The following is a 72,089-nucleotide window of genomic DNA, read 5'->3' on the forward strand; positions in this document are numbered from 1 at the left end:
CACTCCGCTGGGATAGTTATCTCTCCTTGGGGGAGAGGGGGTGAAGTTTGCACTGAACCTGTCTGCCAGTATGTTGGCAATGTCTGTGGGTTCAGTGATTTTGTATCATTTTGGACTAATTCTGAGCATATCTGGGAGTTTCCACCCAGGTTCCTAACATAGCTGAAAAGGCCTTATGATTGTCCTTTGAATCCATGGCAATTTTTCTCTCAAAATTGGCCTTAGTTGATTTTATGAGTGCTCATATTTTTTTACTAATAATGATCAGGGGTGACTTCCCTTTTATGGATTTTGTTCTATCATGTAATTGCTTTCTCCTCTTATTGTAAAGTTTGTTAATGGCTGGGGTCCACCAGACTGGACGTTTGCCCTTTGTGGAATGAGTCTTGGTTTTATTTGGGATTGCCTGATCCATGCAGTCCTGGAGGTATTCATAGAAGGCATTTGTAAGGGCTTCCGCAGCTTGGGTTGTGGTTTCCACTGGTTCAGGGGCCTTGAAGGATACCACACCAGTCTTGAGTAGTGTGAAGTTTGCTTTAGAGAAGTTCTTCACTGTGGTCTTTTTAGTTTGGGGTGTGCCGGGATGTGGATTTCCAGTGAGATTAGTTTATGATCAGATCTCACCAATGAGGGATATACTTCGGTGTGGAGCATTTTGTCCCCATGTTTGTGATAATGAGATCTAGTATATTTTCTCCTCTCATGGGAACAGTGACTAGCTGTTCCATGGCATTTGAATTTATGAACTCCAGGAACCGTTGGGCTAGAAAGTTAGTGCTTGAGTAAAGTTCCCAGTCTATATTTGGGTAGTTGAAGTCACCCAATATGATGGTGTTTGGAGATACATTTATACCCTCCAGTGTCTTCAGGAAGGCTGTGTGGGTTTCCTGAGTTTGAGAGGGTGGCCTGTAGCATGCTACAATTTGTAGAGCAGTTTTTCCTATGGTTAGTTGCACCTGGATGGTTTCGAGCTTAGTGCTTTGCCACCAACCTGGAGGTGTGGGTATCCTTTATGAATATGGATACACCCCTCCTTTTGTGGTGTGGTCAGGGTTTGGGGCCGGAACACATGATATGAGGTAAAACCTAATAGTGCCGGGGTGCTCTCAGGAGCCTTGAACCAGGTTTCAGTTACAGCACAGACATCAATGTTCTCCATACTGAGAAGGCGTGCATTTTGAGATTTAGACTTCTGGCATTGAGCAGCATTACCCTCAGTTTCTTCCCATTTTTGTTTTCTAGGGTGGTAGGTTTAGAATTTGAGCCTTGCCTAAAAAAGGCACTATGGGGGTGGCAAGAGCCTTAGCCAATATCTGGAATCCCAGGGGTGACAGGTGCAAGCCGTCCCTTGTGAAGCAGCGTGGCTTGTCAAGCATGTCATCCCAGGCAGACAGACACTGGATCCCCTTTGAATGACACCAGACATTAAGCCAATTGTTAAAGCTGATCATCTTGTCTCTATATTGTGGCATCATTCTTGGTGAAGGAAGGATACTGCTCAGGGTCAGGGTCATACCTGCCTGGGCTACATAATCAGAGAGCTCCTCTATGTCTCTTTTCATGTAGTCCAGGGAGGTACATCTCAGGTCGTTCACACCAGCATGGACAATGACTGTGTCATATTTGTACTTGCCATGGAGTGACCTGAGTGCTTGTGTTATGTGGTGGATTCTAGCACCCGATAGGCAGCTTACTGTGACCCTCTCCTTGTTCAGCCTGGTGAGTGGGACGTCAGTGTGTCTGACTATGGAGTCACCTATGACAAGTATGTTTGGTGTTGTATTTGGCCTTAAGGGCTGTGACTGCTTTGCACACTGATTTTGTGGTTTATGTGTTGCTTGTGGGGTGTCTTGAGGTAGAAGTTGTTTGGGTGTCTACTTTGGAGGCCTCTGCTGTTTAGGTAAATTTTTACTCAGAGCCTCCGAGTATGTCTTTGTGTGTTTATGTGTTTGATTCAGTGGTGTGGTAGCATTATGTGAGGCTGGTTTTGTGGTGTGTGTAGTTGCCTTCTCCTGTCTGGTCTTGCCAGTCCTGAGTTGAGAGAGCTCAGCCTCCAGTTTGGCTAAATAGCTGCATCTCTCGCAAGTATTTGTGTTATATGGGAGGAGGAGAGGGTTGTCTGTGTACATGAGGCAGTTATAACATTGCCTCAAGATTACCAGATTCACCAGCTGGACCAGAGAGGAGATTGACAACTGACCTTTGGACATGCTAGAATAATATTGGGAATTCCTTAATAATTGAAAACAAGGGCCAGTGGGGAGTGAGGGTGTAGTGCTTTTAATTTTTAGTGCTGACTTATATAATTGCTTTAGTGAGCAAGTGCCAGGTAACTTGAGTGCAATGTGTTACAAGTAACTAAATGCAAAAACGACAAACAGTAACTTTCTTTCAAGTGAAACAAGGAAATAAGTACAGTAAGCAATGCAGATATCACTAGTGAGCCACAGAAGCGCTGAGAAGCTGCGTATTAGGTGGAATTAGCGTTCCAGGGAAATAACAAGCAAACAAACAACAAGCATATAAACAAAGCTATATTCAGCAGGCCTGGATCTAGTCTATGCTACAGCAAACAAGGTGTACCAATTTCAGTAAGATACAGTTCAAATATTCAGGCACTATAAACCTTTAACCAGAAATTCCCAGCTCAGAAGGGCAGAGTCCAGCCTCTTCTCCCACAAGAGTGCAGACCACGAACCTTCTTAATGTTAAATAACTGGCCTGAAGCCCAATTGCTTAAACCAGAACTAATACACTTGGACACTGGGCTCTCAATCAGCAGTTCCCAACTTAGAAGGATGAAAACTACCTGTCCTGCCACCACAGTGCTTGCCACAAACCTTCCTAATGTAAAACAACTGGTCTGAAGCCCAAGTGCTTAATCCAAAAGACTTAGAATGATAGCTACACTTTAATCAAGTTATAACCAAGCAGTAATAAATACAATTGAATACTTTAGAGAATGTCTGGATTAGTGCTCAAGTTACACAAACAAAGCTAGATCCAGCAGGCCCGAATCCAGTCTATGCCACAGCAAACAAGGTGTGGCATAGACTGGATTGTGCAATGTGCAAATATGTTACAGCTCATGCAAATATGTAACTGTGATTACCAATTTAATGCACTGCAGTGAACCCCTCTACAACTGAGCATACAAGTATTGCACTATTTCTAAGCTGAACAGTTGTGTCTGCAGGAAACTGGCAGCCCTTAACATGCCTGGGGAATAGATGAACCATAACAAAACAGTTTCACACTCACTGGCTACAGGATGAGGGACTCCGGCCACACCAGATGTACCAATGGAATTGTGGGAGAGAGGTATTGTCAGCAAACATCTCCATTATGTACACACCCTGTCCATCCACATTTGCCAGCACTATCCACCACTAACTCCCGAATCATACCCCCATCATCTATCACCACAGTATCTATGTGCCTATCAGCAACATAGTAGCAATACACCATGCATTTCCATCCTGATCTTGCTTTTTCCTCTTACTTGCTGCATGTTCTTTAGGGTGCTCAAATGCAGCTTTTCTGCTGCACCTATTACTGCTTGTTTATAGCCAGTCTACATTCTATGCAGTAGTGTCAGCTTCCTACGTTTGTTTTAAGCACCCGGGCTGTAGACCCACCCCTTAGGTCTCCCTGGCCTTCCTCATTCAGATTCTGATAAATATGGCTGGACAACGTCCTACAGTTTCCCCTACCACTCTGGTTGTTATGGGCATCCTGGCACAGGGTAACAACTGCCTCATGTACACGGACAACCATCTACAAACACTAGCAAGGGACACAAATTGTGAGAGATGCAATGGAATTGTGGGTGAGAGGTATTGTCAGCAAACATGCTCTCTCCCTCTCATGCCCGCATACCTGACACTGAATAGATTGTCAACACAATCAGTACATATCACACACTACCCACACCTACACAACATACACCCACATATGTGGAGGTCCTCAACATATACATCTCCAAACAAAGAAGACTTCTGAGGTAAAAACACTTGTGAAATCCACTGCCCTCCACACCACATACCACACATAGCCACACACCTGTATCCCACAGCCACAAAGGCATCACCATAAATCAAACACATTAGTGATAGGAGGCTCCATTGTGAGACACACAGATGTGCCTCTCACCAAGCTGTATATGGGGAAGGTCACAGTTACTTGTCTGTCAGGTTCCAGAATCTACTATATCACATACGGACTGATGTCTCTCAACAACAGATACTGTTATGTGTCTGTCACAGTCCATATTGAGGTACCTCCCTGCACTATAGGAAATAAAACATGATTGAGCACTGATTACGTGTCCCAGGCAGGTATGCCCCTAGCCTTATACAGCCTGTTGCTGTCACCCAGAATGATGCCGCAATACAATCAGGAAATAATTGACCTTAATAATTGGCTTGGTTTCTGGTGCCATTCCAGGAGGATCCAGTACCTGACAGCCTGGGATGATATGATCAACAGACAACGATGCTTTGCTACAGATGGCCTCCATCTGTCTCAACTGGCTTTCATGCATCTGGAAATGATTCCTACCACTCTCATAGTGCCTTTTGTAGGAAAATTGGTGAGTTTAACACTACCAACATACAACTGTCAACAAATCACAAATTGAAGGCCAGGCTGCTAAATGCTCAGAGTCTAAACATGAATCTGCACTCATTGCAAGCCGTCTTAACCCTGGGAAATACTGACATCTGTGCAGTCACAGACACATGGTTCAAAGCTGCAGAGAATGCTCCAGCCTTACATGGTCAACCATCCTGTCATACAGTCAGACCCCAAGGTGTGAGCAGTAGAGCCATGGGATGTGGGGATTCACTATATATGAAAGACATACACACCTCCAGTCTGGTCAAACAGTTAGATGCAAGGGGACACTGCAGGGTCAGTTAACCATTGTCAAGACACCTATTCAAATTATAGATAGCTACCGGCCCACACACATGTGACCAGGAAACCCATTCTATCTATCTGGACCTGAGCAACTCTATCAGGATTTGGGTCTGTACCCTGATCCTGGGTGACTTTAACTACCCAGACATACATTGGGAGATGTACTCATGCCAGCACACAAATCCCCTTAGATTCATCAGTATTGGCAAGGCACCTTGGAGCAGCTAGTTGCTACCTTCACATGAGGTGAAGGTTCCTTGCAGTTGATAATAAACAACATGGGTAAGCACTGCAGCATCCCTACAGTATCATTCTCTGTGGTCAAACAAACCATAAAGTAATCACATTTGCAGCACTATCTCCCCCAATACTCATCTAGCTAGGGTCAGACATACAAACATTTCCAAAGTTGATTACAGTCTCCTGAGACATGGTATAAATAGTTACACAGCCCCCTCACCCTCTGTAGGAACTGGAACCAATATCCACAAATACACAAAAGCACTATACGTGCATTTGTATAGATGCATGGAGTCAGGTATACGCAAGAGGACTACATCATTCTCTACAAGGATAAGTAAACTTGTCTGGTGGACATCTACAATAAAGTGTGTGTAACAGGGATGACATACTGCTGTCTGAGACAAAGAAGGAGCAGGTGTCTAATTTGAAGTAATGTCACCTTAGCCTGAACAAGCAAATAAGAGCACTACTGCAATTCTGCAAAGGAAACTCTGAGCCCACATTGGTGACATCCACTACAGACAATCATATCTCCTTCTTCACATATGTCTGCAACAGCAAAGGAAGCAGTCAGATCTGCTCAGAAGTGGTGGTCATAGACACCAGATATACAAGTGCTGCTGATATAGAAAACTTGATACTTGACAGAGTCAATAAAAGCATCACCCCTGTCCCCCATCAGAATAGCAGGACATCCCCAATACCTGACCCCTTCCCCTTATATGTAGGGAACAGGTCATCACTGCCATCTCAAAGTAATGGTGTACAGCATCCATGGGAGCCAATCACATCACAAGATGCATCCTACATGACCCCAAACATGAATCTGCAGCACCGTAAGGCACTGTAGTCAACCAAGCTTGAATACCGCCTTTGTCCCAGCCAAGTGGAGGACATCCACTGTCACCCATTTACACTAAGGTGGAGCATACACCAATCTGGCACATTATAAACCCATCAGTATAACTAGATTGATTTGCAAGGCCATGGAACAGTTTATCATGAACCTCATTAACAAGGATATTGGCAACCTCCACACACTTGATCACACATAGTTAGGCTTTTTCAAGGAGAGATCATGTCTGTTACATTTGGTTGACTTCTTTGACACAGTCACCAAAGCCATGGACAAGGGGAAGACAGTGCACATTGCCTACCTTGACCTGGACACCCTATACACCTCTTTACACCTTTTAAAGCAAAACCTGGATAACTGGATGGTTAACAGGACATACACCCTTGGGATACCTCCTATGTCCCTGTTGGACTGGGGCATTAGGTGCTGAATTGCATAAACATGGGCTAAACTCTGGGCTAGGCTTATGAGGGCCTCAGGGCCAATAGCCTAGTAACCTTGTATGATCATAGGTATACCATCTACGGCCTTGTGTGCTGTGATGGACTGTGTTGTTATGTGTTCATACTCATGACTGCCATCTACTATGGTATGTCCCTTATGGGCGATGTTAAAGTACCATGTCATACAGCCACCATTCAACAAATAGGTGAGTGGTACTACAAATGTGGATGCCAGTATTCCCCACTTGGACATAATAGTTATATGCTCTCAACTAGGCATCATCACATATGTTACCAGATGGGTAGCACACTGGTGCACTGACAGAATCCACCTAGTCAGCATAGGGGAAGCTACCTCAAGCAGTAGACCCATAACTATCATTGTAACTCAGTGTTCTGTGTGTGGGCCTTTGTTATGTGTGAGTTACTCATCTGAGGTGCAGGGCACAACCAGTGGGCTATGGGCTACAACATTTGCAAAAGACTGCATGCTTGTTGCTGTCACCAAATCCCCCTACTGATGTGGACATCCACCAAGAGGGTCTCATGCAGACACATGACTGGTGCCAGACCCATGGCCTCAGGCTGCATGCAATGAAATGCAGCATCATCCCCTTTGGGGAGAGTGATGTCCCCACATATTATCACAGTACTAACAACATCCCAAGCATCCAATCAGTCATGAGGGATTTGTGCACACAGGTTGATGACAACATGATATTTGACCACCATGTTGCTTCTGTTGTAAGGAAAGCCTTCTACATGGCCCACCTCATACGTAAGGGTATTTCATTCAGGGACATGGGGGGTCATAACATCCCTGTATTCCTCCCAAAAAAGGCCCATTATTGAGTATAATGCCCCTTTTGTCATTTACCTTGCAAAGCATCTGCAGCAGCTGGGGATACCACAGAGGTTCCATACTAGGGAATACCAGGGCCTGAAACATCTACCATACACAGATAGGCTACAAGCCCATCCCTCTACCCAGTTTCATACAAACTCCTCAGACGTGACCTCTGTCTAGCATACAAGGCAATCACAAACTCTACCTTGATGGGACTCCTGCACAATCGCAAGTCAAGCTCCACTCTAGTAACCCATGCACATGCCCTCAGCCTGGTCTGTCACATCAACAGAACTTGTTGACAGGTCAGATGTGTGTCCCACACACTCACCCAGCTGTGGAATTGACACCCTATACACATCAGGTGGAGTACCTCTTTAAACCTTTTAAAGAAAAACCTGGATAACTGGATAGTTAACAGGACATACACCCTTGGGATACCTCCTATGTCCCTGTTGGACTGGGGCATTAGGTGCTGAATTGCATAAACATGGGCTAAACTCTGGGCTAGGCTTATGAGGGCCTCAGGGCCAGTAGCCTAGTAACCTCATATCATCATAGGTATACCATCTAGGGCCTTGTGTGCTGTGATGGACTGTGTTGTTATGTGTTCACACTCACCACTGCCATCTACTATGGTATGTCCCCTATGGGCGATGTTAAAGTACCATGTCATACAGCCGCCATCCGACAAATAGGTAAGTGGTACTATAAGTGTATGGTGACAGTCCAGCAACATCTGTGTGATACAACTACAGGCAACACTGCAAACATCCTGTAGGGTATCCTCCCTGTAGGTGTCTCATATCCACAGTACAGATATTTGCAGAATGTGTACATGTGCCTGATATATGTGGACCCTCTGCCAGACAAATGTGGATGTCTGGTGAACAGTTGGACAGTACGTAATGGTTGTTCCCTGATTGTGGGGAACCTGACTGTCCTGCACCGACCTCTCAGAAAACAGTTATGGTACATAAATATCCGGTACGGTATTCATTCCCTTATATTGTATGCTTGAAATGTACACTCTTTTGTTGAGGCAGAGCCTGTGTCCCCCCACTACTACTAGCTATAACCTGCTGTCCTGCTGTAGGTAGTCAACAGGTAAGCTACCCATAGCTCTCAGGTGATGAGACACAGGTGTGGAGCAAGCAGTGGCCTAGCTAGAGTACATCAGGAACAGTCAGGGGCACCTGGACAATATCTGAGCTACGCCTGTGTAACATTTACAGACTGAGATGAGTTGACTGACAGTACATCATGTGATATGCAAGCTGTATCCACCATACCTACTGTCACTATTGTCTAATTAACAATCCAGTAGCATTCATACATGAGCTGACCATTGCTGGAGGGACTCAGAGGGCCAGAGCTGTGATCTATGTCATAGCAGACAAAGCCAAAAGGTAGGCCTGCAGGTGCTGGATAGCTGACTACAGCAGCATGTCATTCCAAGATATGTACTACAGACCTTGTGTTGTAATCCCTATTTCCCATGACTGCATCCTCCCATCTGCATCCCATTACATGGTGAATTCTATTACATACCTGGTATAGTTCTGTACTCCTTTATCTGCAGAACTCCTGTAGTATAATGCTTAGGAAAGAACAGTCTGTCTTCTTAAAGAAAATCATAGACCTGTTTGCCATAGCCAGCAGCTTGCCTTTTGTAAGTAATGCTCATGAACAGGCAATTGCCCGTGCACCAATCTGTGGCTCACATTTGCTAATTGCATCCAGAACAACTGGGTTGCATTTTCATTAGCCAAGGGCATGGCAGCACAGTGCCGGTGCTATAGTTAAGGCCTTTATGTATGCCTTGGCCCTATCCCTGGCCTGTGAGATGGACATTATTGAGGTGTGGGGACTACATTATCACAGAGGGTAGGTAAAAATGCTGTCCACTATTTGTATTTATGTGGTACATCCACAGTTTTGCATACTGTGTTTGGCCATTGTGAACAGACTTTCTGATTATGTGGCAGTTTACTGTTTAACAACGTGGGTTGAGGTCAGTAAGAGGACAGACAGATGAGAGAGTCATACGTCATTTGCATTAGAATATGCATGCTGCTGCAGTAGCTGCTGGTCTATCAGCTGTGTATGTTTGTAGGAGACGATTGTGACACATGTTCCTGTCCCTTGACCATCCCCCACCTCTTTATGTATGGATGTTGTGTGGATTCCCTGTTTTAGGTCGTTGGGAGGTATGGTAGGCCTGTAGCATATGTTGCAGGCTAAAACTGCTGCATTCTGCCCAGGAGTCATACTGGGGATTGTAAAACCATCGGGGGGACAGAAAGCTGTATATGTCAGTGAGGGAGCTGTTTCAGCTCTGTTATCATAGGATAGCCAGGGTTAGGGTATCCATAACAGTCCAAGTGAAGCATGTGTCCATGGTACATATGTTATGTAATAGTGCCATCCAGAGAGTGGTAGGCAACATTTAGGACACCTATACATATTTGTGAGGTTTGTCCCAGCCTACAGGCCTTTGATGTGCTACACTGGGTGGCAGCGACTGCAGTAGAATGTACTTGGCATGCAACAGACTGGAATGGAGGCCAGGACTGTAAGTAGGAAAATGTACAGCATGCTAGAAATGTAATGGATTGAGCTACTGAGTCCATATTATAGCAGGTGTATTTGCAAGACATATATGCATGCATATATTCTGTTACACAGGATTCACATGAACATGGGTGTTTGGATGAGTGTGATGTGTGACATTAAACTGTCTGTCATGCTTTTCTACTCTCAGTCTGTACTGATTTGGCAGTACTGCAGCACACAGACTAGGCTATGTGACAAACGTAGGTGGCACAACTGTGGACATTCTGCAACAGTCTGTGCATTTGTCAGCTCTAACTGATGTCCTATGCCTCATGTGCATCCATAAAAATTTATTTGGTTGTGTAGTGATTTGATATCTGCATCACAGTCCCAAGTATGTTGTCCTTTTTCCCATTATATGTTTATGGGAACACCTGTCATACTTCAGAGCTGAGTAGCCCAGTGGGCGAATGTGTGATTATTTTTGCTGATGCGCATCACTGGCAATCAGGATAGGTTTCTGGAAACACCTGCAAGTTTTCAGAGCTGCATGGCCTAGTGGGCTAATGCACCATGCTGTAATAGACAGGATCCTGGTCTTTGAAGCTTGGCACTGGTCATTATTTTGCTGATGTGCATAACAGTGCCAGAAACAGATAAGGTGAGTAGCTCTGCTTAAACCTGTGTGAATTCCAAAAAAAAAAAGATGTATGGAGTGATTTTTTTTTGGGGGGGCAGATGTACATTTTTTTATGGTGAGAGTGGAATGTTGGGGAAGGGTTATAGGTACATTTGGGGAGGTAAGTTGGGTAAGAGAGGTTGCATTTACAAACAGACAAGACAGACGAGACAGCAGACAGGGGCCGGCCGTGTATGATACTTGAGGGGGGTAAACACCTTGGACAGGGAGGGTGTTGTGGAATCAGAGAGCCATGTGCCCCCAGATGGCAGCAATGAGACTGAGCTAATCACCCATGGGCAGTTACCACGGTCCTTCACTGCCCAGAAGGTGGCTGTGCTGAGGGCTGGGTGCTGTGGCCAGCCTTCCCTCAAGGTTGGTCAGTCTGCTTTCAATCTGCTTTCAATCTGGCACAGCCAATTGTCGAAACCTCAGTGAACAATCCTGCACACCATCCCTGGTAGCAGTCACTGGGTGACAACTCCGTCTCCACGCCTGCTTCTAGGGGAGGATGTGCCCCGTCCCCTGAGGCGGTTCCACCAGTAGGTGGTACAGGACTAGCAGAGGGGGCAGCACCAGGTTGGGTTCCAGATATGCTGGGACCCAGTGCCCTGGCCAGTTGAGGAAGGGTAGGTTGATCCACAAGAACCAGGGTACACAGTCATGCTATGGTGTTGAGGTTTTTTTCGAAGTGTATAGGTTAGTAATGAACAGAACATTTAAACGTTAGTTATATATAACAGCATGCGAGGTTGTTGCAAATAATCCAATAAGATAACATTGCATAGCATATGGAACACAACAGTGAATGGGATAACAGTCAGTATTGTAACAGCATGCCAGTAATATTTATGGCAAAAGGCCAGCAACATTTATTTATTTATATACATTTGATAACCAGGTTGTGTCCAATTGGGCCAGAAGCCCATTTTCAGTGGAGATCCGAGGAGAAAAGTTCCAAGGAAGATCACATAATTATACATTTGTATATATGACAATTACAATAGGAGTTCAAACGCAAGTTTCTTAATGTATCTAAAAGTGTATAACAATTGCAGTACAATAAGCTTATTCTATTCATACAGACAAAGCAAAAATATGTATTTTTTTTCAGGATAAAAATATCACAAACTGAAGCTAAGAAGGCTCAATTGTCAAGAAATATTGACAATGGGTGGTGGAGAGAATGAAGTTGGACAGTAAGGGGTTAAATTGGTTAGCCTGGTGGAGAAAATGAGCAAAGCCTACGTTTGGTGAAATATTCCTTTAGGGACTGTTTAAATTAATGTGTATCATCGATGGACATAATATGCTGAGGTAGAGAATTCCAGTGTTTGGCAATGATATGTGAGTATAAGGAGACGCTGTGAGAGTTTTGGGTTTTGTTAACCTTCAACAATACTTTATCAGCAGACCTAAGAGAACATAGGTAATTCAACAAGGTATGTTAGTATGCAACCACTGTAATATATAACAATAATAAAACACAAGGCCCAACATAACATTTTGAGAACAACATATGTTAAAAGTAAACCATACACAATGTATAACAATAATAAATTGTGATGCAGATAAGGGGTGTGGGGAGAGAGAAAGGCATGCCATTACTACCATTATAGGCTATATTGTTTGCAACACTACTCTTCTATACTCAACAGGTCTGACCTTACTTTATGTCTACAAGTTCCCTAATAGCTTCTATAGCATGTACATACCTCTCAAGCTATCCACATGGGACAGTATGGGCCAAGCTGTAACACCTGCAGGTACACAACTACATGGGACTATTACATGTCAGTGGAACATATATGACTACCAAGGTGTACTGTGGAGTGATGTAGTGTGACTGTGCTATTGACATAGATCAACAGGATGTTAAATCTGTGTTCAAGGGATTTGGCAACACTGATCACAGTCCATGACAGTGTGACACTTGAGAGACATGCATCGTGCATAGTACAGAAAGTTAAGGTTTATCATGCCGTTCTTGGCAGGCATGGCATTAGAGTATCAGCAGACATTCACAGATGCGCCAGGCATATAGCTTTTATTAACTTGTATAAGTAGTGTACTTGTTGATGTTTTATTTACTGAAGTCTTATCACCATGATGAGCAATGCTGTTAACACTCTGGTACATCTGGACACACAAATTATTAACCCATTCAAACAGCTCTTTGACATTTTATACAATTGCACTTCTCAGTACCCACACCATACCCAGAATTACTTATTTTTGCAGTTCATAAGGATTTACTTTTATCAGTAACACATTTAGATATGTTTGAAGATTTATTTTATTGGCCCAGTTACTCCTACTACAATTGGAACTATCTGTGCATCCTTGTTCCACATTGCTCTAATTCTGTTTGCAAGTCTTTATATTCCCTTTTTCTCTTTTTCTACAATATCCGATCTGTTTGCTTCTACCTTTCTAACTGCTGGTATGGGATGATCCCATGTAAGTCACAAGTAACCAGGGCGCAAAGAACCAATTACAAAAAAGCTGGTGTGTTATAGGTTTACCTTCATATCGTTGATCACATATGATCGACCGACCACATCGTCGACCCGTTTCCACGAAATCAAATCCGCAAAACTTCTAAAATGTCAAATTAATGTCGAATTTTGACATTTCCGGCCGCACCACACCTCTACACCAATGCCACCACGGGTCAAAAGGAGATGAGATTTAGCTGTTCACATATGTGGTTTTCGTCGTTTGGGACGTTTGCACTTCGGTGTTCGCAGAAGCGGGGTCAACCTTTTTGAGATCGCCATTATGAAGGTAAACCATGTTATAATATTCAAACCACAAACTAGTGTGATTATATAACTTGGAAAAAACTTCAAAGCAGTATTCACGATGAACAAAGCCAAGTCCACCAAATAAAACGATATTTTATTGACAAATTAAAAGACAAACCACGTGTACATCAACCATCACACAATGTTTGTCTTTTAATTTGTCAATAAAATATCGTTTTATTTGGTGGACTTGGTGGACTTGGCTTTGTTCATCGCGAATACTGCTTTGAAGTTTTTTCTGGGTTGCATTTGACAGTATTATCCACGTATTTGGTTGTTCTTGATTATATAACTTGAACAGCTGTTTATTAAATTTAAATACAAACATGTTTATTTAAATTTAATAAACAGTTGGTCAAGTTTGGTTAAAGTGTGGATTGTTATATAATTATTGTTAAATATTCTTGCTATGTAATCTTATTATATAATCAAACTAGTTCATGGTTTGAATGAGGTCTCACATCAGCATGCCAGTCTTTTTTTGTAATTGATCCCATGTAATCATTACTTCATCATTTTCAGCAATCCATTGCGGTTCATGTTTCCAGTGTCTCTCAGGTGCCTCTGTGTTGTAATGTTTACAAAATCTGCAGTGTAGCAACCTTGCCACATTCTTCTGTCTTTCAGTATATTTGTGCATCTGCCAGAACTCAAATGGACTTACATGCAGTATTTGATATTACAGAATGTATACCACATCACAATAATACTTTAATTGAATGAAAAGCAATAGTTTTGGTTCACTATTCTTCCACAAGGCTAAGAAAGGACTGTGATTATAGGAATAGTAGCTCAGTTTTTAAGTGCATACTCACTTCTGAATGTCTGTGACATGCTGTGAAGCTGTTCTGTATTGATTTTAACAGGTTTGAACTTGCTGCTTGCATGCCTCCCACCTACTTCCCCTCTTAACTTCCTTGTACTGGTTTTATAGGAATACTTTCAATGAACGTCTTCTATAAGAAAATAAAAAAAATGAGTTATCACTTTCTTATTGCTGAATGTTTCATATGCATTTCTTAATAGTTTTCACATAACTTATTTACATAGTAAGTTAAAAGATGAACTATAGTGACAAACTTTAAATGGTGTGGTCCGGGCATATGCATTTTTCTTGCTGATAAAGGACTGAATGAAGTATATTTCCATGAGCATATTACATTATGTGGAATATCCGAAACTCCAGAATGAAAATGTAAGAAGATACTTAGTCTTAAATATAATTGTAAGACATTGATTAAAAGTTTACTGTTTCTCATTGTAACAATGTGAACATGCAAAACAAAAAATAATGAAATGCAATTGCGTCTTCAAAATGTTCCCTAGGCCTGCCTGAGTATGTTCAAATATTCATCTGTCATTCTTGCACAAATATGATGCTGTTTTAAGCAACTGCCTTGGTGGCCTATCTCAAATTAAAAAAAAAAAATTCTATAGTTAGTACAGATTACAGTTTAAATTTAAAGGATGCCAAAGAGCCAGGACTTTCTGGTGTAAGACCTACAAGAACACCTGCTAGTTGTCATATATACAAGTCAATGATCCTGTTTCTGTAGCTTCCCATGAACCTGAATTAGATAAAGTGGGTAATCAGAGAAAGAAAGAAAGAAAACAGAGTGAATGCAACCAATTCCCTACTTCATAGCTCTCAAGTATCCCACATTATGAGGTTTATCACCCATTTTGAAAGTCAAACTTCTCACCATGCCTCATGGATATAGACATTTTCTATACTAACCAATAAAGTTTAAGAACATGGACTTGTAATGCCTATGATGCTCTATAACCTACACACAATAATTTATTGCCACCAATGATGTCACTGTATTTTACTCTTTCACGCTTAACTCTTGACTCATATTACATATTGTGGACACTTGTCATACATTGTGTCTCATATTTTGTTAAAAAATATTTGGATGAGAAAGTTATCACCAAAATGAAACAGATTTTTGTTGGGAAAGTTTAGTACAGTGTATTTCATTATAAATTTCAAAATATTTCTAAAACATTTTTATTTTACACTTATGCAAATGAGACATCTTCTCATATGTAAAAATAATCCTGATTTTCTAAAATGATTATTTATTTCTGTGTAATAATGGAACGCTTGTCAATGTGGAAACAGATCATATGCCAGAGCCATTACATAAAAGGCATTAAGGGTGGGCTTCATGGAAATATATCTTTATTTCACTGCACATCCTGTACAATAAGATATAACATTTAGTATAGTTCTCAGTTCATAGCACCACTTGCATATGCAATTAAAGCTTAATAAGTTCTCCCTGACGGTATAGCAGTTCTGCTATCTGGTTTTATAATCTAAGCAATATGTAATGATATGGGAATATGTGTGTTAATACCAAAACTAAAAGCAAAATCAAACCAAGAATGAAAATCACTTGGCACCACAGGACCCAGAAGCACGTAAACAAAGGCTTTCAAAATAAGCAGATGAAGAAATCAAACAGCTGCTAGGTCTCCAAAAAGATCCATTAATGTAACCAGGCAAGGTAAAAATCCACAATATCTTTCAAGCGCTTTCACTCGACCACATGCGAGCTTTCTCAGGGCAAACAACATTGCTGGAAGTTCATTCACATTAAATACTTCCAGAATCATCACATGACTTTCTGTGAACCTTTACCAACAGGAAAATCACCATATAAGGAAATTCTAAAATACATTCTTATTATCATTAAAAATAATTCATTTTCTAAAAATAATTCATTTTCTAAAAATGTCTTGGCGACTGAATAGCATAATGAACTTAAAATTGAATACAAACTATTAAAATGTGTCATAAAACAATTCTGTAAAATGTTTTTATAGTTTTATAATACAAATGAATGCAGTAACCCCTTTTAACCATCGGGGGTGAAATCAAAACTCCAATTTAAAACCTAGAGTTACTAACTGGCATTGTAAAACATTTCTTATCTGAGGTGCCAATGTTTAACATTTCATATATCATATTATAAAATCTTATGGATTCAAAAGTGAATAAAACAATAGATGTCATGTACTGCTAAACTGTGTTATAGACGAGCTTGTCTCAATTTCAAAACACTAGTGATGTTGAGGGTGTCATTCAGACCTGGATATATAGTAGCATCTAACCGGAGCTGCCAAAATAGCTCACGGTATTCTAATTTTGACTCCCAACTACCCCCTCTTATATCCGGTTGTACCTGTTCCAACACCATAAACTTTATGTCCATGTCCTTACACGTCAAGGAGTATTTATAAACGGCATTACTTTCCTTCCTTACATTGATGTCATTGAAGTGTCCGTAAACCCTTCTCCTAAACACCCTTTTGGTTTTCCCAATGTAAAAAGCATGGCACTTAACACAGCAACCAAGATAGACCACACCCTTGGATCCACAGTTAAAATGTTTGTTGGAACGGAACTTAAATCTTCTAGATGGAAGGTAGTTGGACCCCTTATTTAGCATAGTGTGACATTGCTTGCACATCCCACAGGGATAAGTGCCTAATTTCTTTCTATTGTGATTCTGTGGATCCTCTAACCTAATATCTAAAAGTTCTTTCAAATTCCTGCCCCTTTTCCTAACAAAAGAGGGGTAACTGGGCATAGAATTCTTAAGATCTTCCTGAAGTCTGAGAATGGGCCAATATTTCTTGATAATCTTCTCGATTTGATCTGAGTTGCTGGAGAAAGTGTGTATAAAACTATTTTTTCCTTGTAAAATGTGTTTTGAAGGGTTTGGGGACATCTCATTAACCCCCACCCCCAATAAAGGAGGATATTTATTTGCCCTCTTCTCAGAAATTTCTACAACTAGTGCTTCTACCAGGGCTCCCGGATATTGTTTGTCCATAAAGAATTCCTTTAAAATGGAAACTTCCTCATTGAAAAGTTCGTCCGTGCTGGACATTCGTGAAGCCCTAATTAGTTGACCCTTCACTATCGCCTTCTTTTGATAGAAGGGATGTCCACTGTGGTAATTCAGGAATGCATTTGAAAAAGTGCTTTTCCTGTAAATCTTAGACTGAAGACAACTATTTGAATAATCCTTCACTAGTGAAATGTCCAAATAATCGAGTTGGTGTTTACTGATATTATAAGTAAAACTAAAAAATGCGGTCGTCCTGTTGATGTAATCTATGAATTCCATTAAACTTCGTTCGTTTCTCATCCACATAAAGGAGATATTGTCCAGAAATCTTCTATAGTATAAGATGTCCTGATACCATGTACTGGTAAAAATATTTTTTTTTTCCCATTGGTATAATACCAGATTTGCGTACATGGAGGCACAAGAGGCACCCATTGCCACACCTTTTTTCTGACGATAAAATTCCCCCTTAAAATGAATGAAGTTATTTTCTAGAACTAATTCCATAAATTCCAGAATTAAATTAGTAAACTTGGCCCCCAGTTGGACTTCATTAGATAAGTAAGTTCCTAACCACTCCAGGCCTGTGTTTGTGGAATACTAGGAAATAAGTTGACCACATCCACAGTGACCATAAACATTTCAGGTAAAAATAAACTCTGATCCACTCCTTTGAGGTAGTCCCATGAATCCTTACATATGTGTTTAATTTTCTCTACATGTTGTTTTAAGGAGAAATCGATACATTTGGCTAAGGGTTCTGTGACACTTCCACCCCCTGAAACTATAGGTCTAAATTTCAGGGGGTTCAAGTTCTTATGTGTCTTTGGAATTCCAAAAATCTGGGCAACCTTGGGTTTTTTTTACTAATAAATAGTTATATAACTTTTCATTAATGGCATTTTGCATTAAATGGTCATATAGTGAATAATTTATTTTAGCTTGAGCTATATTGATCTCATTTCTTGAGACAAGTTCATATTGTTCAGTATCCTGTAACACAGTGTGCAAGGCAGCCTCATAGTCCCAGGTGTACATCAAGACAGCACCTCCCCCCTTGTCCGGTTTCATAACCCTACACCCCTCCATTTTGAGCTTTTTAATTAAGGTCAACTCATCCTCAGTAATATTGTCAGTTGTTTTAAAATAATCTTTCTCCTTAAGTTTCCTAATGTCAGTCTCAACCAACTCCTCAAAAATTTTAATGGTGGGGTGGACAGGCGGGTTGAAGGTACTTTTTCTTGTAAGAGTCTTTTCAAAGTTTAATTTATCTTTAAACAATAAGTTAAAATTGAGCTGCCTCATGAAAAGCTTTAAATCAATCAAGGTTGCAACCGTGGGGGAAGGCCTAAGGGGAACATAATGAAAACACTTGGAAAATAAACTAAACAAATTGTCTGTTATTGATAGATCGGTGTAATTAAAAATAGTAAAATTGTCTTTCCTATGTTTAATTTGTTTCCCTTGAAATAATGTTGTACTATTATCCTCATTCACTGTAGTTCTTGAAATTAGTTTGTCGGGTGATTCCAACTGTTGTATTGTTCCCTTCGCCCCCTCCCTCTCTTCTGGGGTAATGAAAATCCTGGGTAGTTACATTCCTATTCTTCTGTGCTATTCTCTCACTTCTTCTGAGATTGTCATTTCCTTCACTTGTAGGTTCCCCTTGCCTATTACTTTATCCCCTTTCATAAAAGACATTTTCAGTAGTGTTGTTGTTGTTGTCATTTGTATTATAAAACTATAAAAACATTTTACAGAATTGTTTTATGACACATTTTAATAGTTTGTATTCAATTTTAAGTTCATTATGCTATTCAGTCGCCAAGATAATTTTAGAAAATTAATTATTTTTAGAAAATGAATTATTTTTAATGATAATAAGAATGTATTTTAGAATTTCCTTATATGGTGATTTTCCTGTTGATAAAGGTTCACAGGAAGTCATGTGATGATTCTGGAAGTATTTAATGTGAATGAACTTCCAGCAATGTTGTTTGCCTTGAGAAAGCTCGCATGTGGTCGAGTGAAAGCGCTTGGAAGATATTGTGGATTTTTACTTTGCCTGGTTACATTAAAGGATCTTTTTGGAGACCTAGCAGCTGTTTGATTTCTTCATCTGCTTATTTTGAAAGCCTTTGTTTACGTGCTTCCGGGTCCTGTGGTGCCAAGTGATTTTCATTCTTGATATGTGTGTTAATGTTACACAAGAAGCAGATTCTCTATGTAAAGTGTGGAAGGGATTTATCTTCCCTTCAGGCTATATACACTGCAGAGATCATTGTCCAAGGTCTTTCACAGCTTGCTCTTTGCTTGAGACCCTTTGTCCCATCTCTCATAATTTTACAACTATATGCTGTTTGTCAAGGCCCCTCACCTCCAGTAATATCCAGATTAGCTATTGGTATCAAAGATGTCCTTCTACTTGTGTTTATATTAAAATACGTGATCATTATGATTCAGTCCCATAGCACAGACAAATAAAGTTCTGGCTGTACCTCAGACAGCCTGTGTTTGACTGATGGCATGCTTCCTAGAGGGAATAGTTGGGGAGGATGGAAGCATAGGTGTGAACAACCAATGCGAGCTCTCCCATCCCGGAAGGATAGCTGCAGATTGTCTCACTGCATTGGTATTGTGAATGAAAGTGTATTGCTGACATTATTTTGGGGGTTGTGCATGTTAGGATGCATGCATATACCACTCCAGGCAGCAATGATGAGTCTTGCATGCAGGCAGCCAAGGGTTTGGGGATAGGACATTCCACAGGATCTGCAGACTGGCTGGTTCCTTAATCTGACTCTCACCTCCACCACAGAATGAGCAGGCCAGAGGGCTGTCACCCCAATGGAAGAATGAATGGGTCAACTGAGTGCAGGATGCAGCAGTTGTTGGAAATTTGATATCTGATGCTTCCTTTCCTAAAAAGAGCTTGTATATCTGTGAGCTCTTGATCCCAATATTGCTAGGGACTAGCTTGTAGAAGCCTGAGCATTACTTTATGAACATGTAAAACAAGTACAAATGTTTAATAATATGAGCACTCTTTAGAATTCCCTTTTTTTGGATTTGAAATATTTTATTTTATTTATTTATTTTACATTTGTTGACCGGGCTAGTCTAACTGGATGCATGTCCATTTTCAGCAGAGGCCCGGGGAGTTAAGCTCCAGTTGAAAAGATTAACAAAAAGATGAACATAAAATGGTTAACATAAAAATGCATGTACAAAAAGTAATAGCAGATTATTACATAACATTTCAATAGTTGGATACAAAAATTATTACAGAACATTAGATACATTTGCTAGAAACTCTATTCTCAAGGAAGAAAACATTTTTTTTTATAGCGTAAGGAACAGATATGGATTAGTCCATGAAAGTAAAAGTAATGGCTTGAGAAATACTGGGTCAGCAGTGCTGATGATATGAAGTATGAAGAAATATAAATTAAACTTTTCCAGTACAATGGCCACTGTTGCATTTTCCAAATTTGCTGGTTACTTGCATGTTATATTGTAACAGCATAACTGTGCAGTGCAATAAACATGTCATCTGGAATGTCATCACTTCCTGTAACCAGCAGGGTTTCAAGGCCCTATTTAATGTTACTTGAATGTCTGCTTATAGATCAGAGAAAATACCATTATGTGGATGTTATGAATCTTCTGATATAGTTAATCTGTATATTCTTGCCATGTCTTCCTAATATATCCTTCTTCTCATAATTCCCTCCCATATTTGTTACCTATTACATCCATGTTTACCTGGAAATTTCCATTAGTCTCAAAAATGTTGAAAAGATCTCTCATCTTTCCCATCTTCTTCCATCTTTTTGTTCTACTTATTCAAATATGTCTCCTCACGTCTTCTTGCTTTTTTCTGAAACTGAATTTCCTTTGAAGTATTTTCTCATTTTTGTTATTTTTTATTCTTCTGTTTTCTGCAACCACTTTGAAAGCCCCCTTAAACAGATACTTGATGTCTTTATTTACTTTTCCTTTGAAATGTTTTTGTTGACACCTCTTGGACGACATCACAAATTACTCTTCATAATTCTTCAAGCTCTCTATCCACTAGGTTCAATCACTTACAGGTCCATAGATAAGTACTCAGCTAGCTGTCCCTTCAAGCCATTTTAAGCCTAGTCAGTTTCCCTTTTTGTTCTTAAAATAACCTATCCCATTTGGTTATAGACTGGCTTTACCCATCCCATGGTCGATAACATACATTACTGCCAATGAGAATAACTGGGATCATACCAAAGATGCTTGAGGGTACTCATGCATGGAATAAATCATTTAGACGCTACCTCTGCTCATTAGTAGTACAGGGGACAGTCCTGGAATAAATTTTCTCTTTTCCATCCATAGATTTAAGATGCAGTTGAAAATGGGCAGGGAAGAACTTTGTTTTATGTGGATGTGGAATATGTTCCACAGCAACAGTATTGTCCACAAGATATACCTAACCCTCCAGACCAATGTGTTGATGTGGCAGAAGATGTTTTGATCCCTCAATCAAGTATTTCTGATGCCATTTACTTACTGATGTGCAGTAAATCCAGCAGTGTTAGGTCGGACAATGCCTTGTGTAACAGATACAGGTAACCTCTTAGTAGTCTGTAGGATACCAAGTATAGTGACAGGGCTTTTACCATGTAGGACATGCTGTTTAGGCCTTATATACTTTTAGTAAGATATCTCTGTGGGCGATCAAATTGTCGCATGTGTCTGGACAGATACATGCCAAAAGAGGTGTTCTATTCAATGATTCAGTGATTGGCCTCCAGTTGTTGCATGTGTCTGGACAGATACATGCCAAAAGAGGCGTTCTATTCAATGATTCAATGATTGCCCTCCAGTTGTTGCATGTGTCTGGACAGATACATGCCAGAAGAGGTGTTCTATTCAACGATTCAATGATTGGCCTCCAGTTGTTGCATGTGTCTGGACAGATACATGCCAAAAGAGGTGTTCTATTCAATGATTCAATGATTGGCCTCCAGTTGTTGCATGTGTCTGGACAGATACATGCCGAAAGAGGTGTTCTATTCAATGATTCAATGACTGGCCTCCAGTTGTTGCATGTGTCTGGACAGATACATGCCAGAAGAGGTGTTCTATTCAATGATTGGCCTAATAAGGACTGAGTACAGGAGGACAATGACATCCCTTGATTTGGACACAATTCCTTTGTTTATAAGTTTTGCAATATATAAAGACTTTCTTTCAATAAGACACATGTTGGTCAAAATATAGTTCACTGTCCACATAAGTTCCAAAATCCCTAACAACTGGGTCAGCTCTTATGGGTGTATTGTCAATGTGGTAGTTCCCTGAGGTAGATGACTTTCCAAAGGATAAAGTAATGCAATTTCTGGCATTTAATTTCAGTCCATGATTTTGAAATCAGTTGTTTATTTTTGACAAACCTTCTAGTAAGATAGACAAATAATTTGGGGGTTCAATCACTGCTCCTCACTTGCAGTCATCTGCAAACATAGTCAGCCAGTGCACTTTAGTTTTGGCTTTTATTTCAGAAAAGCATATGCCAAATAGGAGAGGGACCAGCACAGAATCATCTCTTTGTGGAGGCAAATTCCCCTATTTTGATGATCTGCATCCCATCTGAGTCAGTTGTTAATCCAGCAGATGGTATGGTGTTTATTCCCAGTTTGTTTAGCTTTTCTACTATGCCTGAGTGGGGAACTGTGTGAAAACTTTGGCCAGGTCAAGGTATGCGGTGTGCACCATTTTGCCTTCATCCATTGCTTTGGTGATCTTTTAAAAAAATCCACCAGGTTGAATAAGCATGACCTGCTCTTGTCAAATGCAAATTGAGACAGGTCCAGTGATTGGAGATTCCCTATATCCTGATTGATTAATTCCATGATAAGTCTTTCCATGGCTTTACATATGAGATTGGTAAGACTTATAGGCCTCTAATTACCTGGATCTGGGGAAGGTCCTCTCTTATAACTTAAATATGTTGTTCCCTCTAGAGCTTATTCAGTTGGCAGATTGTTGCGCTCATATGTATTTGGCTTCAAGGCTTTGTTTTGTTTTTCTTTAATTTGATGCCAGACTTTGCAATGAGAAAGAAATTATCTGAATGCCAGTCAGCTGCAGACCATGTTTTTGCAGACCTGACTCTATAAAGATCTTTGATATCTGACTGATGATACATAGGTATTTTGATTTTAGTATTAACCATCTGATGATGTCCAAGTGTAAAGCCATCTCTTAGACAGTTCAAAAATAATTTTTTGCTATAACCACTGAATTATCTTGGAAGAATGCTTCGTTATTTTTGACTCTACGGCCAGACTTGCCCAGTATTCCAGCTGTTCTTTGAATACCAACCTTAGAGTTCCCCTCACCATTGATAAATGTAATATTTTTGGTATTATTTTCAGAAGATGTTACAAACTTTCATAAAATTTGGCCACCTCCTCCTCTTTTCCATCTGCAGTTGGAAAATGAACTAGTATTATTGTAACATCAAATGGCTTATCCTTACTTTGGTTGACATACTTCAATCGCTTACCTTGGTTCATATTTTTTACTTTCCATGTTGTACCTCTCAACTGTCATTGATTTTTAGGGACATCCCTGATTTTGACTCAGATTTTAGCTCTGTCTTAATCCCTCCTAAAACTATTGACTTTTGGAGGAAATGTAATGAATTACACTCAATGAATAATGACATTAATTACGGACGTGACCCCCAGTGTAATTTTTTTTTTTATTGCAGTGGATTTTCTTTCATCTCTGAGCACTTCAACAGATAAACATTTTCTTGCCTTTAATCCCTCCATGCTATAATCCCTATAATCCCTCCATGCTATAATCCCTAATGCTGTAGTTACTTGTCCTCTGTTCTTCACTAGTAATATGGTAGGTACCTTCAGAGCCAAGTATCTCTTCTTCTGATGACATTTCGGGGTGTCTCCACTTGCTTGTTTTTCTATGTGGTTTCCATGGCATTTGTACTTGAGTGCCTTGCTATTATTTTTCTCCAGTGGACCCACAATTAGTCAAATATCTCTGCCATCACCTGCCAGTCTTCAGAAGTCTTAGGTGTTATAGTTCATAGCTTCACTGAGATATACCTCAGAAACTGGCCACCTTTAAATGCCTATTTCTCCTAACTATATTTTTGTCCAAATCAAATGGTAGATGTCATACATGTTTATGGAACCTTGCATAAGAATTAATCCCATTTGGTCTTCATTACATAATAGCTTTAATATTAAAGTCTGCTAAAAGACTAATGGAAGTTATTTAACTACCTTCTTAACACATCCATAGCTAATGTTGATTTGATTAGATTAGCATGGGCAAAGTTTGCCATACTTTAATGAGTAAGCAAACTATCTCAGTTAAATTGTGCGTGACTTGTTATGAAAAGGGTTTCTCATTACAATAACATTATATTACCATTACCATGCAATGTTGCTTGGCCTCCCTTTCTTGCTGACAGTGCATTTATGAATCAGACACACCATGCACATGGTCACTTGTTACATATAATTGCATAATACAGTGCAGAATGTTTTTGTAAAGGTCAGTTTTATGAAAATGAGCATCATGGTCATTATGGCAGTACTACTCATGCTGCTGGCACTGCAGTTCCACAGCTGTAATGTGTCCACACTGCACTGCAGAGACATGCAGCTATAGAGGATTCCCCTAGTAAAGCATATGGGATTTGGATCTTCCAGTGTAATGCAATGTGTTAAGCATATGCACCTAGAGAGAACATTGTGAGTATACTTAACAAGGGTGAGCTCATCCAAAGTAATAGCATCTGACCTGTGCTAGTAATGCAGACGTGAAGGCAGAGTTCTGACTATACTGCAATAGTGTGAACTAATGCAGTGAAATAGGTAATGGGATCAGAATACCACAGCACAACTTCAGGGAATGATCTGATTGGATGACACAGGCGAGTTCATGCCATATAAGGGAACTGCACTGAACTAACAGTGCATCACTGGAAAATATGCTGTACGTAGGCAGTATAGTGTGCTCCTTTTTACACTGTGGTCGTACCAGACTGCACTACCACTCAGAAGCAACTTTATCTCAAAAGCACTCAGACAAGTACACATCTAAAGTAAATCATGGTAATATATCAGAATACAGTGGTCACAATAAACAAGCAACAGGGACTGCTGATTGATATCACTATGTCACCTTTTCAGGGGCAATGACCTCATATGTCTTCTCATTTTGCCCTGAAAAGATCCCATCTGATTAAGTTGGTGGGAACCCAGGTGGATGTAAAAAAATCCCACAGAACCTAGTGAAAAGAATAGTGGAAGGTCCCCAATGTCCTGGCCGAATTTCCCCATGTAGTATAAATATCAGCTCAGGTCTCCCCAGAAAATAGGCTACTAGCCTAGTGGGACTAACCTAGTTAATAAAGGGTAGATAAATAATTAAATCAATCAATATGTAAATGAAACATGATTACATACATTTTAGATAATGTATACTAACTGAATTTTTACATGTATTTGGTGAAAAAAGTGGAAATCTAGGTGCACTGGTGAGTATAAATATCAAATAATTTGCTAATAAAGACATAGTCATTCCTCTTAGACTGCATTTGAATTTTAGTAGGTAGAATTAGGCACTAAGGCATTCCTGAAATTAAAGTAGTCTGAGTGGAATTTATAATATGAGCAAGAAAATTCCAGATCTTACAACTAAGTGCACAAAATATATTTTCACAACTACTAAACTTACTGAGAAGGCTGAAGAAATAAGGGGCACTAAGGAAGATGAAGAAAGAAAAATGTTGTCTCAGATAACGCTGAGAGAATTAGCAAGAGACACACATAACCACAGAGATAGTACCTTGTAAAACTTTGAACGTAGACAGCAATTACTCCACTTACTCCATAGGTGGATGTATAGCTTCTAAACTTTAGATTTTATTCTCTTTCTTGAGTTATGCACTGATGTTAAAATCCATTATTTTGAAAAATTTTTTACATAAGGCAAGACATATGTGGTCAAGTTTATATTTTTGGTGTAAATCATTTTTATTAAAACTTTTTCAACACAAGAAACCAAATCAACGAAAAATTCTAAAAACACTAAAAATCAAGCATACAGATTTCACTACCCATCTACCTGAACCTGAAAGATTAGTAAAAGTAAATGCACCTTGCTAATGCCATTCTGCTATGTACACATTTTGCAGCTTATAATATGTTATTAATAAATGGAAAAATTGCAATTCCAGAGAATCAAAACACTTCCCTTCAACTCTAGTTTTTCTTGGCATCAGGGAGCAACTTTAACATCTACGTATTCTTTGCAATAATTTCATATTCAGTTCTCATACATGTTAAAGGTTTGTCTGAAGAATGACTGTGTCCTTTTGCTATTGTAGATTTGTAGATATGACGTATTTCTTCATTTGCCCAGTTATTGTATCACTTCTGACCCTCATACCACAGTAGATTTCTGACCAGTTCACCAGCCTTTGAAATGTGCGACTCCATTTCGTTGTTGCACATCACTACCATCAGAGTTTTGTCCTCAAACTTTCCCAAAATGTGTACAATTCCTGCCTTGTGCAGTCCATACCTCTGACATTTAAAATGAGGTAAACTGCCCAATCTGAGAAATCGGATAGTTATTAGGTACCATAAATTTATAATCCTCAGTTGATGGTTATATACATAAAGTCATTTCCTCAATGAAATGTACTTGTCCCATAGTCTGTGCCACTGCTCTTTGTGTTCATTTTAAAGGCATCTTCTCTTTAGCTGTTTTATAGACAATTTCTTGTTCTCAACTCCTTGTGACTAGTACTTCCCCTTCCTTTTTGCCACACTTCCCATATATCCAGTTGTGTGATATGTTTTTTTTTTCTTTTCATTTTCTGCTTAACCAGGTCTTTATACATGGCGATTTTTTTTAAATATGTAAACCACTGGTTTGGGGGCAGCTTATAAATCTATACTAATTCTTGAAAATTTTTAAAATGTACCTTCTTTTTCTTTTGAACAAATTTTATTAACATTTATTGCTAAAACAGAATACCCCTTTCTTGCCACATCTGTATAACGTGACTTTCTATATTTTTTTTATCATTTTTGGTCCATATTTTCACAAACCCTCCTTCTCCCCATTTAAAGACCCCTCCCAATGACATCAAATCTTTTTTTTAATCAGTAATCCAGTCACTCCATATAGTACCTTCATTTTCTTCTGGTAGACTGATGCCCGCCTATTATTCTAAACATTTATTATTTGTGTAATCCATTGGACTTTGTTAAATACCAAGTCCCATGAGGGTATATGTACCTAATAGACCAGCCTGTGGTGTTTATAGCAATCTTCAATTTGTAATTCATGTTCTTCTTATCCTTTGACATAATCCTATATTATTAATATGAAATTTCTTTGATCCTGGGTGATTTTTGAAACAGGGATATATCTAATTAAACATATAGTTATTTGCTAAATTATTATGTGTATCAGGTTAATCCCTCCTGTTAAAGAAATGGTCTTTGTCAGCCCTTTTGAATCAACATCATGATCTTCTTTCATGTATCGTCTCCATTTTTGTCACCCCTTTTAATATATTACTTACCTCTAGTTCCACGTGCACAAGCTTTCCTATCACGTGTATATCATAACAGAGACCCCAATCTTTATTTGCTCTCAAACCTAGTAAATACGGTTTCTTCTCACTGAATGACTAACTTAGCATTTTGGAAAATTTCTTGAACATGTTTAATATTAATGATATTACAATATTTATTTTATCTGTCTTCAAAAGACAATCATTAGAAAAGAGTCTAAACTGGACTTTGTCACTTCCTGTGTCATAAATTTCCTTCAGTGCTTACCTTACCTGGATCCCTAATCCCACTGTAACCAGTACGAATAGGTGTTATCAGGTTTATATTTTAAAATAGTTACTTACTTATAGCAATTGTAATACCAGATAATTAAATTATTTATTTATTTATTTAAAATACATAAGATAAATAAAAAATTGTTAGTTTGTAATTGTTTTGTGAAAGCTGACATTAGGTATGATGAGCAACTGCTAGAGATTTATTGGTAAGTAGACATAAATGATGAATTATCCTATGCGTTGCAAATACAAAATTCATAAGAAGAATTGGTGTGATTGTGCCTGAATGTAAAATGTTACTGAAGCATTCTGCATGGCGTTTGATTAAACTCCAGTGAGTTATTTTCTATCTGACCAAATAAACATGGTTGAAGAGGCATTTTAGTTTGATATTCTTACATGAAAACTAAATAAAAGCTACTTGTATTACATGCTTACTAGAACCAATTAAAGTTTGTCTATTCATTTGGAATAAGCACACATTCATAGATCAGGAACTATAGTAGTACTTCAAATTTCCACCACTAAATTTCTTTTATATTTCTTAAAATTATATATTATAAGATAACTTCTGTTAGTGAAAATATGCTTCCTAAACTTTTTCTGACCTTTCACAATAACATAAAAAGATGATTCACTAAATTAATTAGATATTTCTGTGTTAGAAAATCTATTTCTGATGTGTCTATTAGTGGAATGGAAACTCTGACACATTGTAGCAGTGGTGTGCCCTGAATGACTAATTTCTGAACTAGCGTCTGTTCTCACTTAGTCAAAAATATGTCTTAGATATTCAATAACATATGTAGCATTTATATCATACTTTTTATGTGCAGCTTGTGTTATTTATTACTTTGAACGTCTAACATTGTTTATTGCAATCTGAATTCTGAATAGAGAGGTTCTTTCCCAAACCAGTGTTTTCTAAGTGTTTGTGTTGCTTGCTTTCACCTGTGGTTTAATTCAAATGTAAGCAAAGATGAACATATTATATCTAGTAAAAAGGCATATTTTCTGGTATGCCTTTTGTAGTCTCTGGTAACCTAAGTAACAAATTAATTACCTATTAGAAACTGTTTTACATTTCAGAATGATACACTAGCTTGCATAACTAGATAGGATGTTCAGTTCTCACAGCTGTGAAGTTCATTTTGTGTGTGTGTGTGTGTGTGTGTGTGTGTGTGTGTGTGTGTGTGTGTGTGTGTGTGTGTGTGTGTGTGTGTGTTTATGTGGTTCGAGTGAGAGGTAAGTAAATCCTCAACTACAGATGTGCTGTGCCAACTTCACATTAAGAGAATAATTTAACCTTTGACCCAGTTCCTTCTGCACTTTGTCTCACTTTTACTACAAGCATCATCTCTGCAACACAGTGATGAGATCATCCTGTCAAAGTGCATTCTCTCCCCTTCAGTGTCAGATGTCTCCTGTGATGCTTGCTTGTTCTTTGGATTCTGTAATTTAGATAGACAGGGGGCTCAAATCTCAGCATAGTGAACTTGTGAGTGTGGCTGCAGTATTGGGTACCTACAGCTTCCTGAAGATGTGCTGTGTCAACTTCTACTCAAGGGAAGAATTTAACCAGATAAAGGATGCCCCCATCCCCTATTCCACTTTTCCCACAAACATCTTCTTTGCATCACACTGATGAAGTCATGTTCTCTCTCCTTAGAAGTCAGATTTGTCCTGTTGCACTTACAGCTAATTATGTATTCTATAGATTATGTAACCAGATAGATAGGGGGTTTGACTCCAGCACTAATTAACTAGTGTGGCCGTGTGTACTGCCATGTAAAACTGACTGTATGCCAACACCCTTAATGCAAAGTTCTGTTTAGGAGATGCAATTTCACTAGCAGAGGGCTACACTATAATTTTCTATTACCCCAGGCGATACCCAGTTTTGTAAAAACAATGGTTACAACATGCTATAAAAATGAGCCACATTACAATTGTAGCATTGGTTGTTGAGTCTTTGCTGTGTAAACTGTGCAACTAAATAGGTAGGAGGCTTTAATCCAGCAATGATGGAGTATTATGAGTGTATGTTTGTCATGCTGTGTAGAGAAGGCTTCTAATGCATATAGTATGCATAGTTGTCTGTTACTGTGCTCTTCAACCACCTTCTTACCTTTTTAGAAGAGCATCACCAGATTTAATAATGGCAATGTCATATGGTGATGTCACACATGCAAATATGTACTATTACAATTGTAAACCAGCATTTCATGTGGCACATGTGACTCAAGCAGTGTTCTGTATTTTGTGATCTTAAGTTGTCAGTTCAAATTTAGCCGTTACCTGTTAAACTCACTTGTATCACCCTTTTAACTGCTATGTACAGATATAGCCAGGAATTCATATTACAAGAATTTCTGTTCATTTTATACAGACAGAAATACTTTATTGGATAATGATGATGCTATTGTTTGACATTCAGCTTTCCCAACAGAACTGCTAATGCTTTTCCTATAGCCTGATGAAATGAGGTAATGTTTTTTATGCTGTTGTCTTAGTAAGGCATGTGTTCGAATCTATGATTAACCACATTTTGTGCATGATTGCCATTCTCCCGTCACAATTATGACTGCATTGTGCATCATGTGTTTTTGAGTATACCTAGCAGCAGACAATGTTATGTGAGAAATAAATGTATAGTAGCAGTCTCTTATAGAAATCACAGGCACGCATATCTCTTGCTGAAATAACATGATGTCACAGCTTCAAATGCCCAAATATGTAACAATTTTACCACTTGCACTGTGCAATGTTCATTCATCACAATATCATGTAGTTTCTGTTGTCACATAGTCAGGTGTTCAAAACCCACTTTGACTGGCTGTAGGCTTATTTGTCCTTGTACTGTTATGCATGAATGACATCCACAACTGTTATAATGTGTACATTTACAGCAGGAGAAACCTCTCTCAACCCTTTTATCTCATACAAATTGTTTACAACACAATCATATGATGTAACGACTTCACATAGGTGGATTCTCACACCTGTGTTAAGACTTCTATTGTGGTGCATGTGATTCATACATGTCATTAATCTGTGGATTTACAAAGCTTGCTGTTCAGTTCCAGCAAAGGGAAACATTATATGAATGTACTGATGTTACACAAACAACACAGAATCAAGTTATTATTCCCAATTTTTATTTCTGAGAAAGAAAGAAAGAAAGAAAGAAAGAAAGAAAGAAAGAAAGAAAGAAAGAAATATAAATTTGTTTTGTAATATCCTGCCAGTGGAACATCTGTTTTGTCAATATAGTGGTGTTCATGCTCCTGTGGCACATGCATTGAGTAATGACTTGTATAGCATATCTACACAGATAAAGTACGGTTCATTTTTGGGACAATGTTGTGGGACAAAACAAAAGGAATAGCTTCTTTGGCCAAGAAACATTGGTATTGCATTGGTTATAGCTATGTGAATATTACCATAGTTACCTCCCTGTCATCATTCTGACAAAATTATACTGTACAAATGATTTTTAAATATCATTTCTTCACACATTGATTTCATTTACTTGTGACACACTCCATTGCTATGTCATGTGGTAGAACACAGCTCTGTAGAGTGTGTAGTATGACAGTCAGGGATTTGAATCTGGTAATGTGTCTGCAGTCAGGGGGCAGCATTTTTAAGGCATCAATCTTCAAGGTAGAGGATCCACACTCATTTCAATAGGAAAGTGCTGTAAGCCCTTCAAGTGTGCTTGCCATGGCACACACAGTGTGCCTATTTCTGTGGCATCACAGGTTGATATACATCTTTCATATATCTGTCCTGGCATGTGTTTGAGTCTGGCAAGGTGCAAATGCTGAATATTTTATTGACTGTTCACAAGCATCCTTTAATTTCCAAATAAGAATGCACAGTACTGCACGTCTTCCGCCAAACATTTATGTACAACTGCAATTGTTTTCTTCACATTGTACAGTGTTACAATACACAAGGACTTGCATAACATTTCTTATTGTAGGCATGATGGAAAAGCATCATAAAGTGTGACTGGGCTAAGTTAGTATCCTTTCTTTTGTGTATTTGTTGTTTACAAGCTGTTCTGTCAGTATTTGCTGTAATTTCTTGTGAGCATGCCCAGTATAATCCTGTAGTAGATGGGCTCTATTTACTAATGGCGACCTTGAACTAATGAAATGTCATCAGATCTGTGTTGGCACTTCTAACTTGTGTATTTTGAGTGTTATTATATTACTTTTTAGGATGTATATAAAAATAAAACACATGCTTTTCTAATACAAGTTTCAGGTAATATACCCCTGTCTATGGTTACTAAATGACAACAGATGGTAAAACGTGTCCCTTTCTAATAGTCATGACATAGCTGTAGGACTCATTTCTTCTTGTTTATATATGATGAAGTGTTGAATACAGCACTACTGTCAGTTATCACACATACATTCCCTGTATATACATGCCATATTCAATAACTGCAGTCTAGGTGAATAGTCCCTGATGTATCCACTGTCTTGCTAACTGTTGTCTCAACTCAGCATGCTATCAATATTATTATCACATTTACTCCCCTTTGTTACAATGTTGCATTGTGCACTTCTCCCATCCATTGTTAGCATGTCCAGTTTAGCTATGTGCATGGTTCAAGAATTGTGGACATGATTAAGAATTATTACATCAGTGTGGAAGTATTTATGTTTTAAATGTTTCTTTGAGACATAATCAGATTTGACTTCATTAACCGAGTACATTTTTTTCATCTGCCCTGCTTTCTTATTTATGTCCACACTATTAACATTGCATTCCTAGGTTCATAGGTTCATAGGTTGGTACTAGGCTATCGGCCCTAGGGCCTATACAAGCCTAACCATAACAATTCCCTGGTTATTTCTTCCCACACTATTTACTTCCCTGGACCCCTGTCTAGCAGGGTGACTGACGTGATCTCCGTGGTGAATTTCCTATCTTCCATCCAATCATCAAGGTTCCTTTTGAAGAAGGCCAAAGAGGCGCTCTGCTTGACATGTATGGACAGTCTATTCCAGAGTCTGGGGAGTCTCTGGGTCAGGAACCTATCCCCCCAGCATGTTTTGTTCATTGTGATGACAAGATTTAGATCCCTGGAGCGTGTGGATCTGAGGGATTGGGATTTCTTCAAGTGTAGCATGTCCAACAGCTCTGGGTTTGACATGGCCTTGTATGTTAAGCAGAGATCGCCTCTGAGTACACAATATGAGACAGAGTATAGCTGGAGTTTTTTAGACGGTCAGCATAGGGCATCTGCTTTAGGCCTGTGTTTCTTTTAGTAAGGCATTTCTGTGGCCTTTCCAGTTGTTGCAGATGTCTTGAGAGGTACATACCAAATGGGGTGTTTGTTGTATTCTATAATGGGTCTAATGAGGGATGAGTACAGTGAGGCAATGACCTCCTTTTTTTCTGGATGAAAAGCTCTTAGTGATGAGGTCTGCCACATAGAAGGATTTCCTGACTGTTGTGGCTATGTGGTTATTGAAGGTGAGACCACTATCCACCTGTGTCCCTAAGTCTCTTATCACACTTTCGGTGTTTAGTGTACTGCCACCTATGTAGTAATTCATGGGTACATGTTTTTTCCCAAAGGGGATAACTATACATTTCCTGGTATTAAGCTTGAGCCCATGGCTCCAGCACCAGGCATCTGTTTCTGTAAGGCCCTTTTGTAGAATATCTACATCATTTGGGGATTCATTAATGGCTCCCAGTTTGCAGTCATCTGCGAACTTTGTTAGCCAGAGTCCCTTAGTGTTGGCCTGTACTTCGGAGAAGTAGATGCCAACAAGAGTGGTCCCAGGACTGAACCCTGAGGTACTCCACTTGTCACTTGTCTAGAGCTGGATTTGGAGTCGGCTACTTTTACAGTCTGGGTTCTGTCAGTAAGCCAGTTGGAAACCCATTGAGTGGCATAGGGATTACTGCCCAGCTTAGTAAGTTTATCTATGATTCCAGATTATGTGTACATTCTCCTCATGTAATGCTCCCCTGCATTTTATTCTTGTCACTAACTTGCCCTTATTCCATATAAGCTTCCTGTGTGTGCTCGCATAATAAGTTTGCTTACTAGCAAGCCGTTTTCTTTACATCATCTGCTCATGCTTCCCTGCATCATTTTATGGTCATCAACAGTGCTGCTCTCCAAGAAACCATGCTTGTAAACATGTACGAGTGATAAGCAGCATGCATGCTTGTAAACATGTGCGAGTGATAAGCAGCATGCATGCTTGTAAACATGTACGAGTGATAAGCAGCATGCATGCTTGTAAACATGTACAAGTGATAAGCAGCATGCATGCTTGTAAACATGTACGAGTGATAAGCAGCATGCATGCTTGTAAACATGTATAAGTGATAAGCAGCATGCATGCTTGTAAACATGTATGAGTGATAAGCAGCATGCATGCTTGATGAGCGCTGCTGCTGATTGTGCTAACCCACTGAAATTTTGTAAGCTTCATGCAAATTGTTAAGGAATCCCAGAGAGTATCTTTACAGTACAGAAAATAGATAGCAAGTGGCTACACGCTCTAGGGACCTCAACTATGTCACCACAATAAAAAAAAACATGCCAGAGGGATAGATTCCTGTCCCAGATACTTCCCATACTCTGGAACAAACTACCTATCTATATCAAACAAAGCTCCTCATTAGCACTCTTCAAGAAAAATCTTGATGATTGGATGGGAAATAGGAAATTCACCCCGGGGATCACTTCTGTGGCTCTGCTGCACAGTGGCACAGGAAAATCATTTTCTTGGGTGGCAAAAGCCAGGGTACTTTTTTGGCTGGGCTTGTATAGGCCCCAGGGCTGATAGCCTAGTACCTACCTATGAACCTATGAACCTAAGTGTGTGGGTAGGTGGGTGTGTGTGTGAGCAGATGTGTGTGTGTCTGTGTGTGTGTGTGTGTGTGTGTGTGTGTGTGTGTGTGTGTGTGTGTGTGTGTGTGTGTATTTTTCCATGTTGTTGCACAAAGCTAACTATTTGAAATATCAGGACCCACTGGACCAAGTCACGAAATGTGATGACTGAATGGTTGAAAAGGAAGTAAATATACTAAGTCTGAGATGCCATTTCTAAGAATAGTCCCTTTTCTCCAAGGTATGATGATCTCAGTGTTGGTATACATAAGTTCAGGGGATATGGGGGTAAAGCAAGTCCCCTGAAAAAACAAAAAGCTTAAAGGAGAAGAGCAAGCATCGAGATTTGCCCTTTTCCTGGGTTTTCAGTCTTTTATTTTTCCACTTGTTGGAATTTGGCATTTCAGGTGTCAGTATCTCAGTATGGAGACATGTATGTGTACATGTGTGTGTGTGAGGATCTGTGTGTGTGGGTATGTGTGTGTGTGTCCTTAGATACTAAACAAAATAATTTGTTGCTGGCCAACTTGGAAAAAGAGGTTTTGTTTAGTAATTAGATTGCATATATTTTGACCACAGAGACACACCGTTAATGAATTCTTACGTTCATAGTTGTTAGAACATTGCTTCATCGTTTTAATGCTCCTTCTCTGCAGCAAACACTTGAATCACTATAATTTACAGCACAAATAATAGGATTGAATCAGTCGCCTGGTTCACTTGTTTTAAAGTATGTTCATTCTCTACATATTCTCTACATATAGTCAAGGGTCCACACTAATTTATCGCTCTTCTTATTATCTCGGTAATCATGAAAGGACTACATTCCTTGGTAGACCTCTAGGTATGGCATGCATAAACGCATTCAGCTAGCTTTTCTTTTTTCATTTTAGCACTATATACTGCATACTATATAATGTTATTACTCAAGATCTACCAAAAGTTTTGCTTCACTCACTTGTTTATCTCACTTATGCAAACTGCATGCAGTTAAGAAAGTGGTTATATCCTTTTAACCCTCATTTGATAAAGACCAGTTACTATTCCCCCACATATCATATCATATCATACTTTTAATCTAACTAGAACTGTATTATCATTAATGTCAAAAACATACTAAGCAATATAAAACGTTGCAATTATGTATTGCAGCAGCAAAAATGCATGTTATGTTCCATGCTGTCTAATGTTTTTGTACATCTGACACAGTTAACTAACTTCTGTTTTTCACACAATATATATATAGATCCCATGGGTATTTTTTGTGCATTCTTATTAGCATTTATTCCTTGAATTAACCATACCTATGAAGAATCAGGTGCTGTTACCAAAATATATTATGCAGATTTATTTCTCAAATCTTCTGTGGCACTCATTAACATACAAAGAATTTTTTGATACAATGCACCTTTCAGTAAATATATGGATAATGATATTCTTCTAACTTATGCAGTTAAATGATGGTTGTGACCATGGTGATATTCTCTGTTGCAAAAGTACATAACTTTTCCCACAGTAAAGCAAAACATATAATAACTTTAGTAATCTCATCCCATCAGTTGGCTTCATCTAACCTTTAAGAACATATAAACATATGCAAAACACTGGAAAAGCTGAATAAGGTGTACATATTTCATTCCCTTGTTTTAGCCAGTTGACTGCTCAGCTATTGATTTGTGTTTTAATTTTTACAGCCTGTTGCATGTATAATTTAATATACAAAAATGGTGCCCCCTATTCTCTCTGCAGGACATGTATATATGCTGTTTATATATTTTATCATTTGCATCAGATAACTAATGTAGAGTTCTTTTTTGATACAAGGTTATTATGGCCTGTACACTTCATTGAGAATGCAGATGTGTTATTTTATTTAGAAAATTACAAACTATGTAAAACTGTTTTGTATTGTCCAAAGGTTCCAGTTTTAAGTGTCACCTGATACAGGTAAAGATCACTGTACAAGACCAGTATGACTCAATAAATGCAGGATGTATTGAGTATACCTGCATATACTGTGCCACAATATATCCATTTAGTCTGATAAGTCTATGTCACAATGTATCCATTTGGTCTTATTAGTCTATAACTTCCTCAGCAATTTACGTAATATAAATAGAGAAATGTTCTAGGAAACTGGAGCCCAATTTGAAGGCGAAGAATATTTGAAATGGTACAGTTCTTGATTTTAAGGCTTTCTAACCACATGGTTACAATGTAGTTAACTAGCAGTCAAAACTATACTGAGCAAAGTTACAGGTTAAACCATCTTTTCACCTTATCACTAAAGGTAAAGGCAATGTTATTCTGTTTAATGAGGTAACTATTTGTAATCTTAGGATATACTTTGCTGAGTCCTGAGATGTAGAGACTGAATGGTCAAAAATATGGACTTACATATATGAAATCTGAGATTATTTCTCAGAATATTTTCTTTTCTATGAAGTATGGTGATCTCAGAGTTGGCATATATAAGTTTGCATGATGTGAGGTGCTTTCCCCTTGCAAATCCAAACTTAAAGGGTGAAGAGCGATTTCCAATATTCATTCTTCTCCTACATTTTCAGTCTTTGTTTTTTTTTTGGCATGTCGAAACTTGGCATTTAAAGTCCTGACATTTCAATATGGAGCCATTTGAATGGCTTTGGGTAGGTGCTGCTTATAATTATATTACAAATGTTCACACTAAATAAACCGTCTGTCACACTGTGCATGTTTCACAAACACTAATACTGAGACGAGTTTTAGGCTAATTTAATCTGTGCAGTCATTTCTCTATACTAGTTACTGCACACTGTTATTTAATTTCAAAGACCATTCTAAGTGATTTGAAATAATGTAAACTGCATAGCAACTGTAATATGCAAAAGAAAAGTACATACCGCGCTGCATGCTTTTCTTTGACTAAGGTTAATAAAGCACTTTTTTGCAAAGTATCCATCAATAATATTATTACATCCTCTAAACGTAGCATACAAATTTATATCCTCCTCTATTAACTGTCTAGTAATCTGCTACAATGTTATCTATCTCCAGAGTGGTTAATTTATCTAAAGATGATTCTTATTAGACTCCAATCTTCCTATAAGCCACACTCTAACAGCCTCAGTATTCAGTGATGCAGTAATGATACTATAACAAATCATTCTTTCCTGGCAGTACTCTTTTTCTGTGCACCATAAAAGGACCTGTATTAATGTGCCAAATATTTCCAATGCTAATTATACTTTAAGCATGCAGAGTATTATGTTTTGTAGCTCAGGGGTTAGAACACTGGTCTTGGAAGACCCTGGTCATGAGTTCAAATCTCATCAAATTTTCTGCTTGTTGATTATGGGTCAGGAGGCATTGCCATAATGATTAAGGTTTTTACCTCACAGATAAAAGGCACAGAGTTTGAGTCTGACCTCTATTTATTGTCTATTCTTGAAATAATCTGCAGCCTAGTATTTACCTAAGAAGCTATGAAATACAGACTGCGATCAACTTCTATACCTATTTTTCCAAGCCGTTCTCTAATATATGCCTAGTATTTCACAATCTAAAGAATGATCATGATGCTTCTACTATAGTCATGAAATGCTTTGATGTGTCCCAGTTAATTTCCAAGAGAATATCTTCATGACCAGAGAAATCATCTTACCGCTGTGCACTTCTCTTATCAGTCCAAACAGTGAATAAAATGTCCTCTTTTGTATGTACAAATCCAAGTACATTGCTCAACTGTTAATTTTTACCAATAAATGAATAAACAAAGGCATTAACCACTTTCTATTACTGTAATAGACTTTTAACACTATTATTAAATTCACACATTCTGAACGATTAAATGTGTAAAAAGAAAATGATTATAAATATGTTTGTTATTTTCATGTATTATACATATGTTTTCTTTTGTAACAATTGTCATTCACTGCAATATTACAATCATTGTTCAAGCCCTGCCTTCCCTTAAATTGTACTCCTTCACCCCCTCCTTAACATTATTCTGCATGCATTGCTCCCACAAATTCTATTTATTTCTTTGTAATTTACTCCTTCCCTTTTCTATACATCCCACCTCTGTTTCTTTATTTCCTTAATGATATCCAATACTTCTATTGTGGCTGGTTTAGATTTTGACTTCTATTTTCTAATTATTGATTATGGCAAACAGTAGCAGTAAACTTAGTAATAGCTTACTATTTCTAAACAATTCCATTTCTACATCTCAGCTCAAAAGAACAGTTTCCTTAGTTGCAATCCTTCACTTCCCCAACATTTCTGGCATAGTACTCTGTAGGCATTTTTTAAAATCTTTCTCCTCATGTATTCCAGAAAACGTTCCAAGTTTCCATCATCTATTTAGTAGTTGGTATCAGCCTGAGGAAAAATTACCAGAATTCTGCTTGGGGTACAAAACACACATGAAAACATTTCCATGCAACAATCTTAAATCTTCTACACTTTGATGCATTCTTGGGAGCCATACATATGTCATCAAATGGTTTCTTTGTATGTTGCCTTTCCCATTTCTCTTCACCATCTTTTTTAGCCTCTTCGGATTAATTCTTATAGTTATCATGCATTATTTTATATACCCACTGATCATCCTTTTTAACAGCATCTTATGTTCTAAACTTAACTAAGACTTCACTCAGAGCGGGTCTTTCAGTTAGCACTTCAATGTCCCTTTCTCTTTGCCTATATTCTGTTATCAATCCCTGTTAGGATAGGCAGTCTCTTACCTACTATCCAAACTTCTGCTTGACCTCATTCTTCTCCATATCTAGTTATTTGCTCCTGATACTTTAGTTCCTTTGCTAATTTTATCAAATATATCCAACTCCCTTTTGTCGATTTTCTGGACTCCTACTTACATACATCTTAATGATTAAAATTTCCCTTTTCTATTCCCAAGTTGGCTTAGTTTTTAGAATACTTTCTACTGCTTTGTAGATATGATAGCCTTTTTGGTTGCTATTCTCCTTAAAGGCCTGTACACAAAATCATACTCTATCTCTACATATTATGACCTTCTGCATGTCTTCCATCACTCATTTCATCTTTGATTTGTAACCTTATGATAATGTTATGTATGTGAGCTTTAACTGCCTAGCTTTAAAGTATCCCATCAGATGAGGTAATCCTAAACCACTTTGCTATATTGGCAGAAACAACTTAACCCATTTAAAGCTTGCCCTATTTGCTTCTCAAATAAAGTCTTTCATTTGTTTATTAATTATGGTCCACAACTTCTCCTCTGACTGATAAAAATATACCTGACCTGTATCTGAAACTAAAGGGAATAGAGGCATTTTCACTGCCTGTATCTTACTATCCAAATCCATAGCAAATACACTTCCAGTTTCTCAATGTTTGTAATATATTATCCTTTGTTTTGGATTTTCCCACATGTCCTTAGCTGCCATAACAAAATGACTTTTAATCCATATAGCTAAATACTTCATCCTATCATTTCTCCATAAATATAGGTATTACTGAACCAATTCATGAGTGGGTGCATACTTTAATGCTACAGCCTTTGTTTTATATTCATTCATGTTATACCCTGAAAAGACATGAAACTGTCTGAAAATGTTTCAGATCACTGAAATATCCTTTTCTGGATTTATCAGGTACAAAATAATATCATCTGAAAATAAAGCTAACTTTTCTTGATTACTATACCTATTATATCCTTGAATTTTAAGAGTCCTTTTTTTTTCTATTGGCTTTAAGTATAAGGCATATAGCAAAGGGGAAGGATGACACCCCTTACTGATCCACTGTTCAAAGACAGTTTGTTGGAAAGGAATCATCCCATCTTAATTTTTGCCTGTGATTCTTCATATATGTTGGTAATTAACCCCATCATTCTATCAAAGAACAAATAAGCTACTATTGCCATACTGATAAAGTCCCAGCTGAATCTATCAACTGACTAAAAATGAGTGAAACTGAACTTAATACTCCAAAACCTCATCTTGTATGGTCTGTCATAAATAATGATGTAGGCAGATTATAGATATTTATAAAAAATACACTGGACCTCATTATATCAGACATAATTGGAGACTTAAAGTCAGTAGTTGTGTCAATGACTAGGATTCCCCATTAACTATCTTAAATTAGACCATATACATATAAATGGTCTTTATATGAATAAGAGGTTTAGCCAGTTTTACATAATTAGCATCTACTCTACAAGCTAAAATCATATTACCACATGATATTTCTGCTTATTACCTATAGTGCTTTATTTTCCCACTCTTCTAACCAGTTGTATTGTCCACTTAGTCCCTTAAACTATAAAAGGCATGCAACAGACTTAGACAATTCACTCCTAATCACCCCCAGCAAAACCCTCATTACTTATTGATCATGCAGGTCTAGTTGTTTGAAAAATAAACACTATCTTTACAAGGTAGCTCAGTATGGTATTCTGCAGACCTATAATAGGTGTCCAGATGTACTACACATGCTCCCTGATATACCTAAACAAGATAGCTAAGGTTATAAATAATTGAACCATCACTGGGATGGAATATTCTGAAAAGTCAGTGCAAACCTTTATGAAAATGCAACTAAGTCTATTTGACAAATCCCTAACAAATTAATCATTAAGAAGGCACTCATTTACTCCTTAAAGTGAGCCCTTAGTTGTTCACCTGCCATCACATGATACACTTGTTTTTTTTCTCATCTTTCTCCCCCTTCTATTCTCAAAGTTTTCCCACTGTTGTTTCTTCAATCTTCAGACATCTCCTTAGTATCTTAAGTCACAGCTTTACCCCTAACCAATGTATTATCTTTCATGTATTAACTGCTGTTATATTATATTATATTATATTATATTATATTATATTATATTATATTATATTATATTATATTTAGCGAGTACAAGTCAAGACAGTAATTCAGCTCATAAATAATACAAATACTTATGAAAATACCTATGCATTAGTGTCTTATAAATCTGTGCGTCAGTTCTTTTTCCTACTCATTATACAATGTAGTTGAAATAATCAATAATTTATACATTGTACACCTTCTGTGAAGTTTTTCTCCCCTAAGCCTCCATATGGGGGGAGACAATGTTCAGACAGACTACCTACTCGTATCACATTTTCAATGCCTTTAGCTATCTAGGTTGTTCTTGGCTGATTTCTATAATTACAGAATGTTCCTGTTTCAAATGTGAGCTCAATCATGTATTTTATTTCTTTCTTTATTGTTTTTGTTTACTGGGATGTCAGACTGGGGACAACATCCATTTTCAGTGGAGGTCCAGCATCAAAAGTTCCAGAGATATAGATTACACAACTGAGTTCTGATAACAATTCAAATAAAAAACAGATGCTTATATCCAAACTTATGCTGCATAAATGCAAGTAATGAAATAATGGATGATTGAACTTAATGTTCCCTTGAATGTCAGGCATCACCAATGCACTGCTTAACAGTCATATTCCCTCAGTTTCCAAGAGCAGTTCCCTGTTCGTAGTTTTTTTTTAATTAGCTGGTTAACCCAAAATACAAAAATGCTAATTGCTCATGTTAATTTCTAGAAGAATATCACATATTCTATATGCTGCTTTTTGGTTCATTGCATCAAACATTAAGACATTGTACTTTCTGTGTTATTGAACCCCTGTCCCCATCTGTCCATTGCTGAGTTTGATTATAGACTTCTCACTGCCAGCTAATACACTAATAGATCTGCACATCATAATGAACTCCATAAAATGATAGAAGGCATCCTCTAATCCCATGATTATAATTACCACAATGAGTACAGAAGTGAAATGTTACAAGAGTAGATATCTTGAAATAATCACTATAACAAAAAACGTTCAGTTTATTACCCCCCAACTCTTACTTTCTGTTTACTGCAGGTCCACCAGTTCCTCACTTCACTCACTGCATTTCATGAACCAGTCCCAAACTAATCCCTCACCCAAAAAGCTTCAAGTGGGATACTGTATCCAAAAACTATGCTAAGTTCTAGTTATACCAATTGCATTGATAAATAACATCTATGAAGAAGCAGACTAAATGTAGAATTGATCTTGGTTTGTCTGATAAACTCTGTGAACAATTCAAGCTCTGACATTCCATCTTGCCCACTGTCATCTTACAACAAGAATGAATCACCACCTATTTCTGTTGCAAACAGCAGACAGAAGAATGTATGAGACATCTCTGTCTGACAACATCGACCTTCACATCTTTCTTCCTTTCTTTTTTGACAGATGTACATAAGGGAAAAAAGCTTGTGTTGATTTTTAACTTTATTAGGCAGTCCTGTCTGTGCATCAGGATTTAATTTTATTAGATATCAACTAATTGTCTTATTTCATCACATAATTTTTCAGGAACTTCTATGAACAAATTTATTATTCTTCTTTTTCATCTTTCAGCTGTTCCTGTTAGGGGTCGCCACAGCAGATCAACTGTTTCCATTTCTTGCTCTTCTCTGCATCTTGCTCTGTCACACCAACGACCTGCATGTCCTCTCTCACCACATCCATAAACCTTATCTTAGGCCTTTCTCTTTTCCTGTTACCTGGCAGCTTCATCCTTAGCATCTTTTTCCCAATATACTCTGCATCCCTCCTCAGCACATGTCCAAACCAATGTAATCTTGCCTCTCTGGCTTTGTTGCCAAACCTTCCAACCTGGGCTGACCCTCTAATATACTTATTCCTAATCCTGTCCACCCTCATCACACCCAGTGCAAATATTAACATCTTTAACTGTGCCACGTCCAGCTCTGACTCCTGCCTTTTTGTCAATGCCACTCTCCAACCCATATAACATAGCTGATCTCACTACCCTCTTGTAGACCTTCCCTTTCACTCTTAGTGGTACTTGTCTGTCACAAATCACTCCTGACACTCTTCTCCACCCACTCCATCCTGCCTGTACTATCTTCTTCACCTCTCTTCCACACTCACCATTACTCTGAACTGTTGATCCCAAGTATTTAAACTCATCCACCTTCACCATCTCTACTCCCTGCCTCCTCACCATTCCTCTATCCTCCCTCTCATTCACACACATATATTCTGTCTTAGTCCTGCTGACCTTCATTCCTCTTCTCTCTAGAGCATATCTCCACCTCTCCAGGGTCTCCTCCACCTGTTCCCTACTCTCACTACAGATCACAATGTCACCTGCAAACATCATAGTCCACGGGGACTCCTGTCTGATCTCATCTGTCAACCTGTCCATCACCACTGCAAATAAGAAAGGGCTCAGAGCTGACCCTTGATGTAATCCCACTTCTACCTTAAACGCATCTGTCATTCCCACCGCAGACCTCACCGCTGTCACACTACCCTCGTACATATCCTGTACCACTCTTACATACTTCTCTGACACTCCTGACTTCCTCATACAATACCACAACTCCTCTCTAGGCACCCTGTCATATGCTTTCTCTAAATAAACAAAGACACAATGCATCTCCTTTTGGTCTTCTCTGTACTTCTCCATCAACACTCTCACAGCAAACATCGCATCTGTTTTGCTCTTTCCTGGCATGAAACCATACTGCTGATCACTAATCATCACCTCCCTTCTTAACCTAGCTTCCACTACTCTTTCCCATAACTTCATGCTGTGAAGGATCAATTTAATCCCTCTGTAGTTACTATAGCTCTCCACATCACCCTTATTCTTAAAAATCAGTACCAAAACACTTTTTCTCCATTCCTCAGGCATCCTCTCACTTTCCAAGATTTCATTAAACAATCTAGTTAAAAACTCCACTGCCATTTCAACTAAACACCTCCATGCTTCCACAGGTATGTTATCTGGACCAACAGCCTTTCCATCATTCACCCTCTTCATAGCTATCCTTACTTCGTCCTTGCTAATCCACTGCACTTCATGATTCACTATCCACACATCATCCAACCTTGTCTCCCTCTCATTCTCTTCATTCATCAGCCCCTCAAAGTACTCTTTCCATCTGCCCAACACACTCTCCTCACTTGTGAGTATGTTTCCCTCATTATCCTTTATCACCCTTATCTACTGCACATCTTTACTATTTCGGTTCCTCTGTCTAGCCAATCGGTACAGGTCTTTTTCTCCCTCCTTAGTGTCCAACCTTTCATACAACTCTTCAAACGCCTTATCCTAAGCCTTCGCCACCTCTCTCTTTGCCATGCACCTCATCTCCTTATACTCTTGTCTACTTTCTTCATCTCTCTGACAATCCCACTTCTTCTTCGCCAACCTCTTTCTCTGTATACTCTCCTGTACTTCTTCATTCCACCACCATGTCTCCTTGTCATCCTTCCTCTGTCCAGATATCATACCAAGCACCTTTCTAGCTGTCTCCCTTACTGGCTCTGCTGTAGTTACCCAGCTATTCGGTAACACTTCACTGCCACCCAGTGCCTGTCTTAACTCTTCCCTGAATTTCACCTCACAATTACCCTTTTTCAATTTCCACCATTTGATCCTTGGTGCTGCCCTCACACTCAACCTCCTCTTCTTGATCACCAATGTCATTCTACAAACCACCATCCTATGCTGCCTAACTACACTTTCCCCTGCCACCACTTTACAGTCTCCAATTTCTTTCAGACTGGCCCTTCTACATAAGATATAATCCACCTGTGTGCATCTTCCTCCACTCTTGTATGTCACCCTATGCTCCTCCCTCTTGTTAAAATATGTATTCTTCACAGCCATGACCATCCTTTTTGCAAAATCCACTACCATCTGACCTTTTGCATTCCTTTGCTAAACAGCATATCTACCCATCACTTCCTCATCCTCTCTGTGCCCTTCACCAACATGCCCATTGAAATCTGCTCCAATCACCAGTCTCTCACCCTTGGGTACAGTCATCACCACTTCATCCAACTCACTCCAAAAATTTTCTTTCTCATCCATCGCACACCCAACTTGTGGAGCATATGCACTAACAACATTCATCATTACACCATCAATTTCCAGCTTCATAAACATCACTCTATCCGACACTCTTTTCACCTCCAAAACACTCTTAGCATACTGTTCCTTCAGGATAATGCCTACGCCATTTCTCCTCCCATCCACACCATAATAAAACAATTTGAACCCACCTCTGATACACCTAACCTTGCTTCCCTTCCATCTGGTCTCTTGCACATACAATATACCAACCTTCCTTCGGTCCATCATATCAGCTAGCTCTCTCCCTATACCAGTCATACTGCCAACATTCAAAGTTCCACCCTTCACTATCACAGTCCTAGCCTTTACCTGCCTTCGAGCATGCCTTTCCCCTCTTCTCCTCCTTCGGCCAACAGTAGCCCAGTTTCCGCCTGCACCCTGTTGGCCAACAGTACTGGTGGTGGTCATTGTTAACCCGGACCTCGACCGATCCGGTATGTATATCTGTACTGTTGTCCGCATGTATGATTTGGCAAAATTTTATGCTGGATGCCCTTCCTGAAGCAACCCTCCCCATTTATCCGGGCTTGGGACCGGCACAAAGAAATGCACTGGCTTGTGCATCCCCAGTGGCTAGGTTATGAACAAATTTATTCTCATGAATTCTAAACTTTTCTTGATTAGGTAATAAGTTCATAAGTTCAGAAATTTATTGTACAGTGTTCTGGTCATGTGGCCTCAAGGAACACTGATTCACATGTACCAGGATAATATAATAACTTACTCACCTAGCAGTCTAGATTGATGTTGAATTTTGTTATATTTTCTGTTGGCTTATATAAATAGGCAGCATATTCCAAGATCTTCAGGTATTGTTAAATCTAGAGATGTGAAATCTTAACTCACCAAGCCTCAATTCAGGTTTATTCTGACATGTTTCTATGTCCAGTAGAATTTGTGGATATTTCATATTGAAATAACTTATATGCAGAGATACATTTGCCACTAATCTATCTGTAATTCAATGAACACAGACTGAGATATTTATATTTTCCCTTATATATTATACTCTAGTGGTTCATGCTTTTCTTTATAAATTTTCTTTGGCCTGAATCTAATTTATTTAGTAGTTTCTTACTATATATACAAAATATATTATTTTACTCAGATAAGGAATATTATATGGCATATAAATAATTCTTAGCCACAATACCCATTTGCTTTATAACTAGCTTTGTAATAGTGTCAATGTGTATATTGAATAAAAAGTTATTTACCACATTTCTACCTAAATCCTTATACCAATTCACTACCTGAAATATATTTGATATAAATGGAATTGTTTTTTATGCAGAATGTTCTGTTTTTTAAATGCATAATATATTTGATCGCTTGCATTAATCATGTATTGCACCATTACACACAAATGTATTAAATATGTTTGTCAAAACAGGCCCAAGATAAGGTTTTATATTAAATATTTCAATGGCAGATGTGATGCCAGGACCTGTAGATGTAGTCCTCTTAAATGTATTCAATGCTTTAATTACTATGTCAGTCAAAATTGAAGGATAAACATCCTCTAACATAATATTGAATTTTATTTGATTTTTGACCTGAGTAGAAGTAATTGATGCAACATATTTATTAAACATGTTTACAATTGTTACCAGATCTGAGACTGTACAATTATCAAATAGAATACTAAAGCTAATAATTGTTTTACTTGATTTATTGATGTATTTGTAATATTTTTTTTGATCTAGTAATCCTGTTGCAAGTTTGTCTTCATAAGGCCACCTTGTTTATATAAATTTTGTATTTCAGTTCTTTACTGCTGGAATTCATTTCCTGTTTATGTTAATTACAAGGACATGTTTTATATTTTTTAAATGCCCTCTTCTTTTTCTAATATGTTGTAACTACATCTGAGTTCCACAAACAGAGGAAATGTCTTCTGTATTTTCTTTCTTTAGAAGTTTCAGTTAATTTGACTGCGGTGGTGGTGCTGCAGTAGCGTTGTCGCCTCACAGTAAGACGTTGTCCTGTTCAATTCTCAGCTAGAGCATCTTCTGTGTGGAGACATGCATGAATGTGTGTACCTTCGTTGAAGGTTGTGCATCAGAGCCGGCAACTCGGTATGTAAAAATCTACTGCCAATCATTAGCGGACCGGAGTTCCGCTGTGGCGACCCCTAACCAGGAAAAAGATGAAAGACACAACACAACAAGAAGTTTCAGTTAATTTAAAAGCAGACAGTAGAGTGTCTTCTAAAACTAAACAGCCAGACTCACAATTACTTATAAGAGTCTCACTTAAGCAGTTGATGTTATGAGTATCCTTTATGAGCTAAGTATAATTAATTTCCCCATAACTCAATTTTTTTACCATATTTGCTTTTAACTGATTCATAATTATGTCAACATGTACAGAATTATGGTTAGAGATCCAGAATGACATTGCAAGGCTTGCATTATGAATATATTTTGAAATATCAGTTACTATGTCAAGAATGTTGCTACAAGGAATATTTTCATACATAACTTGTTGTAGATCATGAAAAGATAATACATTGATACATTCCTTAGAGTATCGACTATCAGTTGTTTCAGTTCCCCAGTTAAAATTAGGATAGTTCAAGTTACCAATATTCATATTTTTTAGCTTCCACAATATCATGTAGTCTACTCAGGTATATCCTTTGCTCAGAGATTTCCATATCGAGTACAATAAAATAATATAATTCTGCATGTGTTAATTGGCTTTATTCCTAAAATATCTATAACAGGACTTTCTGAGTGGCTGTCTTATAATTTAGAAGTTAAGGAGCTATATATCATCAAAACTGTATCTCTCATTTTTCTCACTATTTCTTAAATACTCATATTTTTTAAATCCTACAAATACTAGATTATTGGAGTTCTAAGCCTCCCTTATAGTAATGTGTTTTTTATAATTTTCATACTCAATAATACTCTTCAATTCAATGTGCATATTGTGTAGGCCACAAGCATTGCAGAAATAAAAGTTCAAAGTGTTATTAGTTCCTCTTGCTCAATTTTTTTGTTGTTGTTTTTAATCTAGGTGGTGTCATAATTGTTTTAGTGCAGTGCATCTCTTACATAAATTTGTGCATTGAAGATGAATCTTCCCAGTATGTAATAAGCTTAATATTATAACGTGTGGGACTTTCCAAGATGGCTGCACACTAATTAGCAGCTCAACTTTAGCTTTCCCAGAGTGAGAAAAGAAACTGAAAGACAAGGGCCAGGAAGTCTGTCACTTTTAGTAAATGGATGCCAGAAAAGAAGAAACTAAGACTATTCCAGCTTAAGAAAAGTGGGAGGATAATACTTATAGGTGGGGACTGGAATTTGATTTGTAACAATGAGGATATATTGGGGACCTAGAAGTAAAACTATAACAAAACAGGGTAGACTGCTGAAGAGATTTTTAAAAATATTTGTTATGGAAGAAATGAATTCAATAGTAGGAACTCTGACAGAATTTGCACATTATTCCCCGTGGTACAATAACTGGGCTAGACTAGCCAGAGATTATATTTTATAGTAATGTGCTTTTAATTGAGAATTTGATACACATCCAGTAACTATTTCTGATCATGCACCAATAATTACTAAGATAAAAAAATGCAGGAAAATGAAGTTAAGATGAGACATTGATGCTCCCTACCTACTCCTAGAAAGAGATTAATTTAAGGAATTAAATTCAAATTATTAAGGAGTTATTAGAGAAGATAGAATGCACTCTAGAAGTTATAGCTACTGAGTAGGATAAAACTAAATTAGAGTTTAAAAATAGGGTAGAAATAAAAGAAAAAGATATAGTTAAGAAGCAACAAGAATTATTTAGAGGGGCTGACAAATATTAAAGTATTACAGAATAAGGGGAATCTTATGAGCACAAGAACAGATGCAAATGCAGAGGAGAAAAGGGAAAATATGGGAGTACCTGGATAATATGCATGCATTTAGAAAGATTGTTGTTAAATAAATGATTTTTTTTTAATAATAACTCCAGAACACAAACAATTTTGGCACAATGACTTAGGCAACAGAAAGTAGAAAGATTTGTTGCCAAACTTAGGGAGCCTATAAGAATCAAAATAAACAGAGATCATGAAGAGGTTTTATAGATATTTTGGAAATTTTATGAACATTTACATAAAACAAAGAAGTAGGGAAATCAAGAAAAAGCACGAATGGAAATATTTATGGAAAACTTAAATACGCCAAGGTTAGAGATGGATGAGGTTCCACAATTAACAGTTCTAAATACGCCAAGGTTAGAGATGGATGAGGTTCAACAATTAACAGTTATAAATACACCAAGGTTAGAGATGGATGAGGTTCAACAATTAACAGTTATAAATACGCCAAGGTTAGAGATGGATGAGGTTCAACAATTAACAGTTATAAATATGCCAAGGTTAGAGATGGATGAGGTTCAACAATTAACAGTTATAAATACGCCAAGGTTAGAGATGGATGAGGTTCAACAATTAACAGTTATAAATACGCTAAGGTTAGAGATGGATGATGTTCAACAATTAACAGTTATAAATACACCAAGGTTAGAGATGGATGAGGTTCAACAATTAACAGTTCTAAATACGCCAAGGTTATCGATGGATGAGGTTCAACAATTAACAGTTATAAATACACCAAGGTTAGAGATGGATAAGGTTCAGCAATTAACAGTTATAAATACCCCAAGATTAGAGATGGATGAGGTTCCACAATTAACAGTTATAAATACGCCAAGGTTAGAGATGGATGAGTTTCAAGAATGAACAGTTATAAATATGCCAAGGTCAGAGATGGATGAGGTTCCACAATTAACAGTTATAAATATGCCAAGGTTAGAGATGGATGAGGTTCAACAATTAACAGTTATAAATACACCAAGATTAGAGATGGATGAGGTTCCACAATTAACAGTTATAAATACGCCAAGGTTAGAGATGGATGAGGTTCCACAATTAACAGTTATAAATACGCCAAGGTTAGAGATGGATGAATTTCAACAATTAACAGTTATAAATATGCCAAGGTTAGAGAGGGATGAGGTTCCACAATTAACAGTTATAAATATGCCAAGGTTAGAGATGGATGAGGTTAAGCAATTAACAGTTATAAATACGCCAAGGTTAGAGATGGATGAGGTTCAACAATTAACAGTTATAAATACGCCAAGGTTAGAGATGGATGAGTTTCAACAATTAACAGTTATAAATACACCAAGGTTAGAGATGGATGAGGTTCAACAATTAACAGTTATAAATATGCCAAGGTTAGAGATGGATGAGGTTCAACAATTAACAGTTATAAATATGCCAAGGTCAGAGATGGATGAGGTTCCACAATTAACAGTTATAAATACGCCAAGGTTAGAGATGGATGAGGTTCAACAGTTAACAGTTATAAATACGCCAAGGTTAGAGATGGATGAGTTTCAACAATTAACAGTTATAAATATGCCAAGGTCAGAGATGGATGAGGTTCCACAATTAGTTATAAATATGCCAAGGTTAGAGATGGATGAGGTTCAACAATTAACATTTATAAATACGCCAAGGTTAGAGATGGATGAGGTTCCACAATTAACAGTTATGACAGGGGATAAGACGGTGATGTATAGCAGGAAAGTGTCCAAGAATAGATGGTATTCTGATGGAAGTTTGGAATTTAAGAGGGAAGAAAGTGATAAAGATCTGGAAGGTTTTGTTTAACAGTATTTTAAAAGGATGAGAAGTACCAACATCCTGGGAAAAAAAAACTGTGGTGGCTGTAATGCCAAAAGGTGATAAAGACCCATCCGATTCAGCTTCATTTAGGTCCATTTCAATTTTAAACCATGATGGTAAAGTATTTATGCCTATAATAACTAAAAGAATGACAAAGGTATTTCCAAAATTGATAGACATGGATTAATGTGGTTTTGTGGAGGGGTGGCAAACAACTGACAGCATTAACAGAATAAGTACATCTGAAATATAAAAGGGAGTGCCCAGCTATGTGCCAGATTGGTAGTAGGTAGTACCACTCACACTATAACAAAGGAAATTGCCAACCTCCTAGCTGACAGATTTGGTCCAAACTTCACCCCTCCTATCCCTACCAGCCATACCCCAAAAGTATACCTGACACCAATTCTCTACCTTGTATCTCTAGAGATGAAGTCATATCTGCACTCTCCAAGTCAAAAACATGGCCTCAATGGGACAAGATAACATCCCAGGTTGCTTGCTAAGCAATCTAAAATAGGACCTAGCTGACCCACTTGCCCTTCTCTTTAAACATAGCATGCATATTGGCTATGTACCAGCAGACTAGAATAGAGAACATCAACACTAATCCCTTGCATAAAGGGAAGCTATAAACTGACCCTGGGAGCTATAGACCCATAAGTCTAACCAGCCTCATCTGCAAGGCCATGAAAAGAATCATCATGGACCTTATCAACACGGACATAGGCAACCTTCAAACTCTAGATCCAAATCAGTTTGCCTTTGTTAAGGGTAGATCATGCTTACTGAACCTGCTAGACTTTGTTTGAGAAAGTCACCAAAGCCCTGGATGAAGGTAAGACAGTGCATGCCTCCTATCTGGACCTAGCCAAAGCTTTTGACACAATATTCCACTCAGGTGTCATTGAAAAACTCTCCCAGCTAGGTGCTAACCCTTACATCACTAGATGGGTATCTAATTGGCTCACCAACAGAGCACATACTGCCAAAGTTGTACCACAGGGATCTGTACTGGACCCATCATTATTTGGAATCTATTTCCCTGAAGCCCAGACTAAAGTAGACAGCCATTGGCTTACTAAGTTAGCTGATAATTGTAAACTAAGTGCAATAATTGAGTTCCCAATGATGTTATCATATTACAGGAGGGACTAACACAAACAAATGACTGCTGCCAAAGTTTCTGTCTAAAACTAAATGTAAAAAGTGTATTATTATCCCATTTGGCAAAGCGGAATTCACCACTAAATACAATATTGACTGCACCCCTCTAAGCTCAAACCCAGCGGTGCAAAATCTGGGAACACATGTCAACAGCAATCTGAACTTTGACCAACAGGTGTCTATGCTGGTAAGGAAAGCATCTCATAAGTAAAGGCATCACATCCAGGTCTATGGATGTTATAACACCACATTACTCAACTCTAATCAAACCATTAATAGAATACAATGCTCCCTTCTAAGAAACTGGAAGCTCTTGCCTATAGGTATGGATAGCAAGATACAAACAGTACAATGTTTTAGTCAGTTTATATTTATACTGAGGAGAAACATATTTTTTATCAGCCAAAGAAGCTGTGGATTGTAATTAATAAAGATGTGAATGATTTTATCTGGGGGGGGGGATAGGCTGTTCCTTCCAATAGAACAAGAAGAATTGGGATTACCTGATTTGAGGGGACATTTTACAGCTTTGTACCATCTGCAAGTTGAAGATTTATGTTCTTTCTTTTCTGAAGTTATTTATATATATCTTTATCTGGGTCTACTTCAAATAACCGAATGCTGAAATGTTCGAAATTCATATGGCCGAGACCATATGATCGAACATTTGAATGTTCGAAAATGAGAACTAGACCCATAAAAATAAAAAAAACACTCACTGAACTGTGTATAGCAGGGGGCTTTGACCCCCTGCACGCCCCACACCCCCCCTACTTAAATATGCCAACTCCGAGAACGCACTACAGCAAGAACAAGGGAAATCTCCGGGTCCGCTCTGGATGCGATTTCCCGTTCAGAATGTCGGTAGTTTTGAAATATTTCAAAACTTTGGACATATGGTCTGCGATCATATGGGTTTCGAAGTTTTGAATTTTGGCATTCTGAAGGGGACCCCTTTATCTATATATCTCACACACACACACATATATATAGATCGATATATATATATATATCTATATATATATATATATCTATATATATATATCTATATATATATATATATATATATATATATATATATATATATATATATATACACACACACACACACAGACACACACACACATGCACACACACACACACACACACACACACACACACACACACACACACACGCACACACACACACACGCACACATCTATATATATATACATATATATATATATATATATATATATATATATATATCTATGCATATATATATATATATATATATATATATATATATATATATATATATATATGTATTTATTTTACATTTGTCGACCGGGATAGTCCGACTGGATACAAGTCCATTTTCAGAGGAGGCCTGGGAAAAAAAGCTCCAAGATAATAATACACTTTGAACATTTAGTAAATGCTAGTTTCAAGCAGATTACAGTCATAAGTAATACCAGCATTTAGCACATATAGTACTTACTAACTTATTATAAAACTCTTCACAGAACATAACATTATTTTCAACGTAATATATACATAACATTACATTCAGGTTTAAGACACATTGAGCAGCAGTTATACAACTGACCCTTCCTGAAATGGTGTGGTAGAAAAAAGTTAGAAGTAGTTGAAGGCAAAGTAATAGAGAGGTCACTAGTAGGGGTCAGTATGTATATATATATATATATATATATATATATATATATATATATATATATATATATATATATATATATATATATATATATATATATATATATATATATATATATATATATATATATATATATATATATATGTACACATATATACATATATATATATATGTGTGTGTGTGTGTGTGTGTGTGTGTGTGTGTGTGTGTGTGTGTGTGTGTGTATGTGTGGATCTGTGTCATTTGATCAAATGTTCATGTTCATTTGATTGAATCACAAATGGTCAAACCCATTTGACTGAAAATTCATTTACAGAAACTTAAAATGTTTTTGTGATAGAAAACCTTTTCCAAAACAAATATACGATAAAATGTTTTTGAAGGGGTGAAGTTCCCCACTCCTGCACACCCTCTTACTGATATATGCTAATTTCTTGTTTGGGCAATCATGGAAAAAAAAAAGCACTATATTGAGGGAATCAGTGCTTGAAACAAAGCAAACATCTCCAGATCTTGGGGTATGACACGATGCTGTCAAGTACATTCCACACATACCCGACTAGCTTGCCTTTCCCAATAACTATTATAATTAGAAATGACACCACACACATACCCGACTAGCCTGCCTTTCCTAATAACTCTTATAATTAGAAATGAAATCACAGACATACCTGACTAGCTTGCCTTTCCTAACAACTTTTATAATTAGAAATGACACCACACACATACCCGACTAGCCTGCCTTTCCTAATAACTCTTATAATTAAAAATGACACCACAAACATACCCAACTAGCCTGCCTTTCCTAATAACTCTTATAATTAGAAATGACACCACACACATACCCGACTAGCCTGCCTTTCCTAATAACTCTTATAATTAGAAATGACACCATCACGTGCTTTCTGTCGACATCTACGCTCTTCTGTCAAATGGGTTTGATATATTTGGATTCAGTCAACTGAGTATTCAATCAAATGACATAGACCCATTATATCTATCTATCTAACTATATATATATATATATATGTATGTGTGTATGTGTATATATATATATATATATATATATATATATATATATATATATATATTTATATATAAAGATCTGTGTGGCCTAGTGGGTTAGTGTGTGTGTGTGTGTGTGTGTGTGTGTGTGTGTGTGTGTGTGTGTGTGTGTGTGTGTGTGTGTGTGTGTGTGTGTGTGTGTGTGTGTGTGTGTGTGTGTGTGTGTGTGTGTGTGTGTGTGTATCTATATATATATATATATATCTATATATCTATCTATATATATATATATATATATATCTCTATCTATATATCTATCTATATATATATATATATATATATATCTATCTATATATATATATATATATATATATATATATATATATATATATATATATATATATATATATATATATATATATGGATTGCCGCGGTGGTACAGCGGTAGCGTTGTTACCTCACAGCAAGAGGTTCTCCCGTTTGATTCTCGGCTTGGCTTGGGAGTGCCTTCTCTGGTGAGCCTGCATGTCCTCCCTGCGGTTGCGTAGCATTCGAAAGAAATGCATGCATAAATGGGTGTGCCTTTGTTGAAAGTTGGGTGTCGAGCTGGCACCTCGGCATTTCGTAAAAATCTACTGCCAATCATTAGCGGACCGGAGTTCCGCTGTGGCGACCCCTTACCGGGAAAAAGCCGAAAGACAAACAACAACATTAAATCAGCGAACACTTACAAAAGCAAATGCTGATTTACTGACCCCATGTAAGCGAAAGTTTAAAATCCTGAACACTCGGAATAGCGATTTTTTTCCCAGGGGAAAAAAAAAATCGCTGTTACACACAAAAAAAATAATAATAATAAAAATAAAAACTTCAAACCATTACATATAGTGGGGGGCTTCACCACCCACACCCCCCGATGTTGAGGGCTGTACCTCCCATACCCCCCTACTTAAATATACCAACTCTGAGATCACACTACAGTGACAAAAACGACAAAGTAATGGAGGCGGCAAAGCAATTTTTTTTCCCAGGGAAAGAAATCGAAAGAAATCACTTATATGCCATTTTCCTATTTTGCTGTTTCGTGCTTTCAAGTTCGATCAAGATGCATTCGAAGAATTGCGTCTTCCATTTGTTATATATATATATATATATATATATATATATATATATATATATGGATTCACTTTACATTCTTGAAATGCTAAAATATCGAATTGTAGAATTTCGAGCCTGTAAAGTCGAACGGACGGAAACCGCGAACCTGGAGGTGTCGAATGGATTATGTTGAACCCACGGTATGGATAGTATGTTAGGTAAGTGTACTGTTTTTGAGGTTTTGGAGAAGGTTTGTGTTTGTTTAAGTGTGTTGGGGTGTTTGAGGTGTGGGTTAGGGTAGGTGTTGTGCAGTGTGAATGTGTTAATGTTGGTATTGCTGGTGTTTGTGTGTATGTTATGTGTGCTTGTGCGGGGGGCTGTGGAATGTGCAATGCTGGGTTGTATGTGGTTTGGAGTGTTGTGCGACCTCAGAGTTAATATATATAAGTAGGGGACATGGCGGGCACAACCCCCACATGGGGGGTGCAAAAGGGCTTTCCCCCCTGCATATACTAAGGGTAGGTGCGTGTATGTGTTTGGTTGTGTGCATGCGTGTTATGTTTATTGTAGGGAAGTGCTGGGAGGTATGTACGCTGGTGTATGTATGTGTTTTGTTGTGTGTGATATGTGTTTGATGGGAGTCTGTAGATTCACGGTTTTGTGTTTCACATTTGTCTATGTTCTGCATTTAGGGGATTCGACTTTATAGTTTTGTGATACTGAATTTCGATAATTCAGTATTTTGATGCTATAAAGTGAATCTGTATATATATATATATATATATATATATAGATATATATATATATATATATATATTTATAGATATAGATATATAGATACACACACACACGCGCGCGCACACATATCTGTCTAGCTAGCTAGCTACTATCAGGCTATTTATTTACTGATGGTTTGAACATTGTCACAAATAGTACCTGCATTGCAATCATCCAGGCACCTTGAAAATCTTTTTGAAGGTAATTAAATGTTGGTTATACATCTCACACTGTACTACATAGTGGTAAAGCACATCCAGCACTAAATATTACATTGCATCACAGAAACATTTGACATTCAGCCTCATATAATATAATTTTTGTTTTCAACATCTGTGTAATAGGTTCATAGGTTCATAGGTGTGTACTAGGCTAATGGTCCTGGAGCCTTTACAAGCCTAGCCCATAGAAGTGCCCTGGCATAGTGCCACCTGACCTTAGTTCCCAGTGCCTCTGTCGAGTAAAGCCACTGGAGTGATCCCTTGGGTGAATTTTCTATTTCCTATCCACTCATCAAGATTTCTTTTGAAGAGGGCTACTGAGGTGCTCTGCATGACATATGTGGGAAGTCTATTCCATAGCGTGGGCAGTCTTTGGGTTATGAACCTGTCCCTCCAGCATGTTTTGCTGATTGTGATAATGAGGTTTAGGTCTCTGGAGCGTGTTGTGTGGTGTCCTATGTACAGTGAGTATTATAGATAATACACTCATATGAGAAGACTTTTTACTGCTGTAAATAAGAGCAGACACTCATATGAGTGAACATTCTACTTAATGGTGGTTTTGCTGACTGCTTTTTGTGCAAGACCATGTAGCAAAAGGGTCAGGGAATTGGCCCTTATCTTGTTTTTTATACAGTCTTAGAGTTGGTATATGTAATATTTTTTTTTCATCATTTTAGATTCGATCTAACATAATCACTGTTAAAAGGTTCACTCTTCTGATTGCTCAATATTTAATGAAACACTCAAAGACAAAGGTAAGCTAAAATTGCAGAATATGTTACCCATGCATATATAATGACACCTTTGTTGAAAGAGTAATTCTTGAAACTACAGGAGGTGGTGTATGGTAAGACAGTACACGTTTATTTTATCATGTGGTTCCAATCAATAAATACCCTACATTTCAGCTACTGTCAATATTCATGTCTAACTCACGCCTTGCTCTTTCTGCAGTCATTGAACGGCCTGACTTACAAACTTGCACACTCTACAGTCACTCTGCTTTTGTCAGTACTTCGTAAAGTATCATCCTATGATCACCTGCTTTCTCCTTGTATCATTTGCACTGTAGCAATTCATTGAAATTTGTAAATGTTGCTTCATTACCTGATTAATACTCTGTGCAAGTAGTAGTGTATCAAATGTATTGCTTTTGTTTGACAATCCCATGTACTGGAATCTTTTGTCAAGTTATAGATCGCAGAGGGGTTCCAAGTGGGAGTGGGTGTATCAGGGTTCAGCTCTGAGCCCACTGCTGTTGATACTGCTGATGGACTACCGTAGCAGGTAGGATGGAACAGATCAATAAAGCTGCTGTATGCAGACAATGTGGCATTGCAGGCAGGCTCTGAGCAAGAAATTCAGTGAAGGATATTGATATGGAATGCAAAACTGAAGGCACACAGGATGAAAATGAGTGTGGGTAAGACAGCTGTAATGGCACCAAATGGTGGAAATCAGAAGAAGCTGAGAATTTAGGTTGATGGGGAATAGTGGAATAGATTAACAGCTTCAAGTACCTGGAGGGGATGGTAGACGACAAGGGAAGTCTGAATGAGGAGGTCCAAGTTAGAATCAGAGGGGCTGCAGACAACTGCCACATTGTGTCAGTAATAGTGTATGGCAAAAGAATGCCAAATAAGCTGAAACGTAAGGTGTATAAAACTGCTATATGGTATAGAAACCTGGGCAGTGAAGGCATAGCAGGTGAGGAAGCTAGAGGTGATGGAGATGAAGTGACTGAGCCTGAGACAGGTGGTAGGATGCACACTGTGGAACAGATGAAGGAATGAAGACTTCAGGGCAGAAGCCCAAGTAGCTGCAATTGCAGAGAAGGTCAAAGACAACCGTTTCTGGTGGTCCAGATAGATCTGCAGAAAACAATTTGAAGATATGGGATAGACAGGAAGAGAGTGTAAGAGGAAATGATGGCATCCAACAAAGGGAATGATGGGTTGTTTGAGAGAAGACCTGTGACAGTCAGGTATGACTGTCGAAGAAGGTAGAAGAGTGGCACTAAATCGAGACAGACGGTGACAGTTGACATGATACCCCAACCCCATGTAGAAAACTGGGGAAAGTGGGCTGATGATGATGATGATGATGACGACGACAAAGTTTAGAAATTTATTTGTATTTGCCATTGGGCTTAGGATATAAGTGAAAAAGGGTCTGTGATGAGTTTCTTTCTCCCAGTTAATAAACTAAAATACATGAATAAGATGAGGTATTCTGCATCATCAGTTAATAATGCTGATTACATGTAATACTTTTGAAAAAATGAGTTTTTAAGATAATAAGAGTTTTGCTCTTTATCTCTTTTGCTCTGTGTGGAACATCCTTCACAGCTAAGTACAGAAATATGGTTTAATGATTCCCTCGTTCAAAATTCTGACAGTGCATCAGCATTGCTTATGTCTTTATTAAATATAACAGTTTTAGGAAGGCATTAGCCTAGTTGCCCTTGTGGACCATTTTAAGACTAGCCAACTTCCCTCATGAGAATCAAACTCTATACCTCTTGTCTGTGAGGTCAACACCTTAAACATTATGAGAACCACCATCATTCATACTGTATTCTAACCTTAACGATGTTTAACCCTATTCAAATATATAACGCCACAGCTCTCTCTTCTAAATCTAAGCAGTATGTTCATGCATATTCAATGCTGCCAAGTTTTAAATGTCACATTTGCAGTGTTAGTACTCAGAAACATACGTGCAATTTAAATGCAAAATGTCAACGAATGCAAACATTCCCTAATGATACTTTCTTGCAAATTGGTGCTGTACAGCATCTTGTACACAGCAGCTGTGGAATGTGTCTTTAGGGGATAACTGCACTGGTCTGTCAATTTTATTAAAATGTGCAACAACAATGGTACATTTCAGGAACTGCATTTCTGTGAAGTGACTGACGTTTCCTGGCTGATCTGACTTCCCTTAATAATACCTGAAATTGTGACAATTACTCATTATTTCTTGGACACACAACTCAAATTTACACTCATTTGCCTGATTTTGTTAAATGAGATTCTTTTTTCTTCTGTACAGTACTACTTTTTGTCATAGTGTTCTTAGATACTATTAAAGATATGAATGATTTAAAATTTCTGAAACATTGAGCGAATATTACCTCAGGATTAGCTGATATTTAGCATCCCTGCTGTACCAAAGGTCTCTTGGTCATCCCCTTACCTATTATAATATACGTGCAGCATGTATTTTCTGAGGAGATCCATAGAGGCATGCGCAAGAGAAAAATCTAATTAAGCATAATTTCTGCATGCAAAGCACAGACCTCAAAATTATACATCTCAGAATTGAAACTCTAATAATGAGGAACAATGCATTATAAACCCAGTATTCTTTGCTTGCAAGTAATATAATATGTCAAAACATAATTTTTATAAATTAGAAAGCAGGCTCGTTACCTGTCAGTAGTGCAAGGACTACTATACTCATTTATGGGTGAAATAAAATACAAGTGTTACAAAAACAGATATGTCTACAAAATAAGATGGAAGAAAAAAACTGCCAGTGCCATAGCATATGGTTGTTGTAAAATAGCACTGACATGGCAAGGCATGTACCACACAGTTCTTATTGCAGAAATTAAAAATCTACCATTGTTACATACTAAAGGTCTGTACTACACAGCCAGGTACAACATTTTCCATTGAATATAATTCTAGAGTTCTTGTAACATCATTTCTAGTTCTACATGGAAACTCCAGCTATAGTAACTTATCTATGTGAATTCTACACTGAACAGTAAAGTCCCTCAAGTGTACTTTTACTCCCTCCAGACAATCTCATTACCAGCTTCCTTATTATGCCATATAATTCAGTTATACAAGGCAAAACCCACCAGAACGAAGAGATTTAAACATAACACTGTTTAAATAGTTCATTAGTGTGTTACTGGGGCAGAATGTAGCATATTGTACATGCACACACCTGCTTAACCCTGCCAGTACACTTAGTGCAAAATAGCACAGAGATAGGAGACAAAGACAGCAGTCACTTATTTATTTATGTATGTATAGATACATTTCTGTATTTACTTTATGTATTTATTTTATGTATTCATTTATTTATATATATACTGTATGTGTGTGTGTATCTAACCAGATAAAACTGCAAAGCGGAGTTGCCTCTTTTCAAGCATGATCAAAATAAGCGCCTGGTTAAGTGACTCACACAGTCAACAAATGGATAGTAAGTTAATTAACCCCTAAACTACAATGGAAAATACTCATTAACAACTCACGGGCTTAAATGTCTGTAATAGTGTGCTACTGCAGTGATGGCATTACAAGTAGAGATTCTCTATGTGTTCTATGCTCCATAAATCAGTGATCTGATTGATCCCCTAGTTGTGAAACTTTATTCAAGTTACTTCTATACCTGGAGGCAACTGCATCTTCAGTTTAGGATTAAGGAATGTATTATGTGGGATGGCTGGCTCAAAAAGGTTTATGCTTCCAGATCTGGAAATGTGAGAGGATCAGCCTTCCTCATAACAAGATGTCTGATGCACGGGCTGCAATGACAGATGGCACATAATGGGTTTACTGGCTGTCACGACACAGGAGAGAGTCTCTATAGCCTTATCACCCCCCCCCCCCCATGCACACATACAGACAAGATGCTAATAGAAATTAACCAATAACCTGATCTGCTATATAAACATGAGGCAGAATAACTATCGCATGAGTGTTTGGATACATTTCCTACAGTAACATCAGCCACGTAATGGTCGCATATTAGGTCCTACAGCAACTTCAATGGATTACTGTCTCATTCTTTCTGGAGGCTGGATCCATCCAAGAAAGAATCTTGGATTATATTATATTCATTACAGATATAAATAGACTATTACTAGTATTTGCCATTTTAGTTTGTTGCCATGAAGAGAAAAAATGAATAAAGGTATTTTGCCCCTTATGAAGTCTGCAATTTATCCAACACATGCTTATCTTTCTTTTGCATGTGTGCTTCCTGGGAGACCTCATAACTTCTCGTGAACCAGTATCCCACACCCCCTTCTTTGAGATTTTTGCTATACAACTATGTCCTCTCCAAACTGCTAAACTGGCAGCTATAGTGGGCCTTCACTGAATTTGTTTATTGTCTAAAAAATATGTTAGTTCCCACCTTATGAATTTATTCCAGGAAATTATAGTTTTCTCTAGAATACTAATGTTCATAATATTCTGTAGTTATTGCCATGACTGCATTTCTCCTTTAAAAATTTAAAATAATATGAAGGACCTCTACCTTCTTCTGCTGCACTTATACTCACAACACCTGGTGTGTGCTAAGGAATGTTTCTCAGCCCCAGCAAACCAGCTGGAATCACAATTCTACCTTTACTGAGAGTCTATAAGCTGTTACTAACAATGCAGATCAATGAATGCGAACAAAGTGGGTATATGATGCTTAAATCACACTAAAAATAATCCATGCAAATGTCTCACAAAGGGTTTGTTTTTTGAAAGCAATTTAAGTTACTTCTAGAAGCGTCTGAGGCATATACAGCATTTATCAGTGTGTCTTTCTTAGTCCAGATCATGTCTGAAGTGGCAAATCTACAAAACTCATGCAATCTAAGAAACGCTGTTTACAGTATTCTCACAACAAAAGGGGCAGTAGCTGTGCTCTGCTATCTTGTTACCATGACTGCCATGAGAGGCTTCTTTTAGCCATTGCTTCCTGTTGGTATAATGGAAACAGTGCAGTCCTCTAAATGTATCTGCATCTACATGCTTTGATAATATTTGCGGTACAACTCCGTGATTACCAGCATTTTCTTGGCACTGCACACTTCATGAGCTTCCTTCTAAATCTGTCTCTTCATCCACTAAAGCCTCAGACTTGTCTGATATGGGAATTTGGAACAACTACCTTGTTCAATGTCCCTTGTTAGATTCAGGACACAACGTACATTTATACTCATATTGTTAGTGTTTTTTTTTTTAACTCTTGGTTTAGGTTAAGTAGTAGGGCTTTGAAAGCACAACAGACTTTCCTGGCAGGGCATTCTTTGGTAAATGGTGAACCATTTTTATTTGGGGGGGTATTTTATTAGATGGCCATACAGTTCTCAGATCAGTCACTGGGAGATGTTATCTTTTCCTGCAGAAAAGCCATGGCCTCCTCTTATGAAGGAACATTTCAAATGACATATTGCCATCTGATTACAAGGCAGCTAAATACTTTCACCATTTAAGCAGACCATTTGTATAATCTAGACAGCACACCAATGCAAAGGCTTCACTCTAGGTTATTACCACCAGAGAATAGTATAAAGATAGTCTCAGTGTTGATCATTGATATGAAAGGATGCTCACTCTTGTTCTGGATCTTCTGGCATCTGCGACACTAGGGATTTAGTTGTGAATTCTTCTAAGGGACATCAAGACCTCAGGTGACACCACTGAGGCAGTTTGTGTCTTTGCCTGACTCTGTAGTCTGGCTGGCATCTAACTGCTATGCTACAGGTTTATATGGACAGAAGGGTACCAATGACTCAGAAGTAGCTTCATTTCACACTGTAAACTTAATATTACTTACCAGTACTGACCTCATTGTTTGCAGAATGAGATTTAGTAAATCTGGTACAGCAGCTCCAACGGCAATGGAGCTCAAATGTTACCCTGCAGTATTAGAGATTTCATGGTGCTTCCAGAACAAACTATCCCCTCCAACTCGATGTCTATTGTATCATAATGCTACACCCTAGTCAAGCAACTTTGTTATACAGTTACTTCATGAAAACTCTAACAGTCCTCTTTATCCTGATGTTTACTTGGTTCTAACCTGGGAAGAGGAAACAAGATTTAGTGTCTGCCACATATTCATGAGCAGTTCTAGTCATTTCCTGCTTCCTTGTTGAAAGAAATGTGGAATCCCCACAGGATCTTAGCAGAGAAACACATGCGGGTGCTTTAAAGATCTATGTAAGCAGCCATATTGTGAAGGACTTTACATTTGCTGTCAGGAAGACTTCTAATCTGGTAAATATCTAAACAAGGATGATACAAGAAGTGTAAATTTATCAGTCAAGTGGTTCCCCACTGGGAATAGATAGTTTAGTTTTTAAAACACAGTGACTGAAGCACTGTCCAGCATAATGAAGTCAGCTGGAGTTTATGTAGAGCACCCCAGGTTGGGCCTATTTTGGCACTGCAGAATTGCAAGCAAAGATGTGTTCATAGCATATCAGTGAGTAGTTCTAAGATGCTAGTGAGACTCGTCCAAAATAATTAAGGAATATTTTGCATGGTTTCCTTATTGTCTAGTCATAATTCAAAGGCTGCTCATTAATAAATTACTAAAATACAGATTGTTTTTGAATAGATGAGTGAACTTATGCACTACTCTTGTATTAATGATTTCCCCCAAGTGTACATAGGGCCAGAGACCTAAATCTATTCCAAAAAATAAATAATTAAGACAAGATAGATGGATAGGTTTGTTAAGTTGCATTTACCTCAGATATGGAACCAACTTCCTCTCTAAGTTAAACACACTATCTGCCTTTAAAAAGCAGCTAGACAACTAGAAGGGTATTCATAAATGTGCCTCTAGTATGACCAGCCTGGTCATTCTTGATAAGGGAGGCAAGGCCTAACTGTGGGATCTGGCAAGATGGAAATGGTCTCCTAGACCAGTTGCCTTGTACCTTCTTTGCTCCTGTAGGGGGAATAAAAGTTGCAAAACATCTGAGGAAGGGATAGATTTTTCTTGAAGAATCATTGGGGATGAGACTGTGAAGTTTCACAGAGTAAGACCAGTGTTTTCACTGTGGAGAGGAAAACTCTTAAAGTTTAACAAATAAATGTTCGTTTTGGTGGTGTCAAAGTTGGGAATCCTCACCAAGGGTGCATTCATCAGGGGAAATTTAGGACTCAATAAATATCTGTCTATCTATATCTATATCTATATCTATATCTATATCTATATCTATATCTATATCTATCTATCTGCAGACAGATGGAAATATATATCTATATCATCTATCTTTCTATCATTATATATATATATATATATATATATATATATATATATATATATATATATATATATATATATATATATATATATATATATATATATATATATATATATATATATATATATACATATTTATGTATATATATGTATGTATAGAGAGAGAAGTAAAATGAGTTGGTCTAGTTATGTGACAAGAAGCACAAGTGTTTTAACTGTTTTTAAATGAATGAGTTTATCTGATGAAGTCTGAATTATAAGATGAAAATTCTTATCTTTTACAGTAAACTGAGTTGCGAATACTGTTCTTTTGCTTTTTTTTCTGATTAGTTAGTAGTAACATTTTTTAGTGGACTGGTTTGATAAACTATTCACTATTACATTGTGTGAATACAGCAGTTTACAATTTTCGGTTAATTCAAATGGATTTGAAATTCTTAATGGAGCGTTGTATAACCTCACTTTACTCATTCAACAACTTAGTCAACAACTACCTCAACATGTTTATAGTGCTGGAAATCAAGGTTGTTGTATGGGCCATAATGAAGCAGGAATTAGGCCTCAATGTGATAATATAACACCAGCACAATGGCAAAATCAACCTGGCTGACAGCTAAGCAGTGGTAATGCTTTTTTGAGAGTAATAATTCTACGGATTTGGACTCATGCCTCAGTAGATTTATGGAATTTAATTTTAATCCAGGAGTGTCATTGAATTTAGAAAAGCAGTTAAATGAATATTGGGAAAACTTTTAAAATATAGCAAACTACAACAAGAAAACAATTATTTTAAAAAATGTATTAAGGGCCAACAAGTTCTTAAAGGCCTCAGAACATGGAAGTACCCTACAGGTCTTATTCAGCACTCTCTTCTACACCAAGAGCTAATAACAATGTTTGATCACCATGGCTGTGAATTAATACAGCTATTAATAAAGCATAACAGCAAGGAAATGGGCATTTTATATTCTGATATTAAAAGGTTTGATAACTCAATAAGACAGAATTTATTATACAATAAATACAAAATGAAGCACATTGCTGTTTTTAATGAGATAGACAGATGGATAGATAGATAGATAGATAGATAGATAGATAGATAGATAGATAGATAGATAGATAGATAGATAGATAGTGCAACAGTATACAACAGTGTAAAACTAAAAACTTCAAGCATGATTGCAAGGATTATATGGAAGACTGGGCATATTCACAACCCCAACAGGTCAAAATAGGGAGGATAGTCACCAATTACAACAAGAGGAAACTCAACAACATCAGCATGAGACATATGATGTTTGGGAACAACAAGATAATAATTATCCTTTGCAGTATCTCCCTTTAAGACATTTAGAGAGAATACGGAACAAGAGCGTGAGCAGTTCATCTCTGAATGGCTACCTGAGTTCAAACAATTAAACTGCCTCCAATTACTGACCAGAGAACCATTCCAGGAGAATGGGTACCAAGAACAATATAAAAATAATGAACAGGTTTCAGATTACTTTTAATTGTTTCTAAAGCAACCAATGATTTTAAAGTTTACATTTACAGTAACTATAGCATCAGGAAGGCACACATAGAATTATTTAGTAAATGCCTTGCATTTATGCCATCAAGACGGGCCAATATCACTAAAATTAAAACTGAATTGAATTTATATATATATATATATATATATATATATATATATATATATATTAGAAAACTCAATTTAAACATGTTTATGGGTGGTAGCACTGTGATATACGTGAAAATGACCTATGGATGCCTAGCATATACAATCCTGATCTACAACCTGTTTAAGTATGTATGAAGACATCTATGAAATGGACATTAGATATCAACTAGAAAAATGTATATTATTGCAGTGGCATTATACGGCAAATGGGATATGACTAATGATCTGAGAACATGTAATAACTTGTGATTTATGCGGCCTGATAAGAGCATTGGTTTAGTGATCATGAACCAATATGGCTATATGCAATCAAAGTTTAATATTTTATATGATGCTACTTAAAGCAAGACCTATATAAATGAAATTAACGGTATCATACAAAAACATTGATGTTCAATTATATGATATGCTCATGCAGGGGCAGATCTGTCCCTCCTGTTATCAATTTATGAATGTGACACAGCCAAAGATTCCATCAATTTTCGGAGTTCCAAAAATCCACAAAGAAATTCAGAATCCACCATTTAAGCCAATAGGGGATGCTGGCACTTCTAAAATGCATCTTATTGCATGTTACATAGATTTCAGATTAAAAAAATGAGGTTATGAATATTGAATAACTCATAAAAACTCATGCCAGTTTTTCAATAAATGTAATAATTTAGATAATGTTGAAAAAGTTATACTTATAATTATTAATGTTCGTGACTTAATTAGTTGTATTCTGCAACTACAAGGATTGACATGGTTCACAGACTTTATGACAGATGTATTGCATTTAGATCAGGATAAAGTTAACACTTTAAGTCAATTTATAGAAATCATTTTATATACTAATTATTTTCACTTTGAAGGGCAATATTTTCACCAAAGAATATGAATAGCTATGAGCGCAGCTTGTCGGTCATTGTATGCAAATGCCATTATGGCATTATGAGAGAGTAAGTTTGTTTTTATCAGTCAATATAAATCATGCTGGTGTCTACATGCATGCTTTTAGATTAAATATTTATAGCATGGGTAGATGGTGAATGCAAAATATCAGAATTCATTAATTATATCAATAACACAAACAATTTTTTTTTAGATTTGCACACAATATCAGTATGGATTCAATATCTTACTTTGACGCTAAATTAACTAAAGATAGTATAACTAAAGGTTTGACACCTAGTATATACAGGAAGGCAACCTATTCAAAATCATTTCTGCATTTTTCCAGTAGTCGTTCATGCTTTTAGAAGAAGACTGTTGTAAAAGGCCAGATGGAAAGGGCAGTAAAGATGGTCTCAGACTTTGGAGAGTTTAAAAAAGAATGCGGTTTATTATGAACTATATTTTTGAACATTGACTACCCATTAGCATTAATAAATTCCATAAAACATGAAGTGACAACTAAGAGAAGTCAAGGAATATATGCCCTGTTTTTTATATAAGAAAGGTCCTGAAGAAATTATAAATGAGTGTGTGCAATTCCAAAATAATGAAAGGAACCCACAAAAGGGAATGAACAAGTAATACTGACCAATCAAATAGCAAATAATAGTCCAACGTTTATTACTACTTATTACCTAAATAGTAAAGCCATTGCCGATATTATGATAAAAAATTGGAAACTTATTAGGAATGACAGAGATTTATTAAGCAAATAAGGAGAATGTTCGCAACTAGTGTATAAGAGAGACACACATTTTAAGAACATTTTTGAAAATATAGTAACAGAAAAAACTGTGAACATAAAATATAAGATGACAAAATGTGGGGCTTGCAAGCAAAGGCATCATATTTTACTGACAATAATTTGAATGTAGGGATGAGAAAGTTAAATTTATTGGGCAGGTGTAATTGTAATACACAGGGGGTAGTATGTATCGCAGTTTTAATCCCTACAGCACATTTTACTTAAGAAAAACATCAAAAACTGAAGGAACACATCTATGAACACATTTATGAAATAAATAAAGAAAAAATATGCATTATAGAAACATATTATGAATAATAGGGACCATTATTATTTTTTTTTATTTTCTATATTAGAGAAAGTAGAATGGAGTCCTAGGGGTGGCCCAAGGAGGAGGACTATAGAACAATGTGAAGTGAACTGTGGTGGCAGATATAGTTAAATTATTTAGTGCCACCAGGATTAAATGTGATTATATCTATTAATAGTGTTTTAAAAATGAGAGTTTATGAAAGCTGAAAACTTTTTGTTTTATGTATTGAATGAATGGATATTTAGTATTGCTTCTTTAAATGTTCTGTAACATTTTTGCTCATGTGATTTTAATGTGGTGCAAAGTAGCAAATGAAATTAGTTGGTCTAGCCATGCGACAAGAAGTGGAAGTAATTAAACTGTTTTTAAATGAATGAGTTTATCTGATGAAGTCTGAATTATAAGATGAAACTACTTATCTTTTACAATAAACCAAGTTGTGAATGCTGTTCTTTTGCTTTCTTTTAGCTATATGGCTTCAGAATGCTCTTACATACATGCATACATACATGAATACATACATGCATACATACATACATACATGCATACATACATACATACATGCATACATACAGACAGACATACATGCATACATACATGCATACATACATACATGCATACATACATACATACATACATGCATACATACATACATGCATACATACATACATACATGCATACATACATACATGCATACATACATATATATACATACATGCATACATACATATATATACATACATGCATACATACATATATATATACATACATGCATACATACATACATACATACATACATACATGTATACATACATACATACATACATGTATACATACATACATACATGTATACATACATACATGTATACATACATACATATACATACATACATGTATACATACATACATACATATACATACATATACATACATGTATACATACATACATACATACATACATGTATACATACATACATACATACATACATGTATACATACATACATACATACATACATGTATACATACATACATATATTTCAAGCACAGGCATTAATGCCCTTCTAGCTTTCCAATATACCAAAATACTTGCTCCCATAATAAGTGCCCAGGCTGTTCTTAAAAATACCTGCACTAGTACCTGCTTTAATGTAAGTTGGTAGTCTGTTCCATGCATCGGCTATTCTATCAGGGAACCAGTTAGTACACTTCTCATTCCTATGGAATCTTCTACATAGGTTGTCTGATGATTCTGTAGCACTTTTTGATAACCCCAAACATTCCCAGACGTAGTTGTCTCTGAATGCCCTATATACCTGAATAAGGTCTCCTCTTGGATATCTGTATGAGACACTGTACAACTTCAGATATTTTAGTCTTTCATAATAACTTCAATTTTCTCATCCTTGGATGCTCCTAGTATATTTCCACTGCACTCTTTCCATTTCACTCAAGCTTGTTTTCTTATAGGGTTTCCATATTTTTATTCAATACTCAAGTTTCAGTTTAATGCACCTAACAAACAATTACTTCTTTCCCGCCCACCTGGAAATAAAAAGACCCCCCAGTGAAAACTTCTCAAAAGCCGACTTCACACTTCTAAAACTATGTGGTCTCCTTTAAGGCCCCTGAGCCAGTGGTAAACATTACTCAAACCGCTGAATCACTTACAAATGCCTTCTACCAGCACCTACAGGACTGCATGGATCAGGCAATCCCAAACAAAACTAAGACTCTTTGTACCAAAGGCAAGCGTCCAGTCTGGTGGACCCCAGCCATAAACAAGCTCTACAACAAAAGGAGGAAGCTACTACAAGATAGAGCAAAATCCTTGAAAGGTAAGACACCTTTGATCATTATAAGTAAAAACTAAGAGCTCTCATAAAATCATCCAAGGCAAATTTTGAGAGAAAAATCGCCAAGGACTCAAAAGACAATCATAAGGCCTTCTTTAGCTATGTTAGAAACCTAGGAGGAAACTCCCAGATATGCTCAGAATTAGTTCAAAATGATGTGAAGATTACTGAACCTACACACATTGCCAACATACTGGCTGACAGGTTCAGTGCAAACTCCCCCTCCCCAAAAGGAGATATCTATACCAGAGGATTGTAGCCCCCAAACATCTCCAACAGGTGAGAACTGCTCTCTCCAAATCAAAAAACACAGCATCCATGGGACCGGATGATGTCCCCAGCTGTGTGCGCCTAGAACTCAATGAGGAATTAAACCCGCAGTTAGGACAGCTGTTTAATCTTAGCCTCACCTCAGGATCACGCCCAAGGAGTGGCGCCGGCGACTGTGGTCCCACTTCACAAGGCGGTGCCTCCACCGACCCTGAAATTACCGTCCCATTAGCTTGACAAGCCTTATCTGCAAAGCCATGGAGAGGATCATAATGGAACTCATAAATAAAGACATAGGGAACTTGCAGACTTTGGATCCAACCCAGTTTGGCTTTGTCAAAGGCAGATCATGCCTTTTAAACTTGGTTGACTTTTTGAGACAGTCACCAAGGCCATTGATGAGGAAAGGCAGTCCATACAGCCTACCTTGACCTGGCAAAGGCCTTGACACAATACCCCACTCAGGTATCATCGAAAAACTCATCAGCTTGAATGTAAACCCATACATCACAAGATGGGTTGCAAACTGGCTAAGTGACAGAACCCACAGGGTCAGAGTTGCTGGAGCCATGTCAGACTCAAAGCCTGTCACAAGTGGTGTCCCACAGGGATCAGTCCTGGGTCCACTCTTGTTCGGCATCTACTTTTCTGAAGTACAAGCAAACACAGGAGGGTTATGGCTGACAAAGTTTGCAGATGACTGCAAACTGGGCCATAGTCGAAAACA

This window comes from Protopterus annectens, chromosome 11.part0 (genome assembly GCF_019279795.1).
Source record: "Protopterus annectens isolate FY-2018-M chromosome 11.part0, PAN1.0, whole genome shotgun sequence".
NCBI classification, from domain to species: Eukaryota; Metazoa; Chordata; order Ceratodontiformes; family Protopteridae; genus Protopterus; species Protopterus annectens.